This window comes from Musca vetustissima, unplaced genomic scaffold (genome assembly GCF_032173495.1).
Source record: "Musca vetustissima isolate MV318-11 ecotype Yass unplaced genomic scaffold, APGP_CSIRO_Mvet_v1 utg22549, whole genome shotgun sequence".
In the NCBI taxonomy this organism is placed as follows: domain Eukaryota; kingdom Metazoa; phylum Arthropoda; class Insecta; order Diptera; family Muscidae; genus Musca; species Musca vetustissima.
The window spans coordinates 1-72,089 of record NW_026876924.1 but is presented as its reverse complement, the minus strand read 5'-3'; the positions used below and the strand labels follow the sequence as shown (position 1 = coordinate 72,089).

Below are 72,089 nucleotides of genomic sequence, written 5' to 3'. Positions count from 1 at the left end.
GATATGGTCAATTAAATGAAGAAAAAACAACAACGACAACTACTTCTTTCCTTTTAGGTAATTCGTAATTATTATTCGAAAGGTTGGAATCCCGGTTAAATTACGCTGAAGTGTGTGGGTTTATTGGCAAGTATGGCTGAAATGGTAATTTTTTCAAGGACTAAAAAAAACATCGATTTTTATAAAGAATATTTTTTTCAAGGGTCATTCTTTATTAGCGTGGGATTTTATAAATAATATATTAAAGGTCTGGTAAAAATTTGTCCAGGATTATATATAGACTTAGATTTTTTAAGCGAATATTATTGGAGGACCTTCCACAAGCGTAGATTTTAATATTATTTTTTTCAAGGACCTTCCATAAGGGTAAATTTCTTAACAAATATTTTATCAAGGATCTTCCTTAAGCATCTATTCCTTTCAAAGTCCTTTCATAAGGATACAATTTTTCTAAATATTTTGTCTGAGGCCATTAGCGTGTTATTTTATAAAAATTATTTATAAGGACCCTTCATCAGCGTGGGTTATTAAAAATATTTTTCATGGACTGATGAACTGTTTCCAAGAACAGATAAAATCGTGCATTTAAAAAATATTCAAGAACCAAACATAGTCTTAGATTTTTTATGGAATATTTTTGAAGGATCTTCTACAAGCGTCGATTTGAAACTAGTATAAAGTATAATTTTTCAAGTCCCAAAGTGACTGATTTTTTCAAGAAAATATTTTTTCCAGGTCCAAAATAGGCATGGTTTTTAAGGCCTAAATAGGATTGGATTTTTCTAATGTATAATTTCAAGGTCCAAAATAGGCATTGAGATTTGAAAAATATTTTTTAAGGTTCAAAATTGGCGTGGATTGAAAAAATAAGGCCCATAATAAGGGTCGATTTTGTAGAAACTTCCAATGGGATATTTTTTTCAAAGGTCCGTAAAAGTATTTTTTATAAAGTCCCACGTTGGTGACCTTTGAAAAGAAAATAGTTAAAATAGGAAGGTCCTTTAAAAAGGACCTTGATTTTTATACAAAATCGACAATTATTACAGACCTTGAAAAAAAAATTAAGCCCACGACAATTTCGGACCTTGAAAAAATATTTTTAAAAACTCAATGTCTATTTATACCCTTCATCACACTGTGGTACAGGGTATTATGTCTTTGTGCATATGTTTGTAACAGGCAAAAGGAAACGAGATAGACACATGGTTCCTTTTGAGAATATACATGGAATCACTTTCTGAGTCGATTTATGCATGTCCGTCCATCCGTCCGTCCGTCTGTCTGTATATCGATGTTAAATTGTAAACAAAGTACAGGTCGAATTTATGATCCAAATTGGATAAAATTTGGCATAGGTCACTTATTCGATCCAAGGACGAACTCTATTGAAATTGGGACAAATCGGTTCAGATTTAGATATAGCTCCCATATATATTTTCGTCTGATTTAAGGTAAATGGTGTACCAAAGTCTCTATATATCTTCCGATTTACACGAAATTTGGCACAGAGTACTGAATTAGGTATAGAATAATGTGTGTTAAGTTTCCTGGAAATAGGTACAGATTTAGATATAGCTCCCATATATATTTTCGAATGGTGTGTGTTTACACGAAATTTGGCATAGCGTACTGAATTAGGTCTAGAATGGTGTGTGTTTAGTTTCGTGAACATCGAGTCAGATTTAGATATAGCTCCCATATATATTTTCGTACGATTTAATGTAAATGGTACACCTAAGTCCCTATATATCTTTCGATTTGCACGAAATTTGGCATAGCGTAATGCATTAGGTCTAAAATGATATATGTTAAGTTTGGTGAAAATCGGTTCAGATCAAAAAAAAAAAAAAAAAAGTGAAAAAGCGTTAAGTTCGGCCGGGCCGAACTTTGGTTACCCTCCATCACAGCTATACCGACAGGTATTTGAAATGAAAAACTGGACCGATATTTACAATTTTTAATAGAGATATTTGGTACCCAATATGAACCCAATGTACCAAATTGCAGCGAATTCGATGGAAAAGCGCGCTGAAGAACCCCAAAATACCGAAAATTGGGGTGTACCCTTATATGGGGGATATCGGAAAAAATTGACATATATTTATAATTTTTTGTGGAGAGATTTGGTACCTACTAAGAACTCAATATACTAAATTACAGCCAATTCGGTGGAAAAATACGATAAAACCCCCAAAATACTGAAAATTAGGATGTACCGTTATATGGGGTCAACAAGAAAAAGTGGACCTATATTTATATTTTTTTTTGTGGATACATTTACTACCCAATAAGAACCCAATGTACCGAATTTCAGTGTATTCGGTTGAAAAACGCGCTCAAGAACCCCAAAATACCGAAAATTGTATATGGAAGCTATACCTAAACGTGGACCAATATATCCCATCTTCGAACTTGACCTGCCTACAACAGACGGACGGACATGGCTAGATCGTCTTAGAATTTTACCCTGATCAAGAATATATATACTTTATATATATATATATATATACTTTAAGGATGAGGGTATGTTTTACAAAAATACTCCGCATTCGATTTGGCAAAATATATGTCATTTCAAAAATGACCTGCGATAGCTACAAATAAAGATAAAATCACCAATTTGTCCTTTTAGGTTTTAAATATACTCCAAGGCCTTTTTCAACGAACAAATATATCCAAATATTAAAATAAAAAAATAAAAAAAAATAATTGACAACATTAAAAAAAAAATAATTCTTTTACAAAAAGATCAAAATTAACTCAATTAATTTATATCCACAAATATGTTTCCCCCGAAAGTATGCAATTTTGGCTTTTCAAAATAAAAATATTTTTTTTTTATAAAATCGATGCCAAAAATATGTTAATACTTAAATAATTACCTAAAAATATGCTATTATAAATATATATTTGTTTGTACTCAAAAGTTCATTAATTCGAACCTATACTAATTTAAGAATGTCCCTATTAAAAATTTCAAATGAAAATCTCAACAACTCTTGAAGATATAGTCGATTTATTGTGTCCGCATCAAGCGACGGCATAAGTGATTCTCAGTGTTTTTTGCGGATGGCGCTCCAAATTCGAACAAGTTATTCTGGACCTACATCGCTATCGCATGAACTAGGATAAAAGTAATCGATCAAGATTTTCCTTATATTTAGAATTTGGTAAAAAAGGGATTTTTTTTCAAATATTTTACAAGGCCGCCATTTTGTTAATTTCTGTGCCAGGTTAATAATTATAATTCATAACAGACACTTTCGAATGCCGTTGGAGTTTTTAGATTCGGACATTCCAGCCAAAATTTAAAATCCTTATCATCATATATGATTTATTTTAAAGTAATAAAAAAATAAGTAAAAATACGTTAATTAAATATTCGCCTATAAATATGTGATCATTATATAATTATTAAAGTTTCCCTGAAAGTATGCAATTGTTACATTTTAAAATCAACGCCTAACTATTTTGCAATAACAACATACAAATTGTATAACAAATAACCCGCCAACACTATTAAAAATTAATATATATTGAGGTAATTACATAATTGTAATATTTCCCCCACCTAAAAGTATGCAACATTTTTTTTAATAAAACATACCTTTGTTTTGTGCCAGAAAAATAAATAACGATTTCTATTATTTTTGTTTTTGTTTGCTATTGGAAAAACAAAAACAACACACAAATGAAGTCAATAATTTAACAAATTAACAATTCAAATAATATTATTGTTAAAAAAACAGTTGTTGGCATAGTTCAGTTCAGTTATAACCACACAGACATACACAATTTGTTTTTTTTTGTCAAATTTTGATACAATTATAAACCACTACCGGTGTAATATTTAATTTAATCCACAATGTTTTTTTTTTGGGTTTCTTCCGTTGCCAGATTTCCTTTTAACGGTTTTTTTGGTTCAATTTTTTTTTATTTTAAAGGACACAAAAAATTAGTTTCAAATGTATTTTTTTTTTGTTTTTTTCTTTCTCGTTGGCCGTGGTATGTTAACACGCCAAAAGATATGCAACAACTGAGTTGAAGATCAACCACAACACGATGTTAAATACGAAAAAGTCTACAGAACATTTTGAATGCATACAGAGCACCGAAACACACACACACTCACTCACACAGCACACACATACTCACTCAGCAATACAACACCTAAATGGTTTAACAGTTTGACTCCCACAATGGCAGTGGACAAGGTAAAAGATAAACAAGACACACGCACACACACACATACACTCAAACAATCACAGCAACTAAAAGTATGCAACACATTTGCCATTAAACTAGAGAAGCAACAATTGGCTGTTTATTTGCTGACTGGCTGCCTGACAAACTAGCTGGCTGGATGGATGGGTGGCTATGAAAGGGAAATATCTAAAATACACACACACATACATTTTTATTCAGAACCCAACAAATTGTATTGAGAGGCCTATGAGTGATGTAAAAAAAAGACAACAACCATTTGAAAAGAGCCTAAAAGTATGCACAGGAAAAAACACGATGTAAAGATATCATCATCATCAGTGAGTGAGTGTTCATTCAAAGGCATGATTTGTCAATGTGTGTGTGAGTGAGTGTGTTTTGTGTGTGGCAAACCAAGAAGAGAAACACACACTGAGAGCCTGTGTTTCTCCCACACTAGATGGGGTCGTCTGAAGAGTTCTTTGTTTGAAATATTTCGAAATAGTTAACGGTCATGCGTAATGGTTTTGCCAAGTTTAAATTCATGTTTCAGCATTTAATGGTTGTAAGTAAAGCGTGTTCATTGTCACATGAGTACGTGCATTGTTCGAGGCATAATTTTTGAAAAGCAAAAAAATAAGGCAACAACAACAAAAAATTCATTCATATTCAAAAAACACATTCACACACACACTCTTAACATTGCCATTGTAATTCGTAACAGCATCATCATCATTGTAACCATTTTTTTGTTCCTTACTCCCTACCTCCCCTTGCATATTAACACATCGGCCATTTGGGACACACACACACACACATTCACATACGTCATAATGCAAATATTTAAAGAAATCCGCATTTGTGTTCCTTGAAGAGGAAGCCTTTCTTTTAATTTCATCTTGAAAATAGTTTTCGCTTTTTTATTTCTGGGGCATCGCAAATGGTTCCCTGTTGGGCGTTAAGTCTAGGCGTTCATTTTGTGAACACGTGTGGGTGAATTGACCTTTTTATTACAACCCAGACCAATAACAAATTCGAGTGAATAAAACTTTACTCACGTATTTACGAAGGAGTGGGGGATATCTCGATCACACACCAAAAATTTTTTGTGAGGATGGAATGATTTGTTAAGGCATTTTTTGTAAGAAGTCAAAAAGGCATTGATTTTTAAAGAATATTTCCAAAAGGGCTAAATTAAAGAAACAACACTTGGGTACCACCACCAAGAAAGCCATGGTACGATCAGCAGTGTCGTAATGCTACAGATGTGAAAAACACAGACACCTGCAACATGTAACGTGATGGAGAATTATCGGGAGAAAAGGAGAGAGGAGAAACGTGTTTTCAGAAAAAAGAAGAAAGAACAAGAAAAACGTGAGCGTGAGCAAATCGAGATGTACAGGAGTAAAACATCAAACCGAAGGTTTTGGTACCGGAAATTTTACCAAGGAGTAAAACATCAAACCGAACCGAGCATTTTGAAAACCTTCTGGTATCAAATAGTTGCGTTGAAGAATATACCCCAGAACCAATAAGAGATGATGGTATAGAGTGTATACCACCTAGCCAGGATGAGGTCATAAAAGCAATTAATCGGCTCAAGAACAATAAAGCAGCAGGAGCCGATGGGTTACCAGCCGAACTATTCAAGACTGGTGGCCAGATGCTGGTCAGGAGCATGCACCAGCTGATTAGTACAATTTGGCTAGAGGAATGCATGCCCAATGATTGGAACCTCAGCATCCAGTGTCCCTTGCATCAAAAAGGAGACAAGACGATATGTGTCAACTATAGAGGAATAAGTCTCCTTCCCATTGCATATAAAGTGCTAACCAGCGTACTGTGTGGACGACTGAAGCCAATGGTCTCAATGACATTGCTGGAACATACCAATGCGGCTTCAGACCTGGCAAATCCACAATTTACAAGATTTTCACTCTGCCCCAAATCCTGGAAAAGACCCACGAAAAACACATCGACATATACCATCTATTTGTCGACTATAAAGTCGCATTCGACAGCCCTATCCGTTCAGAGGTGTTAAAGCCATGTCTCGTTTGGCATTCCTGCAAAATTATTACGGCTATGCAGGATAACTTTAAGTGACACAAGGTCAGCAGTTAAAGTCGGAAAGGACCTCTCGGAGCCCTTTAATACCGAACGAGGATTTAGACAATGTGACAGTTTTTCGTGTGATCTTTTTAACATCCTGCTGGAAAAGGTCATACGAGACGCAAAGGTGAACAGAAATGGCACTCTGTACACCAAACAACACATGTTACTCGCCTACGCCGATGACATCGATATAATTGGTCGAACATTTCGAGCTGTAACAGCCACCTTTGAACAAATTGAAAAGGAGTCTGCCAAAGTGGGTCTGGCAGTAAACGGCGAAAAGACCAAGCTGATGGTATCAACGCGCAAAACTTCGGACCAACTGTGGAACTTGAGAACTACTGCACCGAGGTAGTCAACGATTTTATATACCTTGGTACCTCCATAAATAAAACTAATGACATCAGTTTTGAAATTCGGAGAAGGATTGGCCAACAGATGCTACTATGGTCTATGTAAGCAGTTTAGAAACAAGGCCACCTCCCGCCAGAACAAACTCACTTTTTACAAGACGCTGATACTACCCGCACAAGCAGATGAGGCAGCTCTTGGGGTGTTTGAAAGTAAAATTCTCCGAAAGATCTACGGGCCGATCTGCGTCGACGGTGAATATGGGCGTAGAATGAACCACGAGCTTTACAATTTATACGTGGACATCGACATAGTCAGTCGTATTGAGCTGCAGCGACTACGGTGCCTAGGACATGTTCTCCGAATGAATGAGAATGCCCCAGCTCAAAAGGCATAAAAAAGCGAGCCTACTGATGGTTCCCGTAGCAGGGGAAGGCCACGAATTAGATGGAAAGACCAAGTAGAAAACAACATCTTGAAACGTTGAAGACTTTCTGAAGGCATGGATTTTTTTGAAAACTTTCTAAAGGTGTGGATTTTTTAAAGACTTTCTGAAGGTGTGGATTTTTTAAAGACTTTCTAAAGGCGTGGATTTTTTTGAAGATTTTCTAAAGGCGTGGATTTTTGTAAAGACTTTCTAAAGGCGTGGATTTTTTAAAGAATATTGTTCAAGGATAAAAATAGACGTGGAATCAAAGGCGTGGGTTTTATAAAGAATATTCTTAAAGGCTTTTTAAAGGCGTGGATTTGTTTAACGATTTTTTAATGAATATTTTTAATAGCTTCATAAAGGTGTGGCTATTTTAATGAATATTTTTAAAGTCTTTAGGACTTAGGCTTTTCACGGACAAAAATAAGCATATATTTGTTTGAGAATATTTTTTCAAGGACAATAATGGAAGAGGATTCTTTAAGAATATTTGTCAAGGGTTTAGGCAGACATGTATTTTGTAGAGGATATTTTTTTAAGAATCTTTTTTACGTCCAAAATAAATGTGGTTTTAAAAAATATTTTTTTTTCAACGTGTCCAAAATTATTTAAATACTGAATGACATATTTAATATATACTCCTCCATATGATGGAGGATTTAAAAATTCACTAAAATTTTTGTGGTTTGGAAAAATATTCTTTAGATTTTTTTTAACATTTTTATGCGTTTTTTTAATATTTTTTAAAGCCTACCTATGTCCGTGTGTCCGTCCGCCCATCCGTCCGTCTGTCCATTATAATTTGTAAACACGATACAGGCCACAGTTATAGGCCAATCTTCACGAAATTTGGCATGTAGGATGGGTTCTGGCCAATGAAGACCCCTATTGTTTTTGGAAAAGATCGGTTAATATTTAGGGGATGAAATGGACCAAAAACTTTATTTTTGTCGGTTTTTCTGGTCGCTCCACAGGCCGCAATTATGACCCAAACACCGCCAATTTTTGAACGGAGAAGGGGATCGGGCCAAAGAATAAGTGTGGCTGTTTTGATAAAGATCGGTCAATATTTAGCGGGTCAAATGGACCCTGACTTTTGTGTGAAAAATTACAAAATTTGTAATGAAGGTCCTAGACCCGAGAAGTTGATTGTATGTTCAAGAGGAGTGGTACTCGGATGCGGGAGTTGCACATAAATATTTACAGGTGCTTACGTATTCATATATAATTTAGTAACCCATTACCACACTAGAGGGCGGAAATATAGTGCTGATCGCTGTGAAATTTTCCATGAGGTTCAAGTTCGCACACAACCCACGGTGATAGGGAATGAAGTGGACCGACAAGTGATTAGAAGAAAGGCTGTAAGGGAATGATTATTTGATTATTTGTGATATTTGTTGACCTCAAGTCGGTCAAGAGGGTGGAAATATCGCGTAATATTGCCCAAGCTCAGAAACTAGAACCACAGAAAGTTATAGTTTCGTGGAAGTTGTGTAGGGTATCATATGGTCGGCCCCGTCCGACTATACTGCTTCGCTCACTGGTTAAATATTTCCATAGCCTATTTATAGGCAAGGATTTCTTAAAATTATTTCCACAGTCTATTTTTAGGTGTGGATTCCTAAAAATCATTTCCACAGCATATTTATAGGCTTTTCTCAGAGTCGATCTATAGTCGTGGATTTCTTATAATTATTTCCAGAGCCTATTTATAGGCTATTTATAGGCGTGGATTTCGTAGCAATGTATTCATAGCTTATTCATAGGCGTGGATTTTTAAAAAATATGTTTTCATAGCCTATTTATGTGGAGTCCTTTTTAAATAAATTTTTAGAGCATATTTATAGGCGTGTATTTTTAAAAAATATGTTTTCATAGCCTATTTAAAGATTTTTTTTTAAATAATTTTTTAGAGCATATTTATAGGCGTGGATTTTCAAAAAATATGTTTTCATAGCCTATTTAAAGATTTTTTTAGAAAATGTGCTGATTTTTTACAGGGGTAACTACAGAGGTGGATTTTTTTTTAAATCTAACTATGGGCCGGGACTTTTTTAAAATATGCATGGATTTAAAAGAAAGGCTTTATCATACGCGTAAATTTAAAAAAAATTGTTTTATCAAACTCGTGGATTTTTTTTACATTTTATTTTGTTCAGGGATATATCAAAGGCGTGGATTTTTAAAAATATTATTTTTGGGGTCTAGAATTTTTTTAATTTAAAGTATATGTACAGGCGCCTTTTTTAAATATTTTTGGGATATATTTTTAGGCGTGCATTGTTTAAATATTATTTTTATATTTGCACCAAGGCATGGATTTTTTTAAATATGTATTTAGAAATGGATAAAAAAATTTTGAGATTATAACACAGTCCACATTTATTTTAATTTTTTTTAAGAGCCCAAATATTTCCCTTATTTTAAGAAATATTTTTTCAGCGGATCATTCATTTCCCAACATATATATTTTGTTTTTTTAATATTTTTCAGGAATGCAAATAGTCATAATTTAAATATATAGTTTGGAATTTATTTTATAGAAGAACATTGGTTTAGAAAAAATATAAATTTTTGCAATTTTTTTTTTGTTTTAAAATTTTGAGGTAGACATAATTTTGTTTTTGACCATCAAAAAATGTTTTTTTATAAATTCAGCCCCCCATAACAGAACCTTGGGTATTAACAGTTTTTGTCAAGGTTTGATTAATTCAGCATTAATTTAAAAATTTTAAAAATGAATTGAATATTAAATTTGCTTTATCTGCTTATATAATGTACCAATATAAAAAAAATATATATGTTTTTTTTTAATGTTCAGCTTACATTTATATTAAAAAACTTTTGTCCGATTACATTTTAACCACTGTATGTCTAGATATTAAATAAATATATTCCCCAAATATGTTGTGAATTGTTTTACGTCAAAAGTTTAGAAAACCAAAGAAGGAGAAAAGAAAAACAAACATTAAGGACATATCCGCTAGGCCTTTTTTTCAACGGCTGAAATCCTTTTTGGAATAATCAAAATAAATTTGATTTTTCATTCATAAATAAAAATGTGGTCTTTTTATTGATTTTTATGCAGGTTTTAGTACACAAAAAATGAAATTGTTGACTGTTTCCGCTTTTGTTTGTTTGTTTATAACAATAACAACAAAATGGAAATAAGCAAAAGTACTTTCGCAACACCTCAGGCTAGGCGAACACACAAGGACAAGGCATCAACGTTGCGAAATGGCACAGACACAAATAAACAAACACACGCACGCACACATATTTAAATTAAAAGTGAAAGGATTGCAGGGGACATTTCTTCTAGGGAAACTTCTAAGAAATTGGGGGATTTTTTTTCTGGTAATATTTGTATTTTTACAAAAATGTTCCATTGTCTGCATTTTATTGCCAATATTAATAAATATTTATCAAAATAGATAACTGACATGGTGTAATTAGTTTATTAGTCATAACGTGATTAGATTTATTTTGTGACAATGGATATGCGTAGCCTTCGGGGACCCACATTCAACTTTATTATTGTTTCGATTTTTTATGTTGTTAATATTTCTAAGTGCAATAATCTATAATTAATAAATTATCTTTAGTTTTACGCAAATATTTTGTTGTTTATTGACCAAACAAATGCCGATAACTGTTTATTATCTGTTAGCAATATTCAATTGAATATTTAAATGAATTCGTGTCGTATTCAAATAACAGATAAGGGATTTGGTATATTTTCGATAATATAACAATATGCCGTCAAGGCACACAATCATTGTCTCTTCTCTTTCGATTAGCTGTAATAAAGATATCGATGGTCATTTAGCCATAAATAACAAATACACTGGGGAACAGAAAATTGTTCATGTCAAGCTCTCACGGAGTCATATATTTGAATTCGTCGAATGAATGTATATTTCATAGTATTGTTTTGTTTTAAGATTTATTCCTACTTATCGAACCCGAAGATTTATCGGAAGGGTCTGATCTATAATAATATATATATATATATATATATATATATATATATTTCTAATTCAATTTTGTAGTAAACGTAAAAACAAATTACCGTATTTACTGTTCGGTTTTATAGTCGTAATTCCACCTTACAGCCATAGCACTATAGGTCAAAGTCATTAAATTGAAAAAATAATCGTATTTCAACCAGAATATCTTCCTTAACTTTCTGAAAGAATAATGCAACAGTTTTTTTTTTTAGAAATTAACCCTTTAAGTCATTAATGTATTAACCCTTTGGGGACAAAAATAATTTATTTGATAACATTTTATTTATATATATTCTTATTATTGTGAATAAATAAAATTATGGAATATCATCACATGCAGGGTCGTATGCAGTGTTTCGAAAAGGGGGGGTGGTTGTTATGTGATATGTTTGTTGTTTGTGAAAAAATGAAAATTTTTCTGTTGGATAACAAAAGTTAATGTAAACAAAAACAATTTGGACGGTATCGAGCACCAAGGACACCCCTCCACTTTGATACGTCTGTGATTACATATATTATTTAAAAGAAGTCCGTTTCATTTTCTAAATCTAAGTCATTAAGAATATTTATACAATATGTTCTCATCATGTGATCTGTGTTCATCTTTAATAGTTTGATCCTATTGATGAATTGAAATCTCTGAAACAGTCGAATTTAGTTTTAGAGATTCGAATTCAACAATAGAATTTTGATATTTTAACACTTCAATCATTTCAAGCTTTAACGTTTTCACTGCTACATGCGTATGATTAAGCTAATTGATTAATAGAGGATATTAAAGGATCTAATGTATCGAAGGCTCTAGTAAATATATCTAAGATGTTATTCTTTCGGTTGCCCTTACGAGCGTGATGTAACCTATAGCAGCATCTTCTCCAAGAACCCCTAATGGATGTACACAATTTCCATTATCTGCGTCGAATGAATTTGTACCTTATTGACAGTAGTAGTCATGGACAGCCACGAATATTTCGTCAATATTAAATTAGCTGTTTCATAACAATAAGTTCGAAATATGTTTAAATCTAATGAAAAATGACATAATAATGAAATTAAAACAATTTTGAGGCGAAATATAAGAAAAAATATACTACTCCAATTATTTCAGATTCAAATTAATTCGTGTTTCAGTAAATGGTTTAACATACCAAAATGGAAATAATTAAAAAACACGCAAAACCACATTAGGTTATTTAGATTAAGGACGGTTCAATAAACGAATATCAATTTTTATTTCAATTGCCAAACGTTGCCCATGGATTTAATGCTTTCATAACCTCAAAGTTTAAAAATGTCTGCGATCAATCTAAAGTTATGCTTATTTTAATACTATTTTTACACATGCACATATGTATGTGAAATTCGACTTTTGGCCAGTAAAATGGTCTGTTTGACCTATAGTGCATAGGTATGAAATGCATTGTCTCTCATCATCTGTGGGTGATGTGGTTATTTAGGTCAGTTACAATCGTTTAATAGTATATACAGATATTACTTACAACTTATGGGAACCATGGAGTGGCAGATTCAATTTCACGTTTTATATCCTCTATTCTTATGATTAGTACCTTAAATTCCTTATATAACAAAAAACGTAAAAAAATTCTGGATTCATAAATTTTTGAAAATTATCAAACAGACAGACCTTGTGAAATATCATAGGCCACTTCTCTAAAATCACATTGACAGTAGGAATATGTTTGGCATCATTGAAGTAACATTTTCACTTTCAAGAAAGTACACAAAAAATCACAGTGATTTTAATTGGAATTTTCAACAAATAAATTACAGGGTACCCATGTAATACTTTTTTTAATATATTATTTAGATACAAAATATTATTATTTTTTTTTTTGTTGCACGGTGTAGTTGATGTATTGATTGCACCAATTTCTAGTGCTAATAAAATGTGGGCGGGTGACAATACTTAATTAATATTTCAATTATTTAATAATCTGCCATCAATGAGGAGGAGATTATAAAACCTGTTACAAAAACAATGTCGTCCATCGCTTTAGAAGTATTCGGCGAAAATACTGCAATGATTTGCCGGAATTGCGAAATATTTTTGTAGATCTTCCAAAATGTGTTCTTACTTACTTAGCTGGCTCGAGATAGAACATTTGTTCCATAAGCCAATCTTATAAACGATTTCCAAGCGCGTCGATGTTCTTCACCGTTTTTACAATTTGAAAGACCATGGTTTGATCTTTCCATCGAATTCGTGGCCTTCCCCTTCGGCGTGTACCATACTCCTCATCCATTCGCACAACATGGCCTAACCACCGTAGGCGCTGCAGCTCAATGCGACTGATTATGTCGATGTCCGTGTATAGATGGTGCTTCAGATCCATACATCAGCACGGTAGTATGAGCGTCTTGTAGAGTGTGAGTTCTAAACTGCTTACTTAGACCATCGAATTCGTGGCCTTCCCCGTCGGCGTGTACCATCCTCCTTATCCATTCGCACATCATGGCCTAACCACCGTAGCCGCTGCAGTTCAATGCGACTGATTATGCGATGTCCGTGTAAAGATGGTGCTTCAGATCCATACATCAGCACGGCTGGTATCAGCGTCTTGTAGAGTGTGAGTTTGGTCCGGCGAGGGGTGGCCTTGCTTCTAAACTGCTTACTTAGATCATAGAATTCGTGGCCTTCCCCTTCGACGTGTGACATCCTCCTCATCCATTCGCACAGCATGGCCTAACCACCGTAGTAGCTGCAGCTCAATGTGACTGATTGTGTCGATGTCCGTGTATAGATGGTGCTTCAGATCCATACATCAGCACGGGTAGTATCAGAGTCTTGTAGAGTGCCAGTTTGGCCCGGCGTGAGGTGTTGGTGCTTACTTAGACGGTAGTAACATCTGTTGGTCAACACTATCCTTCTCCGAATTTCAAAACTGATGTCATTAGTTGTATTTATGGCGGTACCGATGTATATAACACCTTTGACTACCTCGCAGCTGTAGTTCGCAAGTTCCACAGTTGGTCCGAGTCTACTGGACGCCTTATGCATTTATACCATTAGCTTGGTCTTCTCACCATTTACTGCCAGATCCACTTTGGCAGACTCCTTTTCAATTTGTTCAAAGGTGTATGTTTCCTCTCGCAATGTTCGACATATTATGTCGATGTCATCGTCGTAGGCGAGTAACATGTGTTGTTTAAAGTACAGAATGCCATTTCTGAATCCTCATTCGATATTGAAGTGCTTCGAAAGGTCCTTTCCGAATTTAACTGCTGACCTTGTGCCACTTAAAGTTATCCTGCATAGCCGTATTAATTTTGCAGTAATGCCGAACGCCGACATGGCTTTAAACACATCTGAACGTATAAGGCCGTCGAATGCGGTTTTATAGTCGACGAATAGATGGAATGTGTCGATATGTTTTTCGTGGGTTTTTTCCAGGATCTGGCTAATGGTGAAAATCAGGTCTATAGGTAATTTGCCAGATCTAAAGCCGCATTGATATGGTCCAATGTAATTGACTCAGTCGATAACACAGCACGCTGGATAGCTCGTTATATGCAATGGGAAGGAGACTAATTCCTCTGTAGCTGGCACATATCGTCTTGTCTCCTTTTTTGTGCAGAAATTTTTAAATATTTTTGGTGAAGTATATCTTCCAAAATGTGGAATGGCTCATTTTCAAGGATTTTTCGACCGAAAGGGGTGTATTTTGGCACAGGAAATAAATAGAAGACCTCTATAGGAAAACTACAGATAGAATACTCTATCGCCTAGTAGAATAGAATAAGGCACCAACCTATTATAAAAAAAACCCGAATAAGTCTGTTGCAAATATCAATGATCACGGAAATACAACCATGACACAATAAATAGGTAGTCTCATGATGCAATAATAAGGTGATGTATCAAAACAAAAGCCTTTGTTTTTGTGTCGACCTTCTGTCAGATTTTTTCTTATAATATTTCACATGGTTGGCAACATTGCACATCGAATTCAAGTAGAAATTATCAAATTTGATATCAGCTGCTCTAAACGGACTACCTATTTATTGTGCCATGGTCTCGACCATCTGTCAAATTTTTCCTTATAATATTTCACATGGTTGGCAACATTGCACATCGAATTCAAGTAGAAATTACGCACTTTGACAGTTAATCGAGACATCAGCTGATCTAAATGCAATGTTGCCAACCATATGAAATATACGGAAAAAATTGACAGATGGTCGAGATACAAACAAAGATTTTTGTTATGTTTACATCACCTCATTATTGCATCATGATAGAAACTATACACTTTGGCAGGTAATCGGATAGTCAGCTGTGCTAAATGGAGTATCCATTTATAATACCAATATTACTTGATAAGAAACAGATGTTTTTGTTTTATTATCATGATTATCTAGTAATAATCATGATCATGGCCCAATAAGGCCGTGCTGTCAAAATGGTTTCAATTTTGATTTAATCGTGTGAAAACGTAAACAAAAAACGTGACAGTTTGTTCGATGTATCAAACAAAAACATCTGTTTTTAACTAGTAATATTTCACATGGTTGGCAATATTGTATATCGAATTCAAGTAAGAACTACTCACTTTGACAGTTAATCGGATAGACAGCTGTGCTAAATGGAGCACTTATTTATTGTGCCTTATTAATAGGCAGCATATATTTTCTGTCAAATAAAAGTCCTTTGGCCTTTTGTATATTATTTCTTTATTTCCATTTGTCTTTACAAATATTTCATTTAAAATTAAAAAAAAAAACATTTAACCTCTTTATTTTAAATTACATTGAAAATTATTTCCATTTTAACTGTAGTTAAATCAGACACAACACCATCGCAAATAAGCTGTTGCGTATATAAATAATTGTAATAGAGTTAATTAAATTAAACAAATACAATTGCATGTGTACATACACACATATGTGTGTATTTTTACGCATGTAGGCATTTGCAATCCTGTAACCCAATCGTTTTTCAATTAAATTGTCATTGCAACAATTTCACAGAGGAAAAACGAATGCAAACACACAAATATACAATTGTCGGAAAAAAAGTAATGTGGATGGATGTAGTAGTTAACAGAAGACGGAAGGATATGACACATCTGAGGGGAATGTAAGTGATATAAAATGTAATATAATTTTTTATATAATATTTACTTATTATTTTGTAAGGAAATCAACACAAGGATTACAAGGACAATACTGTAAGTCATAATTTATTATTTTGCTTATGATCATTGTAGTTATTAACTAGGTATTACACTGGCGCACTGAAAGTAAGTAAAGGAAAACTTCAAAGCGGCTTTACACTTAAAATTATAAATCATGTTCTAAAGCGTTATAGTGTAAACATATAACGTGATAAATTTGTTTATGATTTATCACACACAAATCATGATCAAAATTACAGTACGAATAAAATGCAACTCTGGGTTTGTATATAAAAAATTACATTTCATTGGAGATGGTAACAAAAGTTGCAAAACATATGTTTTTTTTTTATTCGACATTCTGTCAAATATTATCTAGTAATATTTCTCATGGTTGGCAACATTGCACGTCGAATTCATGTAGAAGCCATGATGCAATAATAAGGTGATGTATCAAAAAACAAACCTTTGTTTTTTTCTCGACCATCTGTCAAAATTTTCCATATAATATTTTACATGGTTGGCAACATTGCACATAGAATTCAAGTAGAAAATACCATGATGCAATAATAAGGTGATGTATAGCAACAAAAACCTTTGTTTTAGTCTCGATTATCTGTCAAATTTTTCCATATACTATTTCAAATGGTTGGCAACACTGCACATCGAATTCAAGTAGAAATTATCCACTTTGACAGTTAATCAAGTCATCAACTGCCCTAAATGGACTACCTATTTATTGTGCCATGGTAGAAACCATAATGCAATAATAAGGTGATGTATCAAAACAAAAACATTTGTTTTTGTCTCGATTTCATATAATATTTAACATGGTTGGCAACATTGCATATCGAATACAAGTAGAAATTATCCACCGAGACATAAGCTGCGCTAAATAGGTGACTTGATTAACCGTCAAAGTACGTAATTTCTACTTGAATGAGCTATGTTGCCAACCATGTGAAATATTACTAGAAAAAAAATGACAGATGGTCGAGACAAAAACAAAGGTTTTCATTTTGATACATCATCGTATTATTGCATCATGGTCGGAATCAACTGTCAAACTGTTCCTTATAATATTTTACATGATTGGTAACATTGCACATCGAATTCAAGTAGAAATTACGAACTTTGACAGTTAATCAAGTCATCAGCTGCGCTAAATGGACTACCTATTTATTGTGCCATAGTCCCGACCTTCTGTCAAAATGTTTCTAGTAATATTTTACATGGTTGACAACATTGCACATCAAATTCAAGTAAAAACGACGCACTTTGGCAGGTGTCAGATCAAAAAATATGGTCACGCAGCTGGCGAAAGTCAGCTGGTAATTCTTAAGTCTAATGTCAAAAATGTGGACTTTGTTTACGTTTTTATAACGGGAGTAAATTCACAATAATGGATTTTGACAGCAAACTTGAGAAGCAGCTGATATCCAGCCGGTCTCCCTGGATGACCTTATTAATATACCTTGGCAGATTTTAATGTCGTTGCCTCAAACTGTATTAAGTGCAGCCCACAATTATGATAGTGTTAAGGGGGAAACACATACGAGGATTCAGGCCTGCCGTGTTAAGGGGAAAACACATAAGAGGACTTTCAGGCTTGACATGTTAAGTTGGCTTGTTTTATTGTAAAAAAAAGTTGGCTTGTTGTATTGAGCCATCAACACACTTCCAAAACGGTTGCGCAAAAACATGTGTATACCATGGAAGAATTTGTAGGTGTGTGGATTAATTATCCATCGCTACAACAAAAATCTGCTTTGAAAAGGACTGTTCCAAGAATGAAGACAAATGTCGAACTTTGACAAATTTGAATTTAATTCGCATATGCAAGTTTCGCATCAGGGCGTAATAAATACAAGTTATCAACGTACGACCTTTGTAAAGCCACATAGCCCAATATGCCTGATGAGCCGCTTAACCAACGGCGAAACGCGTCGCATAATGGTGGGTACGTAGGTTCTTCTCCTGGCTTTCCTTTTCATTGCAAAACTTAGATCATCAAGCTCGACTCGAAAGAGTATAAATAATCACTTAAAATTACTTTGAAATTATCACTGCCCTTACAAGGCAAAATTCAAATAACAAAAAATTTTTAATTATTATCCATGTGTAAACTCATTATTGGCATACTGCATATACCTTTATGACATTGATCAGCCCAAACCATGATGCAATAATCAAAACATGTATCAATAATCAAAGATGTATCAAAACAAAAACCTTTGATTTTGTCTCGACCATCTGTCAAATGTCTCCTTATAATATTTCACATGGTTGGCAACAATGCACATCGAATTCAAGTAGAAATTAGAGACTTTGACAGTTAATGGATATCAGCTGAGCTAAATGGACCACCTATTTATTGTGCCATGGCCCAAACTAAAAACAATTAAATTTTAAATCGTCGTAAACACATCAATACTCACCCTGTAGGTATGACCTCGTTTATTCCTGTCCTATTTTTTGATAAATCTTTTTATAGGAAAAAAATTGCAACATATGATGAGATACACTGTTTACACACCCATTTCCATCAGCTCATGCTCCATGTCAGACATACGTTGGCAGGTTTTTTTTTATACATGCACCTGTGCAACAGTAGTTGCTGTATTATTTCATTCTTTATAAATAAATGACAAAAAATTCCATGGAATGGAAATAAAAAAAACATAACTGGATAATTGTATTTGTTTGGGAAAAATATTTTCATTGTTTTCAATCATATTTTGTTTGCTGGAAATTTAATAGATTTAAACAATCACCGAGCACACAGATATACATACGTACAAAGTTAAATGAATTGGGTTACAACATGCATATAAATAATAATATCGAATGGAGGTATAGGAAGAAAGGCACGATATATCGAAGCAAATAGGTAGATGCACAAAAAACATACCCCTACCAATACAGGTCATGCTGTTTTAGCACTTCGCTAGTATGTAGTTCATGTTGTGTCCTCCATATATTAATTGGAAATATCATGAATTTAAAATAATAGAATCAGAATAACCCATAGTGTAAAGGAAACAAAGCAAATATACAAAAAATAATCCTATTAACTAAAATGAGGGTAATAAAAACTAGTTACATAATAATTTAATAACAAAATATATATTATCTACCTGTCAAGGTTAAAGGCTAATCAAAACATAAGACTTGTTTAGATTATATCGTGGTAATGCGTATTTTATATTGTAAGTCAGGACATATTTATACACATTCTTTTATCTAATAAAGAATAATACCTATTAGAATTATGAAAGTATTTGCCAAGGACTATTTACACTGTTATCCAGCTGCTCCTGGATATCAGCTGATTCTTACGTTTGCTGTCAAAATCCATTATTGTGAATTAACTACCACCATAAAACGTAAACCAAGTCCAAATTTTTGATAGAAAAAAAAAACAGCTGACTTTCGCATACTGGGTTACTTATTAATAGCATTTAAATTATTTCCATGTGTATGCTAAAATGACCTAAGAAATTATAAGAGAAGTGAACAGGCTTAAACAAATATCAGCTGACTGGCTTTATATCAGTTTAATACAAATCTAAGCAGTTTGGAGTTACTTTATCGATTTACAAATCGAGTCGTTTTAGAAAATATAATCCAAACGTATTTTTAGATAGGCAACTCATAACCGTGTGAAATACCCAAATATTGTGCACTTGTTAAGTCATGATGCAATAATAAGGTGATGTATCAAAACAAAAACCATTGTTTTTGTCTCGATTATCTGTCAAATTTTTTCATATAATATTTCAAATGGTTGGCAACACTGCACATCGAATTTAAGTAGAAATTACCCACTTTGACACTTAATCAAGACATCAGCTGTTCTAAATGGACTACCTATTGATCGTGCCATGTGTTAAGTTGATCCGTTGACTGTCAATCATGGAAAAAATTGACAGATGGTCGAGACAAAAACAAAGGTTTTAGTTTTGATAATGATTGTGATTGTCATTCTTCAATGTATAAAAAAGGAAGATAAAATTCCTCAGCCATTGAGCGTATTTTTTCTATAAAAAATTCCTTAATCACTGAGAGAGACTTTTTTATATAGAAAAAAGTGGCAGTGGATTTTGTGGATTTTCTCTGCGGTTGAGCATTTTTTCTATAGAAAAAAGTCTTCCTCAGATAGAGTCTAAACTCATTTATAAATAAGCAACTAATAACATTGTGAACTACCCTAATATTGATCATCTTATATCTTGATCATCATGACGCAATAATAAGGTGATGTATACCAACAAAAACATTTGTTTTTGTCTCGATTATCTGTCAAATTTTTCCATATAATATTTCAAATGGTTGGCAACATTGCACATCGAATTCAAGTAGAAATTATTCATTTTCACATTCAATCGAGTCATCAGCTGCGCTAAATGGACTACCTATTTATTGTGCCATGCATCAACTTGCATCATGGACCGTGTAAACTGCCCTAATATTGATCATGTGTTAAGATGATCAGCTGGCTGGTGATTAACTTGAAAAAATCCCCAATCACTGAGACTTATTTCTATAGAAAAAAATTGCTCAGAGAAATATTTTTTTTTTTCGATAGAAAAATATTTTCAGCTAAATAGGAAGATATTTTATATAGAACAAATAGAAAAAAGTCTTCCTGTGAGGAATTTTTTCTATAGAAATAAGTCTAAGTGTTTGGAGATTTTTTATTAAGTTGATCGGCATTCAGCTGATTACCTATGACACAATAACTAGGTAGTCCATTTAGATCAGCTGATGTCTCGATTAACTGTCAAAGTTGGTAATTTCTACTTGAATTCGATGTGCAATGTTGCCAACCATGTAAAATACTATAAGGAAAAAATTGACAGAAAGTCGAGACAAAAACAAAGGTTTTGTTTTGACACATCACCTTATTATTGCATCATGTGATTATTACCTTAACAGGTCATCAATATTAGGGCAGTTCAAACCATGGCACAATAAATAGGTAGTCCATTTAGCGCAGCTACTTGTATTCGATGTGCAGTGTTGCCAACCATATTAAATATTATATGGAAAAATTTGACAGATAATCGAGACAAAAACAAAGGTTTTTGTTGTGATACATCACCGTATTATTGCATCATGGTTCATACGGTTATTAGTTGCATATTTAAAAACACGTTTGGACTATATCCTCAAAATCGTCTCGGAAAAAGTATTTTTAAGTGGCTGGGGATTTTTTTCTATAGAAAAATGTCTTTCTCAGTGCTTAGTTTTTTTTCTGTAGAAAAAAGGCTTCCAAAGTAGCTCAGGAAATTTTTTCAGGAAAAGTATTCCTCAGTGGCTGAGGAATTTGTTTTTTTTTTATAGAAAAAAGTTTTCCTCAGTGACTGAGGGATTGTTTTCTTTAGTAAAAGTTTTCCTCCATGGTATTTTCTATAAAAAAAAAAGTTTCCACAATAACTGACGATTTTTTCTATAGAGACGATTTCGTCAATAGCAAAAAAGGCCTCACAGTTATAGAAAAATGCCTTCGTCAGTGGATGGGGAGAAAAAAAGTTTTCCTCATTGTCTGAGAATTTATTTTTTTTTCTATAGAAAAAATCTTTGTTTTCTAGAGAAAAAAATCTTCTCTGTGACTAAAGATTTTTCTTCTATAGAGGTCTTCCTCAGTTGACGAGGCCTCACACTTATAGAAAAACGCCTTCATCAGTGGATGGGGAGAAAAAAAGGTTTCCTCATTGTCTGAGAATTTATATATTTCTATAGAAAAAATTCTTTGTTTTCTAGAGAAAAAAATCTTCTCAGTGACTAAAGATTTTTCTTCTATAGAGAAAGTCTTCCTCAGTTGATGAGATTTTTTTTTATTTTTGCTGAAAATGTTCATCAATGTCTCCCAAAGTAGATGAGAAATGTTTTTTTTTTTTATAGAAAAAATCATCCTCTGAAAAAATAGTTTCTCAGTGGCTGAGGAATGTTTTCTATAGAAAAAGTCTAACTCATTAGTTGAGGAACTTTTTTCTATAGAAAAAAAATCTTCCTCAGTAGCTGAGTATTAATAATGCCCAACTCATTATGAGAGGTGTTACAAGTTCTGCCTGACCAAATTTTAATAATTTTGACTTGTTCATTTTAAAATCGTTTACTTTAATTATAAGAAACAATTTGTTGTTATTGTTTTAGCACACAATCTCAATAAAGTTTTTAAAATAAAAATACATTTGAAATGCAAGAGTTGAAAACGAAAAAAATTAAAAATTTTTATTTGAATCTTAAATTGGATTATATGTGTCTATATTAGGACTACAATTCTGTGTGGCAATTAAAAAATGCAGGAAAAAAATAAAGGCACTAATACTTTTGAGATTTTGTATTTAAAATATGCTTTGCACAGTGTTTAGAAAAAAATAAGAAATTATGAAATTCATGCATCTTATTTTATTGAGGATGATATTTTTCTATTGGAAAAATCCAGAGTAAATAAATATGAGTGTGCATTTTTTAATAGAAAAAATATCTCATTAAGTGAGGTCGGATTTTTTACTTTATAAAAAAATACCTTAATAACTGAGTTTGAATTTTTTCTATAGAGAACAAAGTTTTTTTCTATAGAAAAAATGTTTTGTATAGTTTTATGTGTTCTGCTACCCTCATCCAGCCCACAAGGATGACGAAGGCATTTTTCGATTGAAAAACAAAAATCAAGGGTAAGTAAATATGATTGTGTTTTTTCAATAGAAAAAATACCTCATTAAATGAGGTTGGATTTTTTTTAATTTATAAAAAGATACCTCAATAACTAATGTAGGAATTTTTTCATTATAAAAAAATACCTCAAAAACAGAAGGTAAATTTTTCTATAGAGAAAAAATACCTCAGCAAGTTTTTTTCTATAGAAAAAATGCCTTGTGGATTTTATATACTGTGTTCAGCTAAGAGTTATTCAAGATTTACACTCCTCCCACCCACACATACACACAAATACCGTTTACCAATACCAGCCATAACTAAAGAATGAGAATAATACTCTAAGATGTTGATTATATCGTATCGTTGAATACCAAACCACCTCGTAGTATCAGTTACGAACGTTATAAATACGAAGACTTTTACCGATTGTGAGGATGTGTGTGAGTGTGTTTGTGTGCGAGCATGTTCGTTTAATAATACTTAGACAACAAAAGCCGGAAACGGAAACCACGACGAGTGCGATTGTGTGTGAGTGTGTATGTGGAGAGTGAATGTGTGCCTTATTCAAGGCTGCAATGAAGTGGGAAGGGTGGGAAGCCGCCTTATTTCATTGTTGCTCGCTTGGCAATCGTCTCATGCAATTGCCGTAGACTTGGGGATAACAATTTGTAGAACATAAATGGCAATGCGAACAAGGAGCATTTTGTCTGAACACCACACAACCCAGTCATCAATGTACCAAAAAAGTAAAACCGTGAGCACTGCAATTATTAGAAATGTGTTTAGCATCGCAAGAGGCAGCAGTTCCTGGGCCGATGTGTCTTCAACACGTTTGTTTTAACACTTTCCAATTGTTTTGGGTTTTTGTTTTCATTTCACCCACATTACTGCCCACACACACACTCGCCCTCACATAATAATATTATCCTACTCCTCCTCCGCCTTCTATTGAAATTATGAATTTTAATATTCTTGTTGTTGTTTCTTTTTTTGTTTTGGAAAATGCATGTTTCTCTCCATGCCAGCCTTTGCCGGCTTCTTGGCGAAAATCAGTCTTATCTCAAGATTTGCTCCGCACTTCATTTGCATTTAGATGATGCCAAAGGAACTCCTTAAAAACGCTGCTGCTTTATATTGTCATATATTTCAAAGACCATTGTCTTGTTAAACATCCCCCACCATCCCTTCCTGCTGGCCATAATATAGTTTAGTCTGTTAGCCATTGTTGCTGTTGTTGTTTTTGTTGGAACAACATCATCACCGTTTTGTTGTCCATTAAAACATTTTAACTACCGAAATGCCCGGGGGTCACACCGTGCCAACTACTTCTGTTGTTATTGTAATAAGTGTATATGGGAGCAGCAGTATGAGGACGTGTAGCAGAAGCTGCAAAAACGGAAATAATAGAAAAAATAAATAAAAAAGCAGGAAAAATGTTTGTTTAAAAGATTTTTAGCCAAATATGGGCGTATGTAGTAGAGTAGGCGAAGCTTGTTGTTATTGTTTTTAGTTTTCTAAAGTTCCAAGGAAGTTTGTTAAGCAGAAAGTGGACATGCTTCGTTAAATATATACATATGTAGTATGTGTTTATAATTATTATGGATAATTTTTCATGGACACGTGTGCAGGACATATGCCCTGAAGACCTAGGATATTTTTTCTGTTCCTCTCAGCTACTGAGAAAGACTTTTTCCATAGGAAAAAATCCTCAGCTACCAAGAAAACATTTTTTTTATAGGAAACATTTTTTCAGCCATTGAGAAAACTTTTTTCTATAGGGGAAAAAATTCTGTAGAAATTAAACCGAACTCATTTAAAAATGCACTTTTTTCTATAGAAAAAAATCGTCTTCATTTTATTCTATTGGAAAAAATTCACAATAATATTTATTTACTCTGGTTTTTATACCCTTCACCACACTGTGGTACAGGGTATTATGTCTTTGTGCATATGTTTGTAACAGGCAAAAGGAAACGAGATAGACATATGGTTCCTTTTGAGATTATGCATAGAATCACTTTCTGAATCGATTTTGCATGTCCGTCCGTCTGTCTGTCCATGTTAAATTGTAAACAAAGTACAGATCGTATTTTTGATTCGAATTGGATGAAATTTGGCACAGCTCTTTTATTTGGCCCAAAGACGAACCCAATTAAAATTGGGAAAAATCGGTTCAGATTTAGATATAGCTCCCATATATATATGTCCGATTTTAGGTAAATGGTGCACCAAAGTCCCTATATATCCTTCGATTTGCACGAAATTTGTCATAGGGTACTGAATTAAGTCCAGAATGATGTATGCTAAGTTTCCTGAAAATCGGTTCAGATTTAGATATAGCTCCCATATATATGTTCGTCCGATTTTAGGTAAATAGTGCACCAAACTCCCTATATATCCTTCGATTTGCACGAAATTTGTCATAGGGTACTGAATTAAGTCCAGAATTATGTGTGGTAAGTTTCCTGAAAATCGGTTCAGATTTAGATATAGCTCCCATATATACTTTCGTCCGATTTTAGGTAAATAGTGCAAATAGTGGCAAAGCGTTTTGAATAAAGTCTAGAACGATGTGTGTTAAATTTCGTGAAAATCGGTTCAGATTTAGATATAGCCCCCATATATATTTTCATCCGATTTTATGTAAATGGTGCACCAAAGTCCCCATATATATCCTTCGATTTGCACGAAATTTGGCATAGCATACTGAATTGAGACCAGAACGATGTGTGCTAAATTTCGTAGAAATCGGTTCAGATTTAGATATAGCTCCCATATATATTTTCGTCCGATTTTGGGTAAATATTGCACCAAAATCCCTTTCTATACTTCGATTTGCACGAAATTTGGCATAGCGTACTGAAATAAGTCAAGATTGATGTATGGTAAGTTTCGAGAAAATCGGTTCCCACATATATTCGTCCAATTTTACATAAATTGAAAATTGAATGTCGTTATCGCGTTTTGTTGAAATTGGTGCAGATGAAGCCATAGCTTCCATATGTATTTCGAACAGGTGTCCATGATGCACAGACGACTCTAAATCTGCCCGAATGAAATGAAAATTATCATAGGTTGCAGAAAGACATGAGAATGTTCCTTCGAGGAAACATTGACATGCAAATGTAAGGATACATATGTACAATATACCCAAAGTGGTGAAGGGTATCATATAGTCGGCCCAGTCCGACTTTACTAATTTCCTTACCGGGTTTTCTATTAAAAAAATCACAATCATATTTATATACTCTGGATTTTTTCAATAGAAAAATAATTTTCAAAATATCTTATTTTTTCGTTTTTGAGACACTGTGCAAAGTAAATTTTGGAATACAAATTCTTATAAGTATGATGGTGCTTATTTTTTGCCTGCATTTAATTGCCGCACAGGATTGCACTCCTTGAACAGACATATGTAATCCAATTTGAGATTTAAATTTTGAGAAAATCAAATGCAAAATCGACAAAAATCATTTTAAATTATTCTCTATATTCTGTTTTACAAGAATCAAAAAAAAAAATCTGATGGTAGAATTCGTACATTTCGAATACGAAGCGATTTAAATAATTTGGACAAATTAGTACTGTACACATTCTTGCCCTTTTCTCTATATTTAATAATTCATAACTTTACCAACAATTTGAATTTTTTTAGATTTTTCTTGTGATATGTGTCGTCCATAATCAGGTCTTGACATAGGAAATCCAAAGAATGCACATCTACTAGCTGTATAATAAATATAAGCACTAAAACGTTTTGTTGCCTGTGGGCAACATTGGACCATAAAGTGTTAAAGTAAAAAAATTAGAATTAAAAAGTCGGCATTTATAAAATTAGCCCAGACAGAACTTGTAATACCCTCCACTATGAGGACCGTTTTTAGGTAATAATACCTAAAATTCAAAGATCTGCAGAAGCCTGAAAAAGAAGCTGAACCTTTATATGGTGGATATGTCAAACTATTGACCGATATTAATAATTTTCTGCCAAATTATCTTTTATTTTACGAAATTTCCCACTTATATATGAGATAGATAAATCGAAACATTGAAAAAGGGCCATGCCAGAACATTGAACTACTCGTATATTTAAAATTGTATGCAAATAGATTTTTAACTCTTCTTAAACACGGAAAGCCACATTAAAGACTACTTTAGTTGAAAAATACTTTAAAATAAGGGAAATAGGGCGGGACCTTTTTATGAAGGCTATGTGAAAGAATTGACCTACTGACTAATTTTATGTAAATATTTTCTTTTACCCACAAATAACTTGAAATGCAATCACTTTGGTAAAAAATCAATTTTCAGCAACATTTTGACGATTTGTGGGAAATGTACCAGAAGGATCGTATCCAAAGATGGTGGGTTCCATCTTTGGATACGATCTAGGCTAGTTAAGAATATTACAATCAGTAAAGTTTGGATGAAATTTGGATATTCCGTTCGTCTCATAAACGATTTACAAAGTTTCGGGGGAGGTACTAGAAGGAGTGAAATGATATGGCTAAAATATTTGGTTGGAATCCGATGCTCTGTTTGCACGATATTAGCAGAAGGAGTGAGCCGATATGCCCTATCTTTGACCTTGATTTAAGTTTGATGGAAATACTACGATTTTTCGAAGTTTGGATGAAATGCCTTCGAGAATTGTCTTGCGTACCAGCCAGACAGACGGACAGAAAGTTAATTTACAAAATCGACTACAAATTGTCTGAAACGGATTTGGCCCAAAGAAACATGGTTTTTAAAACGAATGAGGCTCATTTTTTATCAAACCTCATACGGCTGATACGGCATAAATATATTAGGATAAAGAGATCCATTATATTTATATGAACTATAGGACTTTATTCAACATGCTTCGGAATGTCTGCACCGTTTTGTTTTATGATTTTTTGCCACTTTTAAAGGTAACTTCATAATGCCTTTCTCGTAGAAGTCCTGCTCTCAATTTGTAAAAAAAACTCTAGTAGTCGATTTTAACAATCCTCCCTGTATACCAATTTTTTTTATCAAGACATTTTGCAATGCAAGAAAAAGATGATAATCGCTTGGTGCCAAGTCCGGACTGTATGGCGGATGCATTAAAACTTCCCAACCAAGCTCCCAAAGTATCTGGGGAGTTACTGTAAATGTGTGTGGCCTAGTGGATCACGACACCTCTCCTGTTGGCCAATTATGGTCAATTGCTATCTTCCAACGGTTCAGTTTTTGACAATAGAGATCAGAATTTAGCGATTGCCCATATCCTCATAATAAATAAACCGCTTGCAGTTCCACCAAATTCATAGCAGAACTTTCCTGGCCGTTAGTCCTGGTTTGGCCACCGTTTGAGGTGTTTCACCGCTCTTTGACCACTATCGTTTTCACACAGGGTTATCGTATATGATCCATTTCTCATCTCCAGTCACCATCCGTTTATGAAATGGGTCTACCTCATTCCATTTTCGACAAAAAAATAATGGATTTCTTTTTCTCCAACCTAATATATATCTTGAAAATATATTTTACACCTATGTGTTTTTTTTTACGTTTCCATTGGAGACCATGGAGTGAATAACCATGTGAAACGATTTAAAACAAACTTAACTCACCGCATTCAAAATCCTTTCAGTCGAAGATTGCCTGGTGTCATTTGATATTTCCATCGATATGGCATTAACTCATTGGATTACACATATTTTAAAAACAGGGCACCAATATAGCCTGTGGATCTTCGAAGACGCGGCAAATCTAATGACCGTTTGTTTTTTTTTTTCTTGTCATGTGGCGAGTGTTCCGATCAAGAGAAAACACATCATTGTCTACAATAGCATCGACTGACATTGGCGCCTTTTTGTCCAGGCAAAACATGGGTCATTTTCAGCCCTAATTTGATACCGAATGACTCTTTTTATTTCCGCACATCATGAACATATTATGTATCTAATGATTTTCATTGCCCAAAAAATGTTGTTAAAGCATCTACTCATCTATCACAATTTTCAATTGGAGGCGTCTCAGTCGAACTGCTTCCACAATTGGGGAATTCTCTGAAAAACAAAAACATTTTTTGGTGATAAATAGATGAAATTTATATTGCCTTACTCACTAGATTTCAGTTTAGCATTTATATTCCAATGACTATTATGATGGGAACATTTATGGAGAATTTCGAAGCCTTCTGTACCGTTGATCTTATCATAATTAGTTCCTTCCTGTCAATTTCAAATAAAGTTTAAAAAAAACATTAATATCCATTCTACCCCACCATCAACAAACATTGTGAAAATACAACCCTGTGGCCGCAACCAAATCAAACAGCTGATGTTTGTCACAAACAGCAATAAAACAACAACAACACCAATTGTGTTATTTTGGGACAAACCAATAGCTGTCGTCTTGTAAACAATGATATTTTCGAGTTAATTTCCTTTAAAAAAAAACAAACAATTTACTAATCTTTAGACAAATTAACTAACACCCGATAATCTGTTTAATCATGCTCAATGAGCTGACTGCCAATTGTTGCCGCATTTGTTTGGGTAAGGCCAAGAAATTGCGTTCCCTCTACAAGCCAGTGGATGAAGGCGATGAGCCACCAAATGAAATGTTGCTAAAGGTTACCGGGATTGCTGTGGAGGAGGTAAGGGATGGTATGAAGAAGGATAACGGATAAATTTAATAAAATTTGTTTTTTTACAGGAAGACAAACACACCATGTTACCAAAGACTATTTGTAAGAACTGCGAAATGTCCCTGAGTATGGCATTTGAGTTTCGGGAAAAGGCCCTGCAGAGCCATGAATTGTTGATGTCTTATGTGGGAGAGTTAAAGGGTCCTGAAGAGGCGGAGCTAGTAGCTGAATTTGCAGGAGAAACTCACAGAGAAGATTTAGTAATTAAGACCGAAGAAGCTGCTGCAATAGAGAATGGGGGTCCTCAAAATTGCTATGAAGAAAATCTAACAAGAGAACAAAATATCGAAGGAAACCAGACGGAAAATAATCAGGGAATAATGACCGAAGAAAACGTGATATCAAACAGAGATGAAACCCCCATGGAACAGTTAGTTTATAATAATGAAGACCCCAATCAAGAAGAAGAATTTGATTCACACAATGAACATCAGGATGATGATGATCATCATCTGTATGAACAAATGGAAACCATATCAAATACATCAGAACATGAAATTGAGGAATTGCAACGAAATATTGAAAATGAGGAGCAATTACACCAACAACTTGCAGCAAATGTACGCAAGAAAAGAAGTATATCTTTAGCGGAGGAGACAGTAATTGAATTGGTAGATGACGACGGACAAAATGTGGCGAAACAAAAACATACCAAAAAGGGCAAAGAAAATGAAATGTGTCAGGATGACAGGGAGAATATTGATTCAATTGAAATTGCTGTGAAAGATGAGTGTGATTCCGATGTCAAACCATTGGAGCAAAGACGTCGTAGAAAACCCAGAGAAGAAGCGCAGCATGCTTTTATATGTGATATTTGTGGTAATGTTTTCTCTAAGCGGGGACGTATGATGGAACATCGTCAGCGTCATGATAAGAATCCAAAATATGCATGCGAGTAAGCAATCGATTTGATAAATATAAAATGTAGTTCTTAATTGAATGTAATTTCAGATTATGTGATAAAAAATTCCACATGCGTGAATTGTTAAGGAAACACATGTTCTCACACAGTGGTGGTAAACCATACAAATGTGAATACTGTTCGCGGACATTTTACTATGAGTCCGTGAAGAAAGCCCATGAAGCGTAAGCCCTAATTCCCCATTAATATTTTAAAATAATTTTTTTAACATTTGAAATTATTTTATTACCAGGGTCCATCAAGGCCTAAAACCCTATATCTGTGATGTCTGCGGTAAAGCCTTTAGCTATGGCCATTCACTGAAGAAACACAAGCTGATACATGCCGAAGTAAAGCTATATCGTTGTGAATATTGTAATAAAGATTTCCGCCTCCAGCATCATATGAAACAACATGAACAGACCAAAGCCCATCGCAGAGAAGTTCAATTGGCAGGTGGTACTGTAGAAGATTTGCAAGATACAATGGTTACCGAGGAGGAGGATGAGGAACATGTATTTACCATCATGGTGGAAGAACAAGAAGTCAATTAGGAGGGTTAAGGGATGATTTTTTTAATTTTTAAAATAGTATTTTTTTGTAATTTTATTGAAAATATTTTATAAATATTTTTGTTGTAATTTTTTCTCAAGAGATGTCAAGATTAAATTTATGTTCATTATTATCGTATTATAACAAAATGTGTTCTTAAATCAAAAGAGAGGATATATAAATGATTTTCAAATATTTTCCCTGCAATATGTTCGATGAACCTAGGCGTAATCTACTATCTATTCTAGGCGTCATTTGCTCTGTTGAGGATGATCCTAGGCCTCACTACTCTATGGAGGATGATCCTAGGCCTCATCGAATATATGGAGGATGACTCTAGGCCTCAACGAATCTTTGGAGGATGAATCTAGGCCTCATATATTCTATGGAGGCTTCGTCGAATCCATGGAGGATGATCCTAGACTTCATCTACTCTATGGAGGATATTCCTAGGCATCATCTACTCTATGGAGGATATTCCTAGGCATCATCTACTCTATGGAGGATGACCCTAGGCCTCATCTACTCTATGGTGGATGACCCTAGGCCGCATCGAATCTTTGGAGGATGACTCTAGGCCTCATCTATTCTATTGAGTATGATTCTAGGCGTCATTTGCTCTATCGAGGATGATCCTTGGCCTCATCAAATTTATGGAGGATGGCCCTGGGCCTCATCTACTCTATGGAGGATGACCCTAGGCTTCATTTACTCTATTGAATATTATTCTAGGCGTCATTTGCTCTATTGAGAATGGCCCTAGGCCTCCTCAATCTATGGAGGATGATCCTAAGCCTCATCTACACTTTGTAGGATGAATCTAGGTGCCATATACTTTGTGGAGAATAACCCAGGCACCATCTAAAGTGTAAAGCTAATGGAAAACTTCCTACCAAAACAACCGCATGAAACTGCCGCTTGTTATTTAAATGATAGTCTTCTTCGCAAAAATGTTCAATGTTTTGACATTACCCCTAAATAAGTGTCATGCCCCAATTTCAGTCCTAGGTGATATCCCATGGTGATACATGGTGATATCCCACCGAAGATACAATGTATGGACATAGATCAATATATAAGGGTCTCGACTGACTTTATATGTTTTTTGAATACCAATATATTGGTGAAGGGTATAAAAAGTTCGGTCTGGTCTTGAGGAAATATTTACTTATTTCTTTAATTCATTTATTTTCAAAAGTTCTAAAACCTACAACTACATTTATTTCTGAGTATCCAATTAAATATTATATAATTTAATAAAAATGTGAGATTTTTCTGGACCACACCACCTTACAATGCCAAAAAGGAACGTCGAAAATCCGTATCGCAAGTACTTCGATAGAAACCCACTTTTTTGCTGGTCATTTGACGAAAACGCCGAATGCCCTCATGAATCTCCTGTACACTTATTGGTTTGACGACTTCCATACCACGACCTTGTGTTACCTCGGGACAAATATGCATCATTGCTGGTGAGGCCCCCGTGGAAGTGACACGACTAAATGGCTCTGTAATACGATTAGATGAATTTAAACGCGTCAATATGGCATAATCAACAATAACCGCAATTGTTTCATGGGCAAAATATGCCAAAATATTCATTGTGGTAGTGGGTATTCTCAAATCCGCTGGCAGGTCTAGGAAACGACGAAATTTATTTTTAATTTTCTCACCATGACGACAATAGAATGATGTTTTGCGTGCCTCATTAAATTCCAAATATTGCTGACCACTTAATATCTGTGATATGCGATCCGCCCGGAAAAGTCTTCGAGTTCGATCTTCATCATACATTTCGGGAACATCAATGCCCAGTTCTTCATCGGAATCCTGTTGATCTAAATCTTCCATAAAATCTTGTGGCCTGCCGGTACGTATACTTAGGAATTTCTTAAGAATTCTCATATCCTTTAAATGTTTACGCATTCGGGCAATTTTCACCGGATGGTTGCGCATTAAGAATTCAAAATCGGCCTGTGAGGGACATGGATTATTTTTACGTTTCATTGCTACCAAAGAGGCTTCGTTGAACATTCCACGCAGCTGTTGTTGTAGGATATGTTCCACCAGCTTTACACTTTCCATACGCGGTTGATCACTGTCACCAAAGCTACGCATAATATCGGAGATCTCGGAAAGCAATGAAACATTTTCTTCAACATTGCTGGTCGTCGAGCCGGGTGTTGTGGAGCCAGCGGCATTAGTTGTTAGATTGTTGTTCATAATTTAAATAACAAAAGAAACAATTATTTATTAACTTTATTTTAATAAAAAATTGTAAAAGGACGATTTTTCCTTCCGAATTGTTATGGCTCAGATAGTTGTGTTGTTGGTTTGCGTTATTCTCGCTCTCTCTCACTTTCTTCCCAATGAAATAACAGCTGATGTTATCGATAGCATGATGTGTAATGCAAAGTGAATTGATAGCATAGAGAGTAATGACAGTTGGCTGAGTGCTTCATTTGGCGCCTTTTATAACGTAATTTTTTTTCTTGAATTGTTTTGTTTAATTATAATAAGTGGCAATTAAACTGTTAATGTGAAACATATATGAAAAAGTTAATATTCTTTTGGTATATGAACTGGTTTATTAAAAAATTATCAATGATCTGTAGATGCCTGCTGATTTATCACAATATATGGAGTGAAAATGTTGGTTTGTAACCGTTGGCCCCACATCTATGGCATATGCGAAAGATGGAGGGGAGGGCATATATGGCCAGAACAGGTGTAATTGGTAATTTTAGAAACATTATTATTGAATGTTGAAACTAAACATATATTTTTTATAGATTGGGAATGTAAAGGCATGTTCATAGTGCTCTCTTGATTACACCTATCAGTTAGCCATGGTTGCCCAACATCCAAAGCAAAGAAATCTGGAACATGAAACGTAAGTCCGTAATAATTTTTTTTCTAAAAATAGCAGCATTTATATTCTTTCCATTTTTATTCAGGAACCACCAAAGTCTAAAAATGTATTTCTTTATAGATTGGGAAAGTAAAGGCATGTTGTTCTCTTCATTACATCTATAAGTTATTCATGGTTACCCAACATCCAAAACAAAGTTTAGAAGTCTGAAACATGGAACGTAAGTCCCTAATACTTTTTCACTATTAATTCCAGCATTTCTATTCTTTCCAATTTCTTTAAAGAAACATCAAAGCCTTATACCATTGATTTTTGAGTTCAAGCTTTCGGAAAGATGATAAGCAGACAATTTAATGGAAGTACTGAACACATTCAGTAAAGAATTCAGAAATTTCTGTGTTTAATAAAACGGTGAGTACATCAAGTCTGAAATTTAGCGTTAAATAATCCAATATAAAAAAGGTGTTCTTGATGGAATGGAGAGAATATATGGCAGTTCCTCAAAATAATGGCCAGTATGTCAATGATCTTGAGCCATATAATCTATGGCAGAGGCTTCATTTTGCCCATTTAGAAACAAATAATTTTTAATATTGGCCAATATTTTGACATGGTTCCCATTTTATAGATAACGCTCCATATTCAGTATATTGTAGGTATTAGCCGAATTTTTCTACTTGAATGTCTTTAATTTATATTTCATTCCCTCTGAGAGAATACTTACAAATTTCTCGGCTTATATCAGGTCACTGTTACTTTTGAAAAGTAACAGTTTCATGAAGACCAAGAGTCGCCATCCTTATAATTCCTATCAGTGGGAGCAGTTATCTGCATTTCCATTAGTGGGAACAGTTATCTTTGCAGTATCCTATTGCTATTTGTTTTTTCTTTATTGATTAAAAAATCTCTAAACAATTTAAATAAATAATATTTCTACTTTATTTATAATCTTTGTTTTTAATATATATTTATAAATTATTCTATGTGTTTATATATAACAATAATATCTTATAATGGAAGCTAAAGATTTACAAATGGAGAGTAAAGAGTGAGTATTTTGCACAATTTTTTTAAAATTAATAGATTTAAATTTTTAATTTTGTTTTATTTTATTCTAAAGGTGGATAAATCAATGCAGATGATATGGCAGGACTATGCCGAGTGCATAAAAATTAAAAAAAATGTCATAACCAATCGGAAATATAGAAGAAATTTGCTTCAAATATCATTATTACTGCACTTCAACAGGGTATTAGAGCTTTGTCTATATATCAACCTGCAATGATTTTCCACCTTTGACTTATACTCTAGAGAAATACTTCGAATTACATTAAATAACATGTATTATTTTACTTAGAATAATTTTACTTATTTGATAAATTACCAAACTAACTTGAGAAGTATTGAAAAAACAAAAAAGAAATATAGATTTAAAATACCTAACACATAATTAGTACCCTAATTTTTAACACCATTTTATTTAAAACAAATTGTATTTACATTTTCTATTTTTTTTATTTTAGATATATTTTTTAAAAATATACCGTTAAATTATTTTCCGATGAACCCATTGTATCGGAGGTGACCAAATTGCTGGAGGCCCCATTTACACCAACATTTGTGACACTACCATTAGCGCATGTTATAGTCGTGATGCCTGTCTGTTGTGACATTGTCGTTGACGGCGGTTCCCAGGCTTTTTTCTTGTTATTATTTTCCGCCGAATGGGGTGAATTTTGTGACAGTGAATCGTTTTCCAATTCATCTTCTTCATAGAGTTGACCATTTGCGGAGGCTCGAGAAACAATGCCTGGAAGGAATTACAAAAAATGTGAGTATATTTTGAGGAATTAAACAAATCTAAATTATTAAAATCTTATTTCATAGATGCCCCTGAAAACTAAACTGAGGAACAGAGGTTATTTTTATAGGAATCCCCCCTAATCGAACTTTAGGAACTGAAAAGCGCTGAAAAAGTCTGAGAACCTCAGTGAACTGAGGTTGAATTTTTTTCTATAGAAAAAAATCACCGATCCTCAGTGAACTGAGGTTGAATTTTTTTCTATAGAAAAAAATCACCGATCCTCAGTGAACTGAGGTTGAATTTTTTTTCTATAGAAAAAAATCACCGATCCTCAGTGAACTGAGGTTGAATTTTTTTTCTATAGAAAAAAATCATCGATCCTCAGTGAACTGAGGTTGAATTTTTTTTCTACAGAAAAAAATCACCGATCCTCAGTGAACTAAATTTTTTCTATAGAAAAAAATCACCGAACCTCAGTGAACTGAAGTTGTAACTGAGGTTGAATTTTTTTCTATAGAAGAAAATCACCGTACCTCAGTGAACTATGGTTGAATTTTTTTCTATAGAAAAAAATCGCCTAACCTCTGTAAACTGAGGTTGCATTTTTTCTATAGAAAAACATCACAGAACCTCAGTGAACTGAGGTTGAATTTTTTTCTATAAAAAAAGTAACCGATCCTCAGTGAACTGAGTTTGCATTACTTCTATAGAAAACCCCAGCGAACCGCAGTGAATTGAGGTTGATTTTTTTTCTATAGAACCTAATCGAACCTTAATAACTGATGTTTCAATTAATTTTCCTTTACTTACTTCTCACAGTGGCCGCATAATTCTCCCTCTGTCTTTCCCGCTCTCGTTCTCTCTCCAAACTGGCAGCCAACATTGCCGTGGCACCCATACCCATATTGCTGCTTAAACTACTACTCGGTGTCGGATGATAAATGCCACCATTACTGATTGGATTCGCCATCGAAATATTTCCATTATGTTTCATATGGAGCACCGAAACATTACCGCTGGTGACAGTGGCACCATTACCATTTCCCGCCACCTTTTCATGGGTAACCAAATTTGCCGATGATACAGTACTGTGGCCATGACTATGGACACGATTACGGCCCAATGTGGGCGAAGTCTTCCGAGCCTTATTTTTATAGCGCACAATGTAGCAGGTGAGGGCAAGGATAATGAGTATGAATAGGGCCACAATTATGCCAAACATGCCCAATATGCTGTTACTCCATGAGGCCTGGGCCAAGGCCACACCTTCCATTGTAACCGATACGGGGACTGAGGTGCTGCGTGGTGGTACTCCTGTATCTGTGGCAATGGCTATAAGGTGAATTGTCGATTCATTTAGAGTTTGTAATTGCTCAGGACGCATGTAAATGTTTCCTGTATTGTCTATTTCAAACAGCCCGGCATGTTGGCCCCTCAACGATAATTCCAATTTATCATTGCGATCACCATCTGCCGCCTCAACTTTGCCGATTACCACACCATCCAAAGACTCCGAGCGGGATTGTAACGTTTGCTGTAAAAGAAGGAAGAAGAGAATTGTTAACCAAAATCCCTTGGAGTTTCCAGGAATACTTACACTTTTTGGCACCACAAACTCATAATGGGTCTCACGAAATCTTGGCTCCCAATCATTGACATCTGTCACCTCCAGCGTCACCTCAGCCGTGGTATTTGTCGTACCATCTGTGGCCACAACTTGAAATTCATGCCGCGTCATTTTCTCATAATCCAATGCCTTGGCCAATATCACCTCACCCAATGAGCCGACCGTGAAAAATTCTGCATTCACCGGATCTGGTATATTGTACTTTAAATGTTTTCCTGGTTTATTTGTGGGCAAGGCCAATATACGATTACCCACTGGGGTGTCTTCACGTATGCGCATAAAAAATTTCTTTTGGACAAATGTCAGGGCACTTAAATCACTGTGGGTACCAATGCCGGGTCTTGACAATGTAACCGTTGCCAAAGCATAACGATCGGGATTATCGATTTGTGTTGCCTTGACGACCAGAGTAGCACCATTTGTTAAATCCGAATATCCAATGGGTGTGAGTAGGGTAATAACGCCATTGTGTGGATGTATGCGAAAATATTTGGTGTCCTGTGACTGGACAATCGAATATTGTATGGGTGCACAAATGCCCTCATCCTGATCGATAGCTTTCAGGGGTTCGGGGCGTATTCGCAAATCTCCGGGCCTTCCATCGGCCGGCAAATCGGCACTATATGTTTCTCTTAGAAATTTCGGATTTTGATCATCGGCGTCGGTGATAACAACTCTTAGGACTGTGTCGGAATATTTCGGTGGTGTGCCCTGATCTTGCGCCCTCAACTTGACTGTGAAATTTTGCATTTGTTCATAGTCCAATGCCTTTTTCAGTACCAATGTACCCTCTAAGGGATTAAGGAATTGTACATATTCAGAATAGGGCCCTGGCAGTACTTGGTATTCGACGGTGGAAAAGGGACCCTGTTGATCGGCATCTTCAGCCTTGGCACCTTGCAGAATGCGTGTACCCGGTACAGTTACCTCGGATAGGGTAAGGGTATATGGGGTTCCAATCCACTGTGGTGCATTATCGTTGATATCAATCACTCGAACATTGACTGGTATAACGAAACTCTGGAAAAAACAAAAAGAAGAAGAAATATAAATATTTTTTCAAGGCCTATCGAAGATCCGTAAGTATTGAATTAAAAAAAACAATTAAAGTAATTAATTTAACACAACTTTCTTTTTAGATTTTGCAAGCCACATGAAAGACAACACATCTCCAGGTTATGGCATCCTCTCCACATCTCGAATTCCTGATCTCACCCACCCCATCGGTATATTTTTAATGACTACCAAGTCATTCGATAACCTCCGCTAATTCGAAACATTTTAATGTTCTTTACCTAGTTTTGGCTTCTTGTGTTAACATTGGCAATAACAACAACAACAACGATATTTCCCTTGCAATTGAAATACTTGCCGGGTAGGAGAAGTAGAGGCCAAAACTAAACAAACAACACTCCATGTAATGGCTAATCTAAGGAGAACAATCTACAACTGAAATAAAACTCACACACACATAACACCATGACGATGACGAGTAATGACGACACAATGGTCAATGAACTCATATGTAAACAGCAATCACGCTTCTCTTATACAACTACAACAAACAAACAACTTGCCGGTATAGTTCTAAAACTTCTAGAGTGTATGAGAACATTGAATACGAAGTTGTAATACTTATAGCAGAGTTACAGGTTAGTAGTTCCTAAGAGGTGGTCATATATTTGTAGAACTATTTCAAGAATTCACATATTCGGTTTAATGTATGTAAATGTGTGTGTGCGTGTGTCTGTGTGTAGTTATTGAGCTATTAGAAGCTTTTCATTCAACACATTAATGCCGAATGTTTGAAATAGTTTGCGGAGTGTGGTTGAATGAGTGGTAGGATGGTCGGTGGCCGTATGATGATTTGTGAAATGAAATCAAACATCCGCACCAGGGTACAAGGCAAATGTGAAACACTATGGGGCTTGTGAATTGTGATGAAGATAAGACAAGGGGTGATATTTTTAAAAATTATCAAAAATTTTTCATGGATGTCAACCTAATGTTCCGGAGACTGGATTTTGTATAAAAATTTTTTCAAGTCCAAAATAGGCGCGGATTTTTATTTTAAAGTTCTAAAAATAGGTGTGTACTTTTAAAAAATTTTTGTTCAAGGTCCTAAAATAAGCGTGGATTTCTGAAGCATAATTTTTAAGGCCTTAAATAGTTGTGAATTTTCTAAAGAATAATTTTTCAAGGTCAGAAAATAGTAGTGGATTTTTAAAGAATATTTTTTCAAGGTCCAAAAATAGACGTGGATTTTTAAAGAACAAAATTTTTTTTTAAAAAAATCTTGTTCAAAAAAAAAAAATCTTCTTCAAAAATTAATTTTTGAAATATCCAAGCCATAGAGGAAGGATCTTTGAAAAAATCTTCAAAAAATTCTTTTTTTTAAATGTTCAACCTCAGAGGAAAAATATTTGAAAAAAATCTTCTTCAGACTTTTTTTTTTAAATATCCATGCCTCAGATGAAAGGATCTTTGAAAAAAATCTTCTTACAAAATTCTTTCTTGGAGAAAATTCTTCTTTAAAAAATCCACGCCTTAGAGATTTCTTGGAGAAAATTCTTCTTTAAAAAATCCACGCCTTAGAGATTTCTTGGAGAAAATTCTTCTTTAAAAAAGCACGCCTCAGAGGGTTGGAATTTTGGATAAATTTCTTCTTTAAAAAATCCACGCCTCAGAGGGTTGGAATTTTGGATAAATTTCTTCTTTAAAAAATCCACGCCTCAGAGGGTTGGAATTTTGGATAAATTTCTTCTTTAAAAAAATCCACGCCTCAGAGGGTTGGAATTTTGGATAAATTTCTTCTTTAAAAAATCCACGCCTCAGAGGGTTGGAATTTTGGATAAATTTCTTCTTTAAAAAATCCACGCCTCAGAGGGTTGGAATTTTGGATAAATTTCTTCTTTAAAAAATCCACGCCTCAGAAGTTTTGAACTTTGGATAAACTTCTTCTTAAAAAAATCCATGCCTCAGAAGGATGGACATTTGGAAAAAAATTCTTTAAAACATCCACGACTTAGAGGGATGGTTCTATGGAAAAATTTCTTCTTTAAAAAAACACGCATCAGAGGGATGGAACTTTGGAAAATTTTCCTCTTTAAAAATTCTAGCCCCAGAGGGGCTAAAACATTTCTTCTTTAAAAAATCTACACCTAAGAGAGTTAGACCTTTGAAAAATTTCCATTTTTCAAAAATCCACGCCTAAGAGCGGTGGACGTAATGATGGATTTTTCTAATCCAGGCCTGTGTGCGATTGACCCTAGCGAAGTATTCAGAGGGGTGGACGGAATTATGGATTTTTTTATCCAAGCCTCAGTGTGATTGACCTTTGGAAAATATTCTTTAAAAAATCCACGCCTCAGAGCGATGAAAGTACCTTGGAAAAAATATTCTGAAAACAATTCTAGCCTTTGAGAAAATTTTCTTCAAAATAATCTATACATCAATATTTTTGTAAGCCCTAAAAACTCTCTGACAGGTGTTAAATATTGTTGTTAGTGGCTTTATTTTGTGGAGTCTCCTTTGTGTTTTTTTTGGCTATCACCTCCTGTTTTCACACTGAACCGTCGAATGTTGGCACTTGTGTTAAGAACTTTTAATGATAACATTATAACGTGTATGGATATTGATTACACCCGACAAAAAATCACAGTTCAAATGAAAAACGAAACGAAAAAATCATTAGTGATTTTTAATCACCTTCATGTGTGACTTGAACTGTCATCTTGTTTCGAGTGTATTTCCCCCTTCCCGATTGTAGGTTCCTCGAAAACTCTTTCAAGACTTTTTGCAAAATAGCTTTGCTCGTTAAGAAAATATGACTGCCATGCAATTCGGGTGGTGTTAGCGTGACGGTGCGTGTATAGGATTTTCGATGTGGCCACACAAATCACAAGTTAACAGGAAGTCTAAGAGGGTCTAATTTATGGTTAGCTATAAAAGAAAATGCCGGCATGACACCCGTAGACACACATACACACACCAGCGGCCTACACTTGGCCAAGGAAAGTGGTAACATTTTTCCTGCTGCAACAACAACAACAACAACCGCATTGTTAACCTAATATTTGTTTTTTTTTAATTGTTTCTATTTCTGCTCAACAAAGTGAAACTTCACGGGGTGAATGAATTCTAATGTTACACCCTTTCTATTTCACTGCAATTTGTTGGAGTTTTAATTTTAAGTTTTTTTTAGACTTTAAATATAGGCGTGTAGATTTTTTTGGGACGAACAGAAATAAAATAAAATTTTATTGTTGTTATTGCATGCAGTTGGAAAAAAAAACTCAACAAACTAACAAAAAAGTTTGATGCAGTGTTACAATTAAATTTCCAAAATAATAAAAACTGAAATTAGTTAATCTCCATTGCAGGCCATTGCACTTACCGGATCTGTGGAATGGCGTCGTATACAAATAACATTTACATAGATGGAAGAGGGTCCTGTCTTTCCTTCTTTATCCAGCTCCACAGCCAATGCTAAGTCCTTAGTACCCGGTACAATTTCTACAGGAGCATCTTTTTCACGCAGAGCCAGATTGATGTCACCATTTTCCAAATCGGGATTACCATTGATGCGCAGCTTACCAATTATCGTGCCAATATCTAAATCTTCACTGGCCAGAAAACTCTCCGCCGAACCACCACCTTCCAGATAGCATCGTGAATCGAGTATAGCACTTTCGACAGCTGAAATGGGAGGTAAGGGGAAACAAATTAATAATTATACAATAAATAAAACTGAAATCAAATTTTTCTATTTTCAGAGATATTCGGAAGAATATTGGCGGAACAGAACAATAAGGTATCAACAATTTTTCATTTAGAAGTCCTTCGTAAGCGTAGATTTTTCCATCCATCTGAGGCCTGAATTATTTTAAAGAATATTTTTTACCGTGGATTTTTTTAAAGAATGTTTTTAGGGTTCCTTAAGAGGCGTGAATTTTTTTAAGAATATTTTTTAGGGTTCCTTAAGAGGCGTGGATTTTTTTTAAGAATATTTTTTAGGGTTCCTTAAGAGGCGTGGATTTTTTTTAAGAATATTTTTTAGGGTTCCTTAAGAGGCGTGGATTTTTTAAGGAATATTTTTGAGGGTTCCTTAAGTGGCGTGGATTTTTTAAAGAATATTTTTTAGGGTTCCTTAAGAGGAGTGGATTTTTTTAAGAATATTTTTTAGGGTTCCTTAAGAGGCGTGGATTTTTTAAAGAATATTTTTTAGGGTTCCTTAAGAGGCGTGGATTTTTTAAAGAATATTTTTTAGGGTTCCTTAAGAGGCGTGGATTTTTTAAAGAATATTTTTTAGGGTTCCTTAAGAGGCGTGAATTTTTTTAAGAATATTTTTTAGGGTTCCTTAAGAGGCGTGGATTTTTTTAAGAATATTTTTTAGGGTTCCTTAAGAGGCGTGGATTTTTTTTAAGAATATTTTTTAGGGTTCCTTAAGAGGCGTGGATTTTTTAAGGAATATTTTTGAGGGTTCCTTAAGTGGCGTGGATTTTTTAAAGAATATTTTTTAGGGTTCCTTAAGAGGAGTGGATTTTTTTAAGAATATTTTTTAGGGTTCCTTAAGAGGCGTGGATTTTTTTAAGAATATTTTTTAGGGTTCCTTAAGAGGCGTGGATTTTTTTAAGAATATTTTTTAGGGTTCCTTAAGAGGCGTGGATTTTTTTAAGAATATTTTTTAGGGTTCCTTAAGAGGCGTGGATTTTTTTAAGAATATTTTTTAAGGGTTCCTTAAGAGGCGCGGATTTTTTTAAGAATATTTTTTAGGGTTCCTTAAGAGGCGTGGATTTTTTAAAGAATATTTTTTAGGGTTCCTTAAGAGGCGTGGATTTTTTTAAGAATATTTTTTAGGGTTCCTTAAGAGGCGTGGATTTTTTTAAAAATATTTTTTAGGGTCCCTAAGAGGCGTGGATTTTTTTAAGAATATTTTTTTAAGGACGTGGATTTTTTAAAAAATGTTTTTTTAAGGACGTGGATTTTTTAAAGAATATTTTTTAGGGTTCCTTAAGAGGCGTGGATTTTTTAAAGAATATTTTTTAGGGTTCCTTAAGAGGCGTGGATTTTTTAAAGAATATTTTTTAGGGTTCCTTAAGAGGCGTGGATTTTTTAAAGAATATTTTTTAGGGTTCCTTAAGAGGCGTGGATTTTTTAAAGAATATTTTTTAGGGTTCCTTAAGAGGCGTGGATTTTTTAAAGAATATTTTTTAGGGTTCCTTAAGAGGCGTGGATTTTTTAAAGAATATTTTTTAGGGTTCCTTAAGAGGCGTGGATTTTTTAAAGAATATTTTTTAGGGTTCCTTAAGAGGCGTGGATTTTTTAAAGAATATTTTTTAGGGTTCCTTAAGAGGCGTGGATTTTTTTAAGAATATTTTTTAGGGTTCCTTAAGAGGCGTGGATTTTTTTAAGAATATTTTTATACCCTTCACCGTGGTATTATGTCTTTGTACATATGTTTGTAACAGGCAAAAATACTCGAGATAGACCCATGGTTCCTTTTGAGAATATGCATAGAATCACTTTCTGAGTCGATTTATGCATGTCCGTCTATCCGTCCGTCCATGTATTTTTGTAAACAAAGTACAGGTCCAATATATATTTTCGTCCGATTTTATGTAAATGGTGCACCAAACTCCCTTAATATCTATCGATTTGCACGAAATTTGGCACAGCGTAATGAATTAGGTATATAATGATGTGTGTTAAGTTTCCTGATAATCGGTTCAGATTTAGATATTGCTTCTATATCTGACCAAATGAAAAATTTAGTATTGGTTGCACAATGACATGTTTATGGATCCAATTTCATTTTAGTGGTCATTTAAAAATGCGTTGAATATACCCAAATTGGTAAAGGGTATCATATAGTCGGGCCCGTCCGATTTCACTACTTTCCTTACTGGTTTAATACATATTTTGGAAGTATACTTTTTTAAGGCCCATAGAATTTGTGGATTTTTAAAGAATACCTTTTTAGGGAATTTTGAAAAATATTTTTTTAAGATCTATCGAAGTCTTGGATTTTTTAAAAAATATTTTTCCAAAGCTCCATCTATGCTGCGGAGGCATTTTCATCTCCCAAAAATCTATAATCTATCCACAAATTATAATTTATTTTTATTTTCAATATTTTTTTTTGGCAAACAATGCAGATTTGTTACGTGTGTGTGTTCGCTAATTTTCTTGTATACCTAAAGTCCATTCGTTAGTCATTATAAATTATATTTGTTTAGGTTTTTATTTTTTGCTTTAATTTTGGTTCTGCTCTATTAAAAATTCACATTATTTGTTGTAGTTTTTTTTTTTTGTTTTGTTTTGAAAAACTGCATAAATATGTAAAGGGTAATCTTTTTTGAAATGATGGAGTGGATAGATCATAATGCTTCGAATTTTATAGTGTCGATAGATTTACTGTCATATCAATTTGGTGTCTCCTTAAAAGATTGCTAACTTTTGATAACTTCGAGCTTAGAGGAAAAACCAGTAAGGAAAGTAGTAAAGACGGACGCGGCCGAATATATACAATTCTGAAATCTATGAAAAATTGCATGTTAATCGAACGGACTTGGTCGATTTCATATTTCAAATCGAGCACAATTATGTTTGGGAACTACGCAAATGTAAATCTGGACGCATTTGAGCAACCAATAGGTATGCTGCAGCACAGTGAGCTGTCCAAAATTTATCTCGATCGGAGAAACGGTTATTACTTGGTGCACAATTTGCATCAACTCACACGAAAATATAGAGCGAATATATCAATATATGCACACACATTGAGTCTAGAATGGTGTGTCTTAAGTTTCGAGAAAATCGGTTTAGATTTAGATATAGCTCCCATATATATTTTCGTCCGATTTATGTTTATTACATAAATCGGACGATAATATATATGACATATCTACCCGATTTTCTCGAAACTTAAGACACACCATTCTAGACTCAATTCAGTACGTCATGCCAAATTTCGTACAAATTGAATGATATATGGGGACTTTGGTGCACCATTTGCATTAAATCGGACGAAACTATATATGGGAGCTATATCTAAATCTGAACCGATTATCACGAAACTTTACACACATCATTCTAGACTTAATTCAGTACGCTATGTCAAATTTCGTGCAAATCGAAAGATATATGGGGATTTTGGTGCACTATTTACATTACATCGGACGACAAATTTTCTCGAAATTTAACCGAAACCGATTTTCTTGAAATTTAAGACACACCATTATAGACTCAATTCAGTACGCCATGCCAAATTTCGTGCAAATCGAAAGATATATAGGGGCTTTGGTACACCATTTACATTAAATTGGACGAAAATGTATATTGGAACTATATCTAAATCTGAACGATTTTCAGGAGTCTAAATACACATCATGCTAGACCAAAGTCAGTACGCTGTGCCAAATGTGGTGCAAATCAAAAGATATATAGGGACTTTGTTGCACCATTTATATTAAATGGGTCGAAAATATATAAGGGAGCTATATCTAAATCTGAACCGATTTTTCCCAATTTCAAAAGGGTTCATCCTTGGGCCGAATAAGTGACCGATGTCAAATTTCATCCAGTTCGAATCTTAAATACGACCTGTACTTTGTTTAGAATTTAACATGGACAGACAGACGGACTGACGGACATGCATAGATCTATGCATATGCATAGAATCACATTCTGAGGAACCATGTGTCTATCTTGTTTCCTTTTGCCTGTTACAAACGTATGCACAAAGAAATAATACCCTGTACCACAGTGTGGTGAAGGGTATAAATATGTCTCATCGATGTATCGGTTTTATTATTTTTGGGATAATCATTTTTGAGTCGATTTCAAATGTTAGTCCGTCCGTCATTCGGTCTTGTGGACTATATCTCTCATTCTTTCAAAGAAAGTAACCAAAGTGGCTGTAACTTTTTACGATAGACAACAGGCAAGATCCGGTATTATTTTTTTCTTCCTACCTGAATTTTATCATGACATCGACGGCCATTAATAAGTATCCGAAACAGATTATAGATATTTTAAATGTCCACATTACGGTGGAGCGGGTTTTTTCTTATAATTAATATTTTGTGTCAATGTCTGTACATATAGATACATATATTTACGCATGTGACCATGCCACGAATTTCTTATTTCTTATCTGACATAACCTCAAATAGCACTAATGCAATAACGGAAAAAATCAAAATAAATTAATTGACTAAGGCAATTTATATTAAAAAATTTAATTAAAAAAATAATCAACGAAGCACACCGAAACCAAAAAAAATGTTATTTTAAGACAAACATATATTTTTGAAATTAGTAGTTGCCATTACAAAATAGACGTCCCGAAAAAAACCCCTCTTGTCACCGACTAAAAAATATATCAAAGTCACTGAGAAAGACAATTTTTATTTTAGTTTTTTTTTTTTTAAGTTAGTAAATTCATTAAACAACTGGAAATATTGAGAGTTAGACATTGTTGTTGTTGCGGCTGTTGCAATATTACGCAGCTCTAACCCCTTACCCCTCGTTGTTCCGCAATGCATGTTTGGCGAGACACTGCCGCATATTTAGAGCCAGAAATCATTGAGCCAGAACGTAATATACAGAGACTTTGTATCATCGTTTGTCATATGACAAACACTTCATATGTACATACATACATAGGCACATGTGTGCGTATGTGTATGTATTTGGAGTATGCAACATGTAATGAGTCTGGTTTCATATGCATGACTGCCATTTGCTAGGGAGTAGTTATTTTTTTATTATTTATTTTATATTTCTTAAATTAAGTCAATACCTGAATTGAACTCCCCCATTCAAATTACAAAAATTGACTTCATTATGCAAAGCATTCTTTGGTTTATTTCCCAATTTTTTTTTCATGAAGAGTTACATTTTTATTTTCCATTTTGAACCTCTCCCATGTTATAAATATAATTAGATATTAGGGTGGAGGGCGTGTAAAAAATAACTTGTAGGTATAAGCATAAGAGAAAATTTTTCCATCTTGTTATAGTCAATCAAAATGGGAACACTCAAAGGAAAGGCTAGGGAAACCTGCTATACAGAAGCCTGCATTAATACCTAGGAGTGGTGACAATGTATGTCCAAAACTTCGAAGCTCTATCTTAAATACCTATTACGATATCTATAGTATATTCCCCAGATCAACGGAGAGGCGAGCATATCGATATGGCTAAATCGACATAGAATGTTTACACCCTTCACCACTGTGGTACAGGGTGTTGTGTGTTTGTGCATATGTTTGCAACAGGCAAAATGAAACGAGATATATCTATGGTTCCTTTTTAGAATATGCATAGAATCACTTTCTGAGTCGATTTGCATGTCCGTCCGCCTGTCCATGGTAAATTGTAAACAAAGTACAAGTCGCTTTTATGATCCGAATTGGATAAAATTTGGCACAGCTCATTTATTTGGCCCAAGGACGAACCCTATTGAAATTGAGAAAAAGCGGTTCAGATTAAGATATAGCTCCCATATATTTTTTCGTCCGATTTTAGGTAAATAGGACACCAAAGTTCCTGTATATCCTTCGATTTGCCTAAAATTTGGTGTTGCGTATTGAATTAAGAGTAGAATGATGTGTGTTATGTTTTGTGAAAATCGGTTCTGATATAGCTCCCAATATATATTCGTCCGATTTAAGGTAAATGGTGCACCAAAGACCCTAAATACCTTTCGATTTGCACGAAATTTGTCATAGCGTATTGAATTAACTCTGGAATGATGTGTGCTAAGTTTCGTGAAAATCGGTTCAGATTTATATATAGCTCCCACATATATTTTCGTTCGATTTATGGTAAATGGTGCACCAAAGTCTCTATATATCTTTCGATTTGCACGAAATTTGGCATAGTGTACTGAATTGAGCATAGAATGATATATGTTAAGTTTTGTGAAAATCGGTTCAGATTTAGATATAGCTCCCGTATATATATTTTCGTCCGATTTAATATCAATGGTGTAATAAACTCCCTGTATATCATTCCATTTGCATGAAATTTGGCATAGCGTACTGAATTGAGCCTAAAATGATATGTGTTAAGTTTCGTGAAGAGTTTATTTATTTATCCTCTACCCTAATGTTCAAAATGTCTGTTTTATTCAACATATGCGCTCACATAGTTTGTATACCCACCCATCCCGCAGAGAAAATTAATTAGCCATAAAGTAATTGTGAAAATCTTTGTTGTTTATGCTCGAATTGAACATCGTATTGAACTATAAATTAAAACGAACGAAAGAAACAAATAAAGAAGAAGAAGAAAAAAACATGAAATAACATTTCGTAAAATAAAAAAAACCAGTAAGGAAAGTAGTAAAGTCGGACGGGGCCGACTATATGATACCCTTCACCACTATGGGTATATTAAACAGGACTATTAACATGAAATTGGATGAAATAAAATATGTGATATTTATCTAAATGTGAATCTACCTAGATCTATCCATAAAGTATGTACCTATATCGACTTCAAACAAATATAAATATGTCATCCGTTGGGCTATGTCTGTACTTCTAGAAAACGCAACTAGTAATTCTATGCTCAATTTTGTAAGTTGTGCAAAATTTGATGTCAATCTGACTACATGAGGAGTTTGATGCCCAATTTACTTGAAATCGGGCGAAAATATATATGGAAGTTCTATCCAAATAAAGGATGATTTTTTTGAGGTTAGGATTTTCATGCATTAGTATTTGACAGATCACGTGGGATTTCAGACATGGCGTCAAAGAGAAAGATGCTCAGTATGCTTTGACATTTCATCATGAATAGACTTACTAACGAGCAACGCTTGCAAATCATTGAATTTTATTAGCAAAATCAGTGTTCGGTTCGAAATGTGTTTCGCGCTTTACGTCCGATTTATGGTCTACATAATCGACCAAGTGAGCAAACAATTAATGCGATTGTGACCAAGTTTCGCACTCAGTTTACTTTATTGGACATTAAACCAACCACACGGATGCGTATAGTGCGTACAGAAGAGAATATTGCGTCTGTTTCTGAGAGTGTTGCTGAAGACCGTGAAATGTCGATTCGATGGAAGATTTTACGCAAAGATCTTGGTGTAAAACCGTATAAAATACAGCTCATGCAAGAACTGAAGCCGAACGATCTGCCACAACGTCGAATTTTCAGTGAATGGGCCCTAGAAAAGTTGGCAGAGAATCCGCTTTTTTATCGACAAATTTTGTTCAGCGATGAGGCTCATTTCTGGTTGAATGGCTACGTAAATAAGCAAAATTGCCGACTTTGGAGTGAAGAGCAACCAGAAGCCGTTCAAGAACTGCCCATGTATCCCGAAAAATGCGCTGTTTGGTGTGGTTTGTATGCTGGTGGGATCATTGGACCGTATTTTTTCAAAGATGCTGTTGGACGCAACGTTACGGTGAATGGCGATCGCTATCGTTCGATGCTAACAAACTTTTTGTTGCCAAAAATGGAAGAACTGAACTTGGTTGACATGTGGTTTCAACAAGATGGCACTACATGCCACACAGCTAGCGATTCTATGGCCATTTTGAGGGAAAACTTCGGAGAACAATTCATCTCAAGAAATGGACCGGTAAGTTGGCCACCAAGATCATGCGATTTGACGCCTTTACACTATTTTTTTTGGGGGTACGTCAAGTCTAAAGTCTATAGAAATAAGCCAGCAACTATTCCAGCTTTGGAAGACAACATTTCCGAAGAAATTCGGGCTATTCCGGCCGAAATGCTCGAAAAAGTTGCCCAAAATTGAACTTTCCGAATGGACCACCTAAGACGCAGCCGCGGTCAACATTTAAATGAAATTATCTTCAAAAAGTAAATGTCATGGACCAATCTAACGTTTCAAATAAAGAACCGATGAGATTTTGCAAATTTTATGCGTTTTTTTTTTAAAGTTATCAAGCTCTTAACAAATCACTCTTTATTAAGCGATTTCAAACAAACATGTCACAGGTTAGGTTATAGTAATCTCAGAACGTTTTGTTCCTATCAGCCTTGGTGCGTCAATTACTTAAAATCAATCTATAATAAAAGGGAGCTATATCTAAATTTGGACCGATTTTCACGAAACAAGCCAGACATCACTCTAGGCTCAATTCAGTACGTTATGCCAAATTTCGTGCAAATCGAAAGATATATAGCGACTTTGGTGCACCATTTACATGAAATCGGACGAAACTATATATGGGAGCTATATCGAAATCTGGACCGATTTTCTCGAAACTTTCCAGACATCTCTCTAGGCTCATTTCAGTTCGTTATGCCAAATTTCGTGCAAATCGAAAGATATATAGCGACTTTGGTGCACCACTTACATGAAATCGGACGAAACTATATATGGGAGCTATATCTAAATCTGGACCGATTTTCTCGAAACTTGGCAGACATCATTCTAGACCTAAAGGATTAGGCTGTACCAAATTTCGTGCAAATCTAAAGATATATAGGGACCGTTTACATTAAATCGGTTAAATATATATGTGGGAGCTATATCTAAATCTGAACCGATTTTTCCCAGTTTCAATAGGGTTCGTCCTTGGGCCGAGTGAGTGACCTATGCCAAATTTCATCCAAGTCGGATCATAAATGCGACCTGTACTTTGTTTACTTTGACGGACATGCATAAATCGACTTAGAAAGTGATTCTATGCATATTCTCAAAAGGAACCATGTGTCTATCTCGTTTCCTTTTGCCTGTTACAAACATATGTACAAAGACATAATACCCTGTACCACAGTGTGGTGAAGGGTATAAAAAATGCATTTGAGTGATAGCCCCAAATTACCACAAAACCAATGCATTGCTAGTATGGCACTGGAATCGGGAACATCCATTCAAAATTTAATTGAGGAAAAGATCAAGAAGAATTTTTAAGAAGAAGAAAATTAACTTGAATTACAATCATGAATATCCTTAATGTTATATGGAGGGACATGTCGCCATGGTCAACCACCAAAAAAAGCTATAAGGTCCTTTTAAAAAGCCGATGTCCTCGACATAATGGGTCGAACATTGCGAACGGTAACAGCTACCTTTGAACAAATTCAGAAGGAGTCAGCCAATTGGGTCGTATAAATTTAATGTGGAGTGGTAGTAAGATTTCCAATATATTAAAGACCTACATAGCATATAGAATTTTCAGTGAATGGGCCATAGAAAAGTTGGCAGAAAATCCGCTTTTTTATCGACAAATTTTGTTCAGCGATGAGGCTCATTTCTGGTTGAATGGCTACGTAAATAAGCAAAATTGCCGCATTTGGAGTGAAGAGCAACCAGAAGCCGTTCAAGAACTGCCCATGCATCCCGAAAAATGCACTGTTTGGTGTGGTTTGTACGCTGGTGGGATCATTGGACCGTATTTTTTCAAAGATGCTGTTGGACGCAACGTTACGGTGAATGGCGATCGCTATCGTTCGATGCGGAGTGGTAGTAAGATTTCCAATATATTAAAGACCTACATAGCATATAAAATAATAACATAATTTTAGAGTGACACACATATAATGCATCATAATATATATTTCCACCCTCCTCCATTTAATCACCGTCAATCTATAAAGAACGTCTTCCATAAAATTCTGCCGACTGTCATTGAAGTTTCTGTTCTGTTTCATTATTTTTCGTTTTGGTTCTCTTCAATTGAATTTCATAATTTATTTACTCTGTCATTACATACGTTCCTACTTCGTCGTTCCATACTTCAGTGATTTGTTTGCTTGGCGATTGTACAGTTAAATTGTTGGTTGGTTGGTTTGGTTTGTCGGCAAATTGAGTTGTAAACTGCAATTGTTCGCCAGGTAGTTAGTTCGTCAGTTAGTCTGCCAGTCAGGCAACACTCTGTCAGTCACAAACTTGTTGATCTTTAATAAGTTTGTAATACTTTTGTTGTTGCTTGTTTGTTCAAAAATCAATTTCTGTTGAATTTTTTTTTGATTCCTTTTTGAGGTTAAAGTTGTTAAACACAACAAAATTGTCATAAACACAAACGTATGTATGTACATGTAATTGTAGAGATATTTGTGATTGTCATAAACGTTTTTATGTTGCAATCAACAGATTTCCCTTAATCAATGACATTTGTCGAGGTACTAACCGATTGAATTAAGAAAGCGTATTTGCCAGTGATTATTGAGACATTAAATTGAGTGGAAAATTGTACGATAAATGTTTGAGGTACGAGGGACTACTTTATATAAAGGGTTATTTGGTTTATTTTTTAAAACATTCAGACATTCTTGGTGGACCTTAAAATTATTCTTACAAAAAATCCACGCCACTTTCGTACTTGAAAACCAGTAAGGAAAATAGTAAAGTCGGAGTGGGTCGACTATATGATACCCTTCACCACTTTGGGTATATTCTACATAAGATCCTAACAGACGACGCCTATTCGAAGGAACATTGACTTGAAATTGAACGAACTTAAAACTAAATCTAACCCGATTTTCACGAAACTTAACACACGAGCTATGGTAGGTACAGATTTCCATCTCAAAGGCACGAAAATCCCCATGAACATGCAGAGCAACAACCACATCAAGTGTAAATACAAATACAGAAAAAAACACAAATTTTTCTATAAATACACTTGTCCTGAGCGAACAAATATATAAAAGAGGTCGTTAGAAATACTTCAACGTACAAAACATTCAATTATAGTAACTTCAGTACATTGTACAAAATTGTGTGCCGGTTGGCCAAACTTTGGGTCTTTAGTGCACAATTTACATTAAATCGGACAAAAAAATATATATAGCAGCTATATCTAAATCTGAACCGATTTTCTCGAAACTTTACACTCATAATTCTAGACACAATTCAGTATACTTTGCAAAATTTCTTGCAAATCGAGAGATATATAGGGACTTTGGTACACCATTAACTAAAATCGGACGATAATATATATGCGAACCATATATATGAACCGATTTTCTCGAAATTTGACACACATCACTCTAGACTTAATTCAGTGTGCTGTGCCAAATTTCGTGCAAATCAAGAAATATATAGGGACTTTGGTACACCATTTACCTTAAATCGGACGAAACTATATATGGGAGCTGTATCTCAATCTAAACCGATTTCACAAGAAACTTAGCACACATCATTCTGGACCTAATTCAGAACTCTATGCCAAATTTAATGCAAATCGAAAGATGTATAGGAACTTTGGTGCCCCATTTACCTTAAATCGGACGAAACTATATATGTGAGCTATATCTAAATCTGAACCGATTTTCTTCAATTTCAATAGGGTTCGTCCTTGGCCAAATAAATGAGCTGTGCCAAATTTCATCCAATTCGAATCAAAAATGCGACCTGTACTTTGTTTACAATTTAACATCTACAGACGGGCAGGCGTATGTGCGGACGGACATACATTAATTAACTTAAAAAGTGATTCTATGCATATTCTCAAAAGGAACCATGGGTCTATCTCGATATTTGAAAAAAATCCACGCCTATTTGGTATTTGAAAAAAATCCACGCCTATTTGGTATTTGAAAAAAATCCACGCCTATTTGGTATTTGAAAAAAATCCACGCCTATTTGGTATTTGAAAAAAATCCACGCCTCTTTGGTACTACAAAAAATATTCTTTAAAAAATCCACGCCTATTTGGTATTTGAAAAAATCCACGCCTATTTGGTATTTGAAAAAAATCCACGCCTATTTGGTATTTGAAAAAATCCACGCCTCTTTGGTACTGCAAAAAATATTCTTTAAAAAATCCACGCCTCTTTGGTACTACAAAAAATATTCTTTAAAAAATCCACGCCTCTTTGGTACTACAAAAAATATTCTTTAAAAAATCCACGCCTCTTTGGTACTACAAAAAATATTCTTTAAAAAATCCACGCCTCTTTGGTACTACAAAAAATATTCTTTAAAAAATCCACGCCTCTTTGGTACTACAAAAAATATTCTTTAAAAAATCCACGCCTCTTTGGTACTACAAAAAATATTCTTTAAAAATCCACGCCTCACAAAAAATATTCTTTAAAAAATCCACGCCTCTTTGGTACTACAAAAAATATTCTTTAAAAAATCCACGCCTCTCTTTGGTACTACAAAAAATATTCTTTAAAAAATCCACGCCTCCACGCCTCTTTGGTACTACAAAAAATATTCTTTAAAAAATCCACGCCTCCACGCCTCTTTGGTACTACAAAAAATATTCTACTTAAAAAATCCACGCCTCTTTGGTACTACAAAAAATATTCTTTTCTTTAAAAAATCCACGCCTCTTTTATGTACCCTAAAAAAAATATTCTTTAAAAAATCCACGCCTCTTTGGTACTACAAAAAATATTCTTTAAAAAATCCACGCCTCTTTGGTACTACAAAAAATATTCTTTAAAAAATCCACGCCTCTTTGGTACTACAAAAAATATTCTTTAAAAAATCCACGCCTCTTTGGTACTACAAAAAATATTCTTTAAAAAATCCACGCCTCTTTGGTACTACAAAAAATATTCTTTAAAAAATCCACGCCTCTTTGGTACTACAAAAAATATTCTTTAAAAAATCCACGCCTCCACGCCTCTTTGGTACTACAAAAAATATTCTTTAAAAAATCCACGCCTCCACGCCTCCACGCCTCTTTGGTACTACAAAAAATATTCTTTAAAAAATCCACGCCTCCACGCCTCTTTGGTACTACAAAAAATATTCTTTAAAAAATCCACGCCTCCACGCCTCTTTGGTACTACAAAAAATATTCTTTAAAAAATCCACGCCTCCACGCCTCTTTGGTACTACAAAAAATATTCTTTAAAAAATCCACGCCTCCACGCCTCTTTGGTACTACAAAAAATATTCTTTAAAAAATCCACGCCTCCACGCCTCTTTGGTACTACAAAAAATATTCTTTAAAAAATCCACGCCTCCACGCCTCTTTGGTACTACAAAAAATATTCTTTAAAAAATCCACGCCTCTTTTGGTACTACAAAAAATATTCTTTAAAAAATCCACGCCTCCACGCCTCTTCTTTGGTACTACAAAAAATATTCTTTAAAAAATCCACGCCTCCACGCCTCTTTGGTACTACAAAAAATATTCTTTAAAAAATCCACGCCTCCACGCCTCTTTGGTACTACAAAAAATATTCTTTAAAAAATCCACGCCTCTTTGGTACTACAAAAAATATTCTTTAAAAAATCCACGCCTCCACGCCTCTTTGGTACTACAAAAAATATTCTTTAAAAAATCCACGCCTCCACGCCTCTTTGGTACTACAAAAAATATTCTTTAAAAAATCCACGCCTCTTTGGTACTACAAAAAATATTCTTTAAAAAATCCACGCCTCTTTGGTACTACAAAAAATATTCTTTAAAAAATCCACGCCTCTTTGGTACTACAAAAAATATTCTTTAAAAATCCACGCCTCCACGCCTCTTTGGTACTACAAAAAATATTCTTTAAAAAATCCACGCCTCTTTGGTACTACAAAAAATATTCTTTAAAAAATCCACGCCTCTTTGGTACTACAAAAAATATTCTTTAAAAAATCCACGCCTCTTTGGTACTACAAAAAATATTCTTTAAAAAATCCACGCCTCTTTGGTACTACAAAAAATATTCTTTAAAAAATCCACGCCTCTTTGGTACTACAAAAAATATTCTTTAAAAAATCCACGCCTCTTTGGTACTACAAAAAATATTCTTTAAAAAATCCACGCCTCTTTGGTACTACAAAAAATATTCTTTAAAAAATCCACGCCTCTTTGGTACTACAAAAAATATTCTTTAAAAAATCCACGCCTCTTTGGTACTACAAAAAATATTCTTTAAAAAATCCACGCCTCTTTGGTACTACAAAAAATATTCTTTAAAAAATCCACGCCTCTTTGGTACTACAAAAAATATTCTTTAAAAAATCCACGCCTCTTTGGTACTACAAAAAATATTCTTTAAAAAATCCACGCCTCTTTGGTACTACAAAAAATATTCTTTAAAAAATCCACGCCTCTTTGGTACTACAAAAAATATTCTTTAAAAAATCCACGCCTCTTTGGTACTACAAAAAATATTCTTTAAAAAATCCACGCCTCTTTGGTACTACAAAAAATATTCTTTAAAAAATCCACGCCTCTTTGGTACTACAAAAAATATTCTTTAAAAAATCCACGCCTCTTTGGTACTACAAAAAATATTCTTTAAAAAATCCACGCCGCTTTGGTATTTGAAAAAAAATATTCTCTAAAAAATCCATGGCTATTTGGTATTAAAAAAATATTCTTTATAAAATCCCAAGCTTTAATGGACTTTGAAAAAATATATTCTTTAAAAAAATCTTGATTAATTACAATTGTTTCATCAACATCACAATGCGTAACGCATTTTTTTTATTACAGCAACAACCTTGTATAAATCGAATCCGCCATTATGTCATAAGTATCAGAACTTTTTGTTGGATTTCGTGGCATTTTAATTACGAAAACCCCGGGCAGCTCTTAGAGGAAAAGCCCTTTAATGCATTTTCAGCTTTTAGACATTAATTCCGATGTTGTAGTTTTGTTGTTATTTTTTCTGAAAAATTGCAAAATCATTAACCAGAACGAATGGCTGTTTTGCGTTGGAAGTCGGTAGATAGAGTTTTAGTTTTTTTTTTTTTTTCGAAAAAATAATTTGGTTTTTGAACTTTTTGAAGCAGTAAAGTTGTGGTAGGTAGCAGCACAGAAAATTATGCCTGACTTCATACAGCTGTTGGCGTTGAAAAAAGCAACGAAAAGAAATAATTTCACTTTCTTTACATGACTTTGACTACGGAGGAGGAGGATGATGTGGATGATTTTCATGTAAAACCATGTGTAGAGCTGCGGATTGGCAAAAAATCCAACGTGCAAAATTTTATGCCGTACTCAAATGTTTTTGCGTACAACAAAAATGAAATGTTGTTGTTGTTTTTATGTAATTTTCTTTTTTTCGAACAAATTTCTCTCAACCCTTTAAGTCATGCTTTTGGGTTGTTTTTCAAACACTTTCGATTTCGTTGACGATTTACGGATATCCGCCAGCCACAAAGGTAGGTTGTCAGCGAACACATTGGATAGAGATTAGGATTTTGTTTTTATAATTTTGGTGTTGAAATAAAAAATGTACGCTTTATGACTCCAAATTTAAATTAAAATTATTTTTTTTTTCAAATCTAATGAAAGCCATACCTCTCTTTGACAAGAGGAATTTCTTTTTTTTTGTGGTTCAACCTCCTCATTCCTCTAAGCCATAATTGTTACACTTTGTTAACGAAAAAAATGTCAATTGCTCTTATCCACAATGAAAATATCTTCATTTCCAGTGTGAGGCCATTATTAAAATCTTGTTTTGTTGTTGTTGTTGCTGCCTGTGGGATTTTGAAATGTCTGCCACCGTTAGCAGTTGGTAGTGACCACAGTAATTTGTTTAAATGATTGTCGCTGAATTGATGTTAAGTGTCATGACACTTCAAGACACTCCATTATTATCTGAATCATCTCAAAGTGTCAATGTGTGTGTGCGTGTGTGTGTCCGGCAATTTCTCTCACGTAGTTAAATGAAATGGTCTGTTATTACCTTTTTTCTTGAGACGTGCCACATTTGGCAACACGTCGTAATGTGCCATAATTAGATTTAAGAATTTCAAAGAAAGTTTTTGGAACTTGGGGACTAATATTTAAATGAAATAAAAAAGGGGAAGACGTAGATTTTATAAAGAAATGTCTTAAGACCAATAGGTGTGGATTTTATAAAGAAATTTTTAAAAAATGTTTTTTCAAGAAGGCGGGGATTTTTAAAAAATATTTTTACAATAAGGCGGGGATTTTTAAAAAATGTTTTTTCAAGAAGGCGGGGATTTTTAAAAAAATATTTGTCAAAAGAACACCGAAAATGTGGATTTTTAAAAAATATTTTTCGAGGAGCCTCCTTAGGCTTGAATTTAAAAAAAAAATTATTTTTCAAAACTGCACCGAATACGTGGATTTAAAAAAATGTTTTTCAAGAGTCCACCGAAGGCGTGAATAAAAAAAATATTTTTCAATGCGTAGGAGTTTGGTGCACCATTTATGTATAACCGGACGAAAATATGTATGGGAGCTATATCTAAATCTGAACGGATCTTCACGAAACTTAGCACACTTCATTCTAGACTCAATTCAGTACTCTATGCCATATTTCGTGCAAATCGAAAAAATATATTTGGACTTTGGTGCACCATTTACATTAAATCGGACGATATATATATAGTGCTATATCTTAATCTTAATCTATAGTGCTATATCCTAATCTGAACCAATTTTCTTAGAACACATCATTTCAATTTTCAAAATTTCGTGCAAATCGAAAGATATATAAGGACTATGGTACACCATTTACAGAAAATCGGACGAAACTACATATGGGAGCTGTATCTAAATCTGAACCGATTTTCACGAAACTTAGCACACATCATTCTAGTCTTAATTCAGTAAGTTGTGCCAAATTTCGTGCAAATCGAAGTATATTTAGGGACATTGGTGCACCATTTACCTTAAATCGGACGAAACAATATATAGGAGCTATATCTAAATCTGAATCGATTTTCACGAAACTTAGCACACACCATTCCTGACTTAAATGTGCACGCTATACCATATTTTGTGCAAATCGAAAGATATTTAGGGACTTTGGTACACCATTTACAGAAAATCGGACGAAACTATATATGGGAGCTATATCTAAATCTGAACCGATTTTCACGAAACTTGGCACACATCACTACAGGCTTAATTCAGTACCCTATGCCAAATTTCGTGCAAATATAAAGATATATAGGGACCATTTACCTTAAATCGGACGAAAATATATATGGGAGCTAAAAAAAATATTTTTTAAAACATCCGCCAAAGACGTGGATTTTTAAAAAAATATTTTTTTAAACATCCGCCCAAGGCGTGTATTTTTAAAAACCTATTTTTTCAAGAAGGCAGAAATTTTTAAAAAATATTTTTCAAAAATACACCGAAAATGTTTAAATCCAAAAAACAATCAAAAGTACACCAAAGAAGTGGATTAATTTTTTGTTTGAAGAGTCTCCTTAGGCTTGGATTTAAAAAAATATTTTTCAATTTAAAATAAAAATTTTTTTTGAAAAATATTTTTCCAGGAGCCTCCTTATGTTGGATTTAAAAAAATAATATTTTTCGAGGGCCCATACGTAGGCTTGGCGACTCCCTTAGCTTGTCAGTAGAGGCTTCCTTCGTATTGCCTACAGAGACTACCCTCAGTCGTCTTTAAACATTTCTTTCAGTTCGCTTTCGGCTTGCCTTGAAGACTACCCTTGCCTTCCCTTCAGCACGTTTATAAAGAATCCCATTACTCACATCTGGCCAACGAAAATTCACCTTAGCTTCAGTACATCAATAGACTCCGGTTGCCTTAAATTTCCTTAAAAGGTCCTGACACCATTGAGACTTCATTCAGTACGTTTAAGATTCTTTTTCTATTCAGTACATCTATATAGACCCTTTGTCCATAATTTTTAATTTAGTCCACAAAAATTTCCCTTACCTTTTAGTATTTATATATAGGCTCCGTGTGCCTCCATCTGCCTTATAAAGACTCCCAGCTCAGATAAAACTATCAGAACTCTTCTAAGACTCCCTGGCTTTCTACGCGTCTATATGATGCCCCTTTCTTCAGCTTTTCGCACGCTCGTGAAGAAACAGATCAGATCGTCCCATATTTTAGTTATTCCGGAAGACTACTTGACATCAATTGACCTATGTTATGCATTCGTCTCCTTTTGAACCCTCTCTAAGGACCTCTCTAGCATTCAGCTCGTCTATATAAAGACTCCAATTACCTTCAACGGGTCTTAAAATTATCGTATTTTAGGTACCAACTCTACAGCTCCTTTACAACGACTTCCCTTAAAGTTCGTTCTGTGAAGACTCCAATGAAGAAAGTTCGTCTGTGAAGACTCCAATCCATTCAGCTTGCCTATAAAAGGTCTATCGATGTCCTCTTTTGGAACCTATGGAATTATTATGGTTATATACTGATTTTAGTAGTCGATCTGAAGTCCCCTATTACAGAAGAAGACTTATTTCATTTTACCATAAGCCACAGCTGGCACCCATTGCAAGAGGGAATACCTAGAGGTCCTCTATTTACAATATATATCCTCTTGAAGTTCTTTATATAAATAGAGAACCCCCTGAGTTCTTCTTAAGGTGTTCATTTAAAATTCTCAAGATGTCAAATATTGGTCATGAAATATTTTTTGAATTCTTAAAAATAGTTGAGAAGTTCTACCGACTATGGAGGTGCTGAATTGACATCTCTTGAGGCACTGCTTCTGCAGTGGATTAATTTTTTTTTTTCAAAAGTACACCAAAGACGTGGATCTAAAATTTTTTTTGGGGAGTCTCCTTAGGCTTGGATTTAAAAAAATATTTTTCTAAAAAATAATTTTTAAATTATTATTTTTTTTTTGAATTTTCCAAGACCCTCCTCAATTTGGATTCAAAAAAAAAAAATATTTTTCGAGCACCCTTCTTAGGCTTGGATTTTTAAAATATATTTTTCAAGAGTCCACCGAAGGCATGGATTAAAAAAAATGTTTTTAAGGAGCCTCCTTTGGTTTGGATTACAAAAATCAAGACTCCTTCGGTGGACTCTTGATTTTTTTTTCAAATTTATTTTTCAAGCCTTTCCGATATTATAAACTTGCAATTTTATTTTAAATGAAAGTGAAAAAACTTAAAATTACGGAAGAGAGACTTCCACCATATAATTTTAAAACAAAATTCCTCAATAAAACCCAATCTCCACTAAAACCACAAATTAAATACCAAAACTTTTCACAAAAAAACTAAACCTTTCAATAATCTCTTGCGATTGTTTCAAATAATTAAGTTAATCGCTAAGCGTTTATAGTTTTTCCTTGTACAACAACAAAAGCAGCAATATTTTTCCTACCGCACAATGACCGATAATTTTCAAAAGGTGGTAATAGACCCCCTCTATCGACTCCCTAACACCTTCAGTCATCTTAAACTGAATGGCTAGTCGGCCTAACCAACTGGGTGGGTAATGGTGCCGCTCATAACCATAAAATCTATGACTTAATAAAGTCAATTCCAATGAATTGTGGTGATTGCAGCAATTTAGGAAAAAAAAAATTAAAAGAGCCAACCGAGGAGGAAAGAAGTCAAACACGTTTTTTGTTGCTTTTCAGATGGCCATAACTTTTGTAATAATTTTTGTGGGAAACCGCTATGGAACATGTTTCAAAGTCAAAGAGTGATGGAGTTATGGACGGCCATTAGCGGGCAATGTTTTACAAAATATTTTGAAATGTTTATGTTTTTCTTCGACGATAAAAAAAAACTTTGGGTTTTATTTTTGTAATCGGGAAAGTTATAAATTGCGTAAATTTATGAACAATTTTCCCCCATCAAAAGTGTTGTAAGCTTATACTTTATATAGGTTCGGAAAAATTAATTGGATTATGTATTGCCAATTTGTTTAAATGGCTATAAAATATTGGAAATTACAGGAGAGTTGTGGAACTAGCTTTTGGAAAATTGTGAAAATTTTTAAATATATTAAGAAGTGGGTATTCTCAAGATTCAGGAGATGCAAATTCAGGACCTCCATAGGCCTTCTATTGTCGGTAGATCTTCTCAACTGCAAATAGAGAACTTCAAGAGTATTTCTGTAACAAATAGAGGATCTCAAATTGTCATATGTTTTATGGTAAAATCGACTTCTAAAATCAGTAGATTACCATAATAATTCCAATAAAGGGCCTCGAAGTACCTTCTACGGATTCAGAAAGTTTTTTTCTGAGTTAGGAGTCTTTATAAGGGAGATGGATACACACGGAGCCTTTATAGACATACTAAAGGTAAGGGGACTCTGGATCAGCTATTGGTAATGAGCGACTAAGTACAAGAGCTATATTCATGATTTTAGGCCAAGGGTTTTTATAGAAGTATCTACAGTTGTCCAGTAGGAAATTTTTCCGTGCTGAAGGGAGTCTCTTTTTATAGACAAACTGAAGAGAGTCATTAACCCTTTGAGCCTCGAATTTTTTCCGCAATCTTAGAACAAATTTCTGTTCACGGATTTAATGGAACTATCCTAAATAGGATATGCACAAAATTTGACATTGCTACATCCTTGCATTCGGGAGATACAGTACATTCTTTCGGAAAAATTAAAGTGCAATATCAAGAAAACCAAATGCAAAATCGACAGAAAAATCAGACGACACAAATCAAATGAAAAATCTAAAAAATTCAAATTTTCGGTAAAATTATAAGTTTTTCAATATAGAGAAGAGGGCAAATCGCTTCGTATTCGAATTATACAAATTCTGTCCTCAGAATAATTGTTAATTCTTGTAAAAATGAATATAGTGAGGGAGAGATTTTTACCCACCAAAGATGTATGACCTATTATTTGTATCTGATTGACAGAAGGCCTTTTATAAGAAGAAGCCATCCTATAGGTCTTCCAAGGAAAAATGCCTTCTTTGATAATACCGACTTTGGGATTGTATCTGAAGATCGAATCTTCACCTTCTAGGTCAGTAAATAATCTACAAGGTTCTAAAAATAGAATACCTTCTAAAGAACTTGTATAGGTAGAATATATTCTCAGGGATTTCTGTAAGCAGAAGGCCTTTTACACAGGTCTTCTATGGACCCATATCAATATCATAGAATAGAATCATCAATAGAATTTCTGAATATCATCGATCATCGTTGGGACATCATCTATAGCTCTTCTATAGACACAAAATCTAGTCTTACATGGACAAAAGTCCTTCGATGGATAGAAAACCACCTTATGGTAAGATATATCTGAGATATTCTACATTTTCGAGGTCGTAATAATTTCTATAGTACGTTATAGAGATTTTCTATAGAAAAACGATGCGCTATAGGTCTCCAATAGACAAAATATGATCCATTCTATGGACCCACACCTTAGGCCTTCAAAAGAAAGACAAACTTCTGAATGTCGTGTACCTGTAGATATTCTGTAGACGAATGACCTTTTATAGGTCTTATAAAAGATATTCTATAGAGAGGAGAGAGGTTCATCAGTTTGTAAATGAGGTAGCAGAAGGACTGGACCAATGGGTCCTATCTTCGTACTTTATGTAGGCTTGGTAAAGATAATAGGTTTGGTTTAAAATTTTGACCATTTCGTGTGGGAGGTACCACAAGGAGTGGACCGATATTCCCCATTTTTGAACATAAACTAAGTTTGAATTAAATATTACTATGTCCAAAGCTTGGATGACTCGGAGACACATAGACAGACGGACGCTCATTTATAAATCGACTCAAAATTGTCGGAAACAGAGTTGATCCAAAGAAACACAGGGTCTAACACCAAAAATTAATTTTTCGGTGGACTTCATCCCAATGTCCTATGTCCTTCAGGCGTAAATGTATACGCCATAGAATACAAATTTCGTAGTTTTTCACACAAAAGTCAGGGTCCATTTGACCCGCTAAATATTGACCGATCTTAATGAAAACAGGCATGTTTATTTTTTGGCCCGATCTCCTTCTCCCGATCTTCTTCTCCATAGTCGATATTCGGACCATAATTGCGGCCTCTTGAGCGACCAGAAAAACCGACAAAAATTAAGTATTTGATCCATTTCAACCACTAAATATTAGCCGATCTTTACCAAGTAAGATAGTGGTCTTCATTGGCCAGAACCCACCCTACATTCAAAATTTCGCGAAGATTGGTCCATAACTGTGGCCTGTATTGTGTTTACAAATTATAATGGACAGACGGACGGACACACATGTCTAGATCGACTCAGCTAGTCGAGATATGACGATAGGTATACTTAAAGGTAGGTCTAGGACCAATATTTCGCGGCGTTACAAACTCTTGAGGCTGCACAAAGTTATAATACCCTGACAACATAGGTGTGTAGGGTATAAAAATGAATGTTCTTAAAGGGTTCTCAAAAAATATTCTTCAGAACTAGCTATGTGAAAACAGAGATCCATATCGAAAAATGTCACCCTCCAAATCCGAAATACCAAAATACGACCGCTTTGATGTGAAATATCCCTAAAACAATTAAAATACCCAAAACCCCTTTTGACCAATATCGAAATTTTTCTGCAAAAATGTTTTCAGCCTGGAACCAGGAATGCCACATTACAGCTACTTGGGTGGGGAAAAATAGGCGAAAATCTGTAAAATACTGAAAATATGCGAGAGCTGTGTATAAGGGGGATATGTGAAAATATGGACCCATTTTTTAAATGCTCCGCTCAGCAAAAATATTTTTCACACAAATCTGGAATGCTAAATTCCAGATAGAAAATCTTCTGCATCTTTGAATGACACAAGAACATTGCAGTTCTTCTGTTAACAGAAACCCTCTTGTAGATTTTCTTTAGCCGGAAGACCTTATAAAGTTCTTCTAAAAATTTAAGACCTTTTATATTGCTTTTAAAAATTTGAGACCTTTTCAAGGTGGAATGCAAAATCCACATTGTTTGGAAAATCTGGACAGGACTAATTAAATACCAAAAATGGGGCGGGAGGGAGGCTCCTTTATGTTGCTGAATGTCTTCTATTTACAAACGCGGTTCTTTTCTATTCCCAAAGCCCTTTTGTAAAATAAAAAATCCTTGTATTTAACTTACCATCAATTTGTAGTATAAGGCATATTACACCCACAGCTATGATCCATTGATATATAATCCACATTTTTAATAGCGCGGTATTAGCTCCAGATGGCAAAGATGATAATGGGGTTTATATTCAGTTATTAATGCACACTTTTTTAAATACTGATTGTCACACACTTTTATCTCACTTGTTGTGCTCAATATCGAACAAAGTATGTCCTCTGTTTTTTTTTGCAACACCTTTTCGATTACACGAAGTTCGGTTTTTTTCCAGATGCTGTTGTCAGATTTTCATAATAGTGGTAATATTTAATAATAACAATACTCCACGGTCAACAATGTTAGTACGACAATAATTTAAACATGACTGCATGCATACATACATATGTTGTAAGTAGCACAAACACACACTCACACACACACTTTAATAATCTTTGTTTTATTAGTTATTAATTTGTAGTTTTTTCTTTCAATTTTTGTTTTGTTTTCCGTTACAGAGACCCCGTGTTGTGCTGATTTTTAAACATCGATAGTGAAACGTTGGCAAATGTTTTGAAATCTTCTCGCGGTATATGGAGACACACTTTCTGCTATGACACTGAGACAAGGTTATGCGCGGATGCCGTGATAATGTTCGGGGCAGGCGGTCGTTCGGTCGGTAGATCGCTCTGTAGTTCGTTTAAATGTTTTCTTCAAAGACAAGTTCAAAACAGTTAAGAAATGCAACAGGCAAACGAGTGGCAGTGACTGGTGGCAGCAACATAACTGTGGCAATGTGAACTTATTTGTAAGTTAACATAAAACATATTTTTCGGAGGGAGGGAGGAGGTGGGCACGAACTTATGATGATGATAAACGATAGTTGTTGGTGTTAAGAGTTTCTGTTATCCAAAACAAAATAATAAAACACCTTGGTGTTACCATTCCCAACAGTATGATTAAATACCACTCTACATGACGTGTTTCTTCACATTTATGGCAGACAGACACCCCAGTTGAAGATGATGAAGGCCCACGTTCTTTTTTGATAGCTGTTGTTACAAATGTTTCACATACACATATGTACATATGTACTTATATATTCACGTATTGTTATTATTTGCGTTTTGCCGGTATATATTTAGTAACAGTTGTTGTTTTTGTTATTAGCCGTTTTTTTCACGATTCTAGTTTTTGTAGCTGTATTTGTTGCTGTTGCTTTGTTGTTTACTTAGAAATTTTTTTTAGTTGGGAGTTTTCCGGCTTTGCTGTTTTTATTTTTGGTTTCTTCTTCTCTTCTCCTCTGTTTTTTTGTTTTTTGCCGTTTTTTATATAAGATGTTCTACAAAACAAAAAAATATATTTAGTGGCTCAACACTTATGCTTTAGTTTATCGGGCATTTTTGGGTTGGATTTTATTTTCATTCAGAGATTTATCATTTTTATGGACTATTTGTCGCTGGCATGGATTTACATGGGTACTAGAGGGAGGAAAAGGGTTATTAGATGGGTGTCATTTAATAACCTAACAAAATTCTCAATATTTGTAGGTTCATTATAGATTTTTATTCTCTCCTATGCATAGAAGACCATCAATAGGTATCGAAGGAAGGTTCTAGAAAGCCTCCCATAGATGGAAGGTCTCTTATTGGTGTTCCATAAACAGAATACATTTTATAACTAAAAATCATGACCTTCCATCGATAAAAGACCTCTTATAGTCTTTCATAGAAAAAAATTCCTTTTATATACAAATTTTGGTCTTTATACCTCCAATTAGTTTTCTTTAAATATATAACCTTACCCATATATGGTAGATATTAGACCATCTATAGAGAAAACCAGCTTAGACCTTCTGTATACATAGTCATTTTTCCATAATCCTTCTTTGAATATAAAACATTTTACTGTCTTTGAACAGTAAGCCTTCTCTAGACCAAATACATTCTAAAAATGTGAGGATATTACATAGGCATTCTATAAAAAGATGACGTCATATAGGTTTACAGTAGACAAAAATCATCCATGGGTCTTCTACAAACACAAGGCCTCCGTAGGACTTCTATAAACCCATATATAGGATTTCAATCTGTCGATCATTGATGAGCTGGAAACCATCTATAGGCCTTCTATAGACTGAAGATCATCTTTTGGCGTCTTGTAGGCTGTTGACTTTTTAAGGGTACATATATACATTTTCCATAAATAGAAGAAGGTCTTTAATAGATGGAAGATGTTTTATTGGCCTTCCTTAGACGGAACATCTTTTAAATAAAATACCAATTGCCAGGATTCTAATTTTGTAAAGGACTATATATATATATATATATATATATATGGAGATTGGTATTCTTTAGTTAAAATATCCTCGATATTTTTCTATTTATAGAAGATTCTAGAGATAGAGGACCTCTTATTGGTCTCCCATTTAGAAGATCGCGGTAGAAGTATTCCTGTAGTTTGTGATGCATAGATTGGTATTCTATAGTTAGAAGATCCTCAATATGTATTCTATCGATGCAGGATCTATAGACAGAGGACTTTTTATATATGGAAGTCTTTATAAATGTCTTAATAAACTGTAGGTATTTTAAGGATAAAAGAAGACATATAGTATTCCCAGTTGTTGTAGAAATAAAATACATGCGATGGGTCATTCGTTCAAGAATGTTGCAACTTGAACGGGATGCTTAGCTTAGCTTAGCTTAGCTGGGAAGTTGAAAAGGTGCAACGTGTCGTGTGGTCCTAGTCCACAAGCAGGACATGTGTCGGATATCGAGCGGTCAATTCTTACCCAATATGAATAGAGGCGGTTGCACCATCCTGATCTTAGTTGAGCTACGACTACTCGCGTTTGTTGCGGCAGCTGTTTCTCCTCAGCTGCGATGGATTGGGGGTAATATCCGATTGTGGTATTCACACGATATTGCTCTACTGCCTGAACGACTGTGTTCGTGTGAATACCATTCAGATGTGATTGATAAGCTTCTTGATCAAGTATTCACGCCTTTATACCCCTCTCTCTAGATCATGAGAGGAAGTCCTCTCCATAAGACAATGGCAGGGGTGTTTCTGACAATAGCACCCGAGCAAGTACTGCATCGACAACATGTAGTCGATGGGTACGATCTTCGTCTCCTCATGAAGGTGGTCCACAGGAGTCATGAGGAGACACCCTGTTGCAGTTCTCAGGGCAGCATTCTGACCGGTTTGGATATTTTTCCATTGCGTATCACTTACATTCGCGAACCACGTTTGCGGCGCATAGCTTGCTTTATAAGAGGTCAACAAGGTTTCTTTGTCAGTGTACCAAGTGTTGCCGGCTAGCGATTTGAGGACATTGTTCCTACTTCTCAGCTTATCACATGAAGCAGTGGCTTGCGCACACGACTTGAATAGGCTGTCGAACGTTACTCCATGTATCGTTGGGTAGTTGTTGGTCGCAATCAGTTCTCCATCGACCTCCATATGGTGAACAGTGTGGCTGTTGATTTTGTACGGATATTTTCATATTCCTCAGATGGAAGAAATTTACAAGATTAGCTATGTAGAAGTTTATCCTCTCACATAGTTCATCAATAATAAAATACAAGTATTCCCAGTGGATATATTACCTTTAATGAGAAGTTAAGGCTTTATAGAGGTCTTTCTAAGGGTCTTCTTTAGACCAAAGAATAGTATTCATTAAATAATTTGTGCATTGAATCGGAATACCTTCTATGGGTTTTCCAAAAAACATTTAAACCTTCTAAAAATTTGAACACATTTTTAAGGTCGCCTAAAACTTTGAGACGTTTTTAAGGTCTTCCATAGGGAGAATGGGCAGAATTTGACAGAAGTTAATTTACAGGTCTTCTAAAACCTTATACAGGCCTTCTATAGATAGTCTCCCATAGATAAATATAGGCCTCCAAAGATAGACAATCTTGTGAATGTCTTCTATAGACAGTAGAGAAAGTTATTTATAGGACTTATAAAAGCTCTTCTATAGAGATGAAACCTTGTAGGAGTATTCTTTAGATCCCAAAGAAAATAATTCTCTAAATATTTTTTATTGAACAAAAAGACCCACGAAATACTCCTTCAAAATCTACGTTTATTGCAATAAAATACCTTTCAAAAAATATTCGTAAAAAATACGCTCTTAATGGCTTTAAATGATCCTCAAAAAAAAAAATATATATATATATATATATATATATTAAATGGCTAACATACACGTACTTCCATACAAAATTTCCTGCAGCGATTATATAGGTCATCCTTATATAGGTCATCCTTAGATATTCTACAAACGAACACTCTCTTCAGGCCCTCTATAGTTCTTCAATTGAATTTCTGAATGGCTTCTACAGACAGTGGATTTATTAATATTAAATAGACAGAAGAACTTTATTATATCTTATAAAAGCTCTTCTATTGAATGGAGACATTTTTCGGAGTCTTCTTTAGACCCTAAAAAATTAATCATACCTCAAAATAAATAATCTTCAAAATTCGCTATGTGTAAACGTAGACTCATATCGAAATTTTTTTGCAGCGATGCATATCACCCCTCAAAAAAACCCCGGGACCTTTATATGGCTGCTATGACAAACATTGACCAATATCGAAATTTTTCTGCAAAAATGTAATTCAGCCTCCAAGAACCCAGAATGCCAGAACCTTAAAATACTGAAAATCTGCGGGACCTTTCTATTGTGTTATACGTGATAACATGGACCCATTTTAAAAATGTATTGCAAAAATGTTTTTCACACGAATCTGGAATGCCTTAAATGCGGTAAGGACATTTATGGATATTATGTCAAAACGTGGAAAATATATTTTTTTCTGGGAAGAAGTAGCTTATTCTTCCGAAATCCGCAATGCCAAATTAAAAGCGATCGTTCATAGTTTTGCATTTAATAACCCTCTTCCACCATTAGCAACATTGTTGCCTCAATTTCAATTCATCGCCCAATTTGTTGTTGTATTTTATTACAAATCATAGTATTATTGACACAATTTTCATTTTGTTTTGGTAAAGAACAATTGAATTACGCGAAAACTTTAAAGAGTCTATTTTCATGGTATCTGCATAGAAAGTAAGAAAAGTGGAACATAAGTACTAAACTGAACAAAATATCTGACACAGAAAATGTATGGTAATTTTGTAGTAATTTTAGGCATGGTTCAACACAATAAATATCTTTAAAGATTAGAAAATAAAAAAGAAACAAATACAAATCGTGAAACAGAACACAACAATCTGCCTTAAGACTATAGTTGATAACACTGTGCGACAAAATCGATGACATGATCTGTGAGGTTGAAAATTCCTATTGGGGATGAAAGACCTAGTTGAGTATATGAAATACCCAGAAGGAAAAAAATCAACTTATGTATTGAAATACGTTATTTTACATATTCAATTTTGAAATTTTAAACCGGTTATACGAATACACATAACCGGTTATTCGTTTACAAAAAATCCGGTTATGCGGTTTTATATATATGGAAATATGTTAATTTAAATATTCAATTGTGAAATTTGAAACCGGTTACTCGAATACACGTAACCGGTTATTCGGTTACCAAAAACCGGTTACCCGGTTTTATGTATATTTTTATAAAATTATATTTTTTCTATTATAAATTGTATTTTTTTTAAGATTAATGAAATTAAATTTTTCTTAATCTTTAATTATTTTTATTGACTTTCCATTTTAATCCGGGTTTTTTGTTATACTTTCTGTTCCCATTGCTTATCTATGTTTCCTATTTACTACAATTCTTATTTAGACACTATAAACTAGCAACTAAAATTCCACAAAAATACCTTTCACTTGTTACAAAAGATGTCACTCGACCCAAATTCCCTCCACAAATCCGGATCGATAAAGACAAGACATCCTTTGTAGTGTTAATTCATCGAAACAAAACCAGCGCTAATTTAATATAACCTGCATTTTTTTTTTAATTTCTATTGCAGGAGGTAGATAGCAAAATATTTTCCTCCTTCTTCCGTTAAGTGAATGAAAATATCGCTTTCCAACCCCCTTCCAATTAAAAGGTACCCACTTCTCTATAACAAACTCTCCGATTCCCTGTTCTATTTTTCATGGCATTTATCACCAGGTCGTCTTTCTTCGATACGAAACTATTTTTGTAAGGCGCTCAATTATTTTTTCAAACTCGAGTACTGAAGGGGAGAGGTAAGTTCGACCAGACCTGAAGGGTATGCCTGCATTGTAATCCACCACCCCATTGAACAACAACAAAACGTAAAAACCAACAACAAAAACTTGACCGGAAGTCGGAAACATTTAAGAAAAAGTCATTCACCTGCAACAACTTTTGCAAAAGAAACTTTTTTGAAGTGGGCCTGGGCCTGGGCTAAGTGGCGAAACAACTGCAGGTTGCTGTCTGTCAGTGGCAATGGCTAGTGTCGGCGATGGTGGTGGTGGTCAAAGTGTCTGGCCTTTGCCCACCAGCCAGCTACTCTATTCTGTTGTTTAGGTTTTCATGTTTTGAAGCCAAAATGTAGTTAGTGTTGTTGTTGTTGTTAATGGTGGTGGCTTTAGTCTGGACTTGTCTTGTTCCGGACTCATTTGTTGTTTTTTGGTTTCGTATTGTTGCATTTTGCTTTTGACCCAAACATGCAACGCATCCATTTAGTTTGGCCGGTTTCACTTGTTTCTGAAGGAGTTATTGCCATGGAATTGTATTTTCTTTAACTGAAATTATGTAGCTTCTTTTTTTGGTGGGGAGGGAGGCTATTTCCTCAAGGTATGTTGGTGCCGGGGATTCCAAAAGGAAAAAGTCCACTTTTACATTAGCATAGCTCTTACTTGCCCGTTCACTTTTTTTGTGCTGATTAGGAAAATCGTGTCACATACATACATAATTATGGGGTCTAATGATTAGTTTTCCTTTGGCCAAGAGGGTTGATTTGTCAGGTGAAGGAGATGTAGCTTCAGAAGGGAGTTTTTGGTGTTAGGAATCGACTGAAGAATAACTATTAAATAAACAAATTTTCAAAGGCAACTGTACCTAAAGTGGATTAAGAAATGCATAAGAAGACTTTTTTCAGGATAACACTTT

At 34.3% G+C, this 72,089-nt stretch overlaps 3 protein-coding genes across 3 annotated transcripts; 1 reads left to right on the top strand and 2 right to left on the bottom strand.

The window, feature by feature from the left end:
- The first annotated feature begins 29,376 nt into the window (after positions 1 to 29,376).
- Positions 29,377 to 31,047, top strand: LOC133321443 (zinc finger protein 155). The gene is made up of 4 exons (XM_061530530.1): positions 29,377 to 29,541; positions 29,601 to 30,487; positions 30,544 to 30,678; positions 30,747 to 31,047. The coding sequence occupies exons 1-4, from the start codon at positions 29,398 to 29,400 to the stop codon at positions 31,045 to 31,047; spliced, it is 1,467 nt and encodes a 488-aa protein (XP_061386514.1). The 5' UTR covers positions 29,377 to 29,397.
- Positions 31,048 to 32,322: 1,275 nt separating this feature from the next.
- LOC133321442 (transcription initiation protein SPT3 homolog) lies at positions 32,323 to 33,268 on the bottom strand. The gene has a single exon (XM_061530529.1). It carries the CDS (start codon positions 33,266 to 33,268, stop codon positions 32,336 to 32,338), a length of 933 nt encoding a protein of 310 aa, XP_061386513.1. The 3' UTR covers positions 32,323 to 32,335.
- A 2,156-nt stretch (positions 33,269 to 35,424) lies between these two features.
- LOC133321441 (protocadherin Fat 4-like) lies at positions 35,425 to 65,103 on the bottom strand. The gene is made up of 5 exons (XM_061530528.1): positions 65,040 to 65,103; positions 41,745 to 42,046; positions 37,319 to 38,368; positions 36,532 to 37,255; positions 35,425 to 35,727 (listed from the first exon to the last, which is right to left on the bottom strand). The coding sequence occupies exons 1-5, from the start codon at positions 65,101 to 65,103 to the stop codon at positions 35,450 to 35,452; spliced, it is 2,418 nt and encodes an 805-aa protein (XP_061386512.1). The 3' UTR covers positions 35,425 to 35,449.
- Positions 65,104 to 72,089: the final 6,986 nt, after the last annotated feature.

Coding starts and splice junctions, on each gene's coding strand:
- LOC133321443 (XM_061530530.1), top strand. CDS start 29,398: ATGCTCAATGAGCTGACTGCCAATTGTTGCCGCATTTGTTTGGGTAAG. Junction 29,542..29,600: donor CCGGGATTGCTGTGGAGGAG/GTAAGGGATGGT, acceptor GTTTTTTTACAG/GAAGACAAACACACCATGTT. Junction 30,679..30,746: donor GTGAAGAAAGCCCATGAAGC/GTAAGCCCTAAT, acceptor TTTTATTACCAG/GGTCCATCAAGGCCTAAAAC.
- LOC133321442 (XM_061530529.1), bottom strand. CDS start 33,268: ATGAACAACAATCTAACAACTAATGCCGCTGGCTCCACAACACCCGGC.
- LOC133321441 (XM_061530528.1), bottom strand. CDS start 65,103: ATGTGGATTATATATCAATGGATCATAGCTGTGGGTGTAATATGCCTT. Junction 42,047..65,039: donor CCTTATACTACAAATTGATG/GTAAGTTAAATA, acceptor CTCCCATTTCAG/CTGTCGAAAGTGCTATACTC. Junction 35,728..36,531: donor TTATGCGGCCACTGTGAGAA/GTAAGTAAAGGA, acceptor AATTCCTTCCAG/GCATTGTTTCTCGAGCCTCC.